Source organism: Lipophrys pholis (assembly GCF_963383615.2).
Source record: "Lipophrys pholis genome assembly, chromosome: 10".
Classification (NCBI taxonomy): Eukaryota; Metazoa; Chordata; class Actinopteri; order Blenniiformes; family Blenniidae; genus Lipophrys; species Lipophrys pholis.
Window position 1 is genome coordinate 27,384,633 of NC_137640.1, and position 66,313 is coordinate 27,450,945.

At 42.4% G+C, this 66,313-nt stretch overlaps 2 protein-coding genes across 8 annotated transcripts; one reads left to right on the plus strand and one right to left on the minus strand.

Annotated features, from left to right (window-relative positions):
- The first annotated feature begins 23,299 nt into the window (after window positions 1–23,299).
- Window positions 23,300–29,986, plus strand: atp1b1a (ATPase Na+/K+ transporting subunit beta 1a). Its single transcript, XM_080472916.1, has 6 exons — window positions 23,300–23,575; window positions 26,748–26,876; window positions 28,275–28,430; window positions 28,607–28,791; window positions 29,405–29,485; window positions 29,575–29,986. The coding sequence occupies exons 1-6, from the start codon at window positions 23,482–23,484 to the stop codon at window positions 29,830–29,832; spliced, it is 903 nt and encodes a 300-aa protein (XP_080329042.1). The 5' UTR covers window positions 23,300–23,481; the 3' UTR covers window positions 29,833–29,986.
- A 772-nt stretch (window positions 29,987–30,758) lies between these two features.
- nme7 (NME/NM23 family member 7) lies at window positions 30,759–53,377 on the minus strand. Of its 7 annotated transcripts, none has more exons than XM_080472902.1 (13): window positions 53,060–53,377; window positions 52,813–52,893; window positions 50,341–50,442; window positions 49,475–49,641; window positions 48,406–48,516; window positions 47,696–47,746; window positions 47,326–47,533; window positions 47,082–47,187; window positions 42,072–42,136; window positions 41,314–41,382; window positions 40,981–41,082; window positions 31,670–31,777; window positions 30,943–31,067 (listed from the first exon to the last, which is right to left on the minus strand). In XM_080472902.1, exons 2-13 carry the CDS (start codon window positions 52,813–52,815, stop codon window positions 31,035–31,037), a joined length of 1,125 nt encoding a protein of 374 aa, XP_080329028.1. In that variant the 5' UTR covers window positions 52,816–52,893; window positions 53,060–53,377; the 3' UTR covers window positions 30,943–31,034. The 7 variants fall into 7 exon arrangements, with proteins under 7 accessions (XP_080329027.1, XP_080329028.1, XP_080329032.1 ...); XM_080472906.1 differs by lacking the exons at window positions 52,813–52,893; window positions 53,060–53,377 and adding exons at window positions 51,314–51,389; window positions 52,894–52,925; XM_080472905.1 differs by lacking the exon at window positions 53,060–53,377 and adding an exon at window positions 51,314–51,389 and having other exon boundaries at window positions 52,813–52,925.
- Between the last annotated feature and the right edge of the window lie 12,936 nt (window positions 53,378–66,313).

The following is a 66,313-nucleotide window of genomic DNA, read 5'->3' on the forward strand; positions in this document are numbered from 1 at the left end:
CTGAAAGAATGTGCTCTTAGTTGTGCCGCAGACTGGAACAGCCAGATTTGTGAAACCTGCATGACAGAAAAAGCAACTTTCTTGCCCTCCTTTCAGCAAATAAAATTTGCCTGGAGCTGCAAAACTTGTCCAAGTCTACAAACAAAACACACTCAAGAAGAACAACTCTGCTTGTCAACTCTTAGGAAAGTTTTGTTATTTTGATCAAAACTGTTGACTATGTTGAATTTATAAAATTTGAAAGCCATAATGATCAACCGATTTACACATTCTAGACATTTCATAAATTTCAGGTGTTTCACCCTCTTTAGCTGTTTGTTTAATTTGTTTCACTTATTGAAGCACATTTACACGTTTTAATGGTTTTAGCTGTTTCATCATATTTAGCTGTTTTACTCCATATAGCCATTTTTAGCATTTTACTTGTTTTAACAGTTTGGGGTCCTTTATCTTTTCAACCATATTGAGCTTCTTTTTTTTTTTTTTTTTTTTGCTATAAAGCTCTGAAGTCTGAAGTAAACCTGCTTTGTTGGAAGTTTCTGCAGAGGTGTTTCTTTTTTTTAAAAATTTGTCCAGGGTTATCCTCACAGGAGTTGTCGTAGGAGACTCAGCATTCCTCACCTGCAGTGAAAGGCAGCGGGCGAGTGACGCAGAGTTTCGTTGATCTAATCACGATCTTGTCACATTTGTCACTTCAGCTTGCAGGATAAGAGTCTATTTGAGGATTATTTGCAAAACGAAAAGAAGATAAAAAAAAGTGTGTGTTTGTGCGTGACATTGTCACAATAGAGGGGCTGAAGAGCCACATGCTGCTCAGGCTCCAGACCGCCGGGCCGAGCCTTCAGGAGTACAGACTGTCCAGTAAACTGAACAGTAAAGACGAGTGTATTCTTTCCAGCTTATAGCTCAAGTTATGATTATACACATGAGCCTTTTAGGCTCCGTTTACACAACAAGGTTTCAAGTGAAAACACGTTTTTTTTGCACTTTTGTTTCAAAAAACGTGTCACGTTTATGTGGCAACATTTTGAAAAGGATGTCTGTTTATACAGAAACGGCCAAAACGCTGAGACTGATCGAGGTTTTCATGTTGGGCCACGAGTGGTTGCTGCTGCTTGTTTTTATAATGAAACAACACACATGCACTCAGAGAACATTTTGCTATAAACTTTAATATTAGGAGTACACAGACATTCGTATGGACAGACGATGAAGTGGGATTGTTACTACCCTCACTCTCCACTACAAACCACCAAGTCCCAGGAGAACATGGACTGGGAGTCACGACGCTCTGGAGGCAAACGTTGTTGTTATTGTCCATCTACTGAAGATGTGCAGAAGAACTATTTACTCCGGCCATGGTGGTTCCGTCGTCTCCACGCCGACAGAGTCGGAGAGTTTTTAAATCGTTGCATTTTCCCCAGGGCCATTTTCAAACACTTGCATTTGCAATTGTCTTTGAGCGCTGATGTTGTGTAAATGAACACCCAAAACACAACAAAAGTTGATCATTTTCACTTGATAACGTTGTTTTGTAAACAAGACCTGAGACGTTTTGATGTCCTGATGTGTCCGTTGGTGTGAAGATGTGTGTGATTGTCTCTCTGATGGACTGTCCAGGTCTCCAGCAACTCCTGACTTAAACTTGGAACAACCATATATAGAAGATTTATGGATGGATTTGTCTGTATAGATCTGTTTTGGGACCAAAACTCTGGAAGGTCCATGACAGAGAAATAAATATAGACTGTTGTTGAAAATGTCACACAGCATTATCATTCATATTTTTAAGTTTACTTCTTATGGGTTCATTTTCTAAGTTTACTGGATGTCAGAGTGGAGGAATGAGCCAACGAGACATAAACGTTAACATGGGAGATTCCGACTTGTCTTTAGTCAAAGTTGGCTTCTTTTCTAGTTGCTAAACTTAAAGTTTTTATTCCCTAACCAAGTCATTCTCTGCAAACCAACCTTCACACAAACACTTTCTTCACGTTGACATTGGGCGTGCAAAGCATCCTCCTGCTGGGTTGCTCTGGAGGGTGGTGGCACACAACGTATTTGGCTCCTTGATGTGGAGAACTTGTTCAAACCAGTAAGGAAAGGTGGGAATAGGAAAACCTGTTTGGGAGGTTTAGGGTGTGTGAGAAACACTTTACCAGCCATGAAAGGTCCCGTAAAAGATAATATCAAGATATCTGAGTAGCACACAGTGAACAACAACGTCTGGACTATTGTCTCTGCTGGTATTTTCCACCCATAGTGCCATTTTGAGAGATTTTGCATTTTTACTTTCCTTTTTCTTTTCCCAGGAAGAAGAAAGTCACAATATTTTAACTCTGTGGCCAAGTTATGTAAGCATGAACCTCAATTGCAGTTACAACCTGAAGAGAGTGAAGACAGACCACCACACTGAATGTCAGCGAGGTGCATTAATAAGCAGAGCATAAAAGCTGATGAGTCACCGCTGGGCGCACAGGAAAGGTCGTGCAAATATCAACCACTGTGATCATGGAGCTTATTATTCTACCATGTGAAGTGGTAATTAACAGGCATTGTTCTCACGACTATTACAAATAAATTACTGAAAGCCAACACTCACATATCCATTAACGCCTAAAGTGTGAGCTGGGATATCATCAGAGTCAAATTGTTGGGCGATTGCACATCATGATTAATTCAGCTGCAAATACATTTATTATTTGAAAAAAAATGTTGTTTACTGATGGCCACCATATTTCTTGGATTTGACTTCCTCTACTTCATTAACTCCAACGTGCTTATTTCAACAAAACAAACTATCGCTATCAATTCAAATCACCATCCGAGGCTATAATCATGAATGAACAGTGTGATACCTCGCTCCTGAAAACGCAGCTATCTTTGGTATGCAGGGTTACGCAACGGCCACTGTGAGGATGTCAAAAGATCCCCCAGCATGCTCCATTTTCCCATAAGACCTTTGCTGTTTAATAGTGCTTCACTGATGAAATTAAGGGGCCAGCCAAAAGCCCACCATAATAACGTCTCCCAAACAAATCACTTTGCTTCGGGCTGTAACCTCATCAGAACGGTGCGTCGCAGTTGCTCGGAGGATGTGTTGGAGCCTCGACGGGCAAAGCAGGCAGGCAGAGATAAGCCTCACTGACACTGGTGATAATACGAGAGCAGGAATGATTGCCCAGAAAATAATCACAGCCCAAGTATTTCAAGCGCATGATACCCTGTTCTCATTTGTTTCTTGACACCGATGCCCTTATGTTCCCGCTCAGGCTTCAAGGTTATCCCCGGAGATGATATCCGTCAAAAGAGTTTCACGAGTGAGGTGCGCTCACATCTTCAGTTTTTAATAAAATGTCACACAAACGCCTAATGTTGTTAAAACCTCCTCATGAGGTACAAGCACGCATATTCAGTAGGACTCATTTCCTCTGACAGCTTGTGGAAAGTCGGACGTCCAGAACGAGAACAGACTCATTTCCAGTGGCTCGACACCACCTCGGAGATGCCAGGCACAATTTCTACAGTAAACTGACATTTAAGCTTATGAGCTTTAGGCAAGGGGCTCCTACCTTATGGTCCAATCCCCCCTGATAGAGCTCCAGAGATCCCAACAGGAGCCTGAGTCTTCACTCATTGGAAGGGTTTTCAAATGAGATTTGCAAAAAAAACAAAAAATGTGGAAGTCATGATGAAAATAAACAACAGGATTATACAAATAATTATCCTATTAAAACACATTGTTCAGAGAGTAATTTTGAGAGAGTAAAAGAGACAGATTCCAACGATAGAAAGAACATCTATGAAGTGGTTGAAGAAGCATCTATGAAGCATAAAACCAAGTAGTGACATTTGTTGACATTTACACGTTTTAAGTGATTATAAATAATTGTTTTGTTTACGTGTCAGAAAAGTTTTGCATTTAGATGCCAACGTTTTGAAAACAATGCTTACGCGGCAACAACAGAAATGCTGAAAACAATGTAGTTAACATGTTGGGCCACTAGTGGGTGCTTTTGATTGTTTCCTTCACTAACAAAAGATGGGGCAAATGTTATGTTTTGTCCACGTGTATTTATTTATTGGTATGTATGTATGTATGTATGTATGTATGTATGTATGTATGTATGTATGTATTACCAGAATTACATGACCTTTTCAGGGATGATTTGTCATCATCTCAGGATGGTTCCATTGACTTTTGAGAGCAGTTGGGTCAGAGGTCAAGGTCTTGGTCACAAAAAGGTCAAAAACGTATTTTCATCATCATTTTGTCAGTTTTAATCCGATTCATGCCAAAATGTTCCGTTTTCAATTCCCCATCCTCTGACGTGTCACATGATGCAGTGACGTCATTACCCTGGTTAGCGGTTGGGGGTCAAAGGTCAGGGGGGGGGGGACATCAGTATCCAACAGTGATAACATGAAGCAATTCAAACGACCATGACCAATGATGGAAGGAGTGGCGGATCAAATGACCTCGTAATCCACTGGTTTCCATGGTGACAAATGTAGCGTTGGTGAGGGTATGCGCTCTACCGAGTACCTGTTCTACTTCTTGTAATGAAACAACACACACGTGTGCAGAGAACAATACACTATAAATATTAACAATGGGAGTACGTGGACATTTATACGGGCACCTATGTTGGGACAGAATTCTGCAAATTTTCAAGAAAGTATTTGGATATACGATCCCCAAGGACCCCAGGAGCGTGCTTCTGGGTTTGATACCTGGCAACAGTATTCAAACAAAGGACATATATCTCTTTAAAATCATGATACTTGAATGAAAAAAGGCAGGAACGGGTTGAAAAGCGCACCCCCGAATCCAGATCAATGGCAGGCCATTGTAGAAGAGATCCACTTCTCATTCTCTGAGGACTGGAGCAGGGATCCATAAAAAACTCTGGTCCAAACTGGTTGCATATAAGAGGAAGGGCGGACTGAATTCAGCAGATAAGGGGCCAGAGCAAAAAGACTGAAAAAGGCTTTGAAAGTTTTACGTTTTCCAATGAATATGTTGGCGTGTAAACGGGGCCTGGGGGGGTTCATGTGGTGTGAAAGGGCTCATCCTCCCACACTTCCTGGACGAGCAGGATGTATGTTCTTCACAAAGTGTACATTATAGCAGTTTCAAAAAAGTTTAGAATCTCCGAAATCCTTTAGACCTTTTTACTTTTGATTTCAAGTTTCACTGAGAGGATGTGCTTTTTAATTAAAGTGTTCATTATGTATTGTGCTCCCTCTGTAGCTCTGATCTTCATGTGATTTGACGGAACAACTCAACAAATGGGCCCGTTATCTGTAATCCAATCCACACAAGGAGTTGGCTGGCAATAATCATAACTCACAGAGGAGTGGAAAATGTGAAAAACGATACCAACTCAGCTAATGTTGTATTGTTTTTCAGAGGGTGACGTGCTTCAAGCACTTTGAAGAAATCAGAGTGCAGACGCTTTTTCACCATCAGAGAATTTTATCCCTGAAGCTCAGGCCTAGTTTTTCCCCCGACAGATGAATAAAAAAAACAAAAACTCCTATAAGAGTCATATCCAAGGACATTTTTCATGTTTTTCCAGTAAAAGTGCTCAATATGAGGTCCGGCGTACCTCCTGTAGGAAAGAAACTCGGAGGTGTCGTCATGTCACTCAATTTCCTTTCAGCTTACGTGACCAAGTGCTGCCAATTTCTGTTCCATTACAAAACATGTGTGGAGTTGCAGCGCCTCACCTTTTCCATTTCCAAATGACACACTTTGACTGTTTATTTCGTGACTTGGTTTGCAGAACTAGGTCAGCGAAATGCAGACGGACTGAGTGATGGAGCTGCATGTCAACACAGCTGCTGCTCTCCAGCACTGGAAGTGATCAACACGATTTACTCCTCGTCAGAACAGATCCCAAGAAAACATGAAGTCAAAGACGGAAAACACAAACATATGATGGATACACCAGTCTGCTGTATCTGAGGATGTACGAGGACAAACAAGTGTGTTGTGGTATCACAGTATTGTGAGTGCATATGTTACATCTCACTCCCACAAGAAACCTTCAAAGTATACGTTCTGTTTCCTGAAAAATTTCTCTTCTGAGATTTGTAGTTAGATTGAGGTGACTGAAATAGATGGGCCTCACTTCTGCTTCACACACTGCCGGGTCCTCCTGTATGTCAGTCGTATGGCTCAGAAACGCTTCTTCTCACATCGTTGTACAGTGCAGATCAGGGGAGACCACATTTGATGCAAAAGATTCCCAAGGTCCTCTCTCCAGCCAGTGTTTGGTACATTTTTGATAAGAGACATAGTGGTGCGACATGGTGGTCTCCGTGGCAACAGAAATCCATGAGGTCGTTCATTAAAAAAAACCACAAGAGTATTAAAATTACATTTGCTAGGTTTATGTGACTGATCTCAATCCATAAGGACTATTCCAACTCTACCCACAAATCTCATAAATCATATGCAACAAGGTCATGTCTTTGTACAGGTATTATACAAAATGAATGTGTTTGCACCGAGGCCTTACTTTAATTTCTAGAACTGGATGAAGCTTGTCAGATCTCGGATGAGGCTGATACATTATGCATCAGTTGACGATCGATGCGCTGGTAGATTAACCCTGAAAGTTCCTACCAAACAGGTTCGCCTCGCCCAATGGGATTTTTTTATTAGATGTTTGTTCTGCAACTTTTATCATTGAACACACTGAGGACTAGTGGTACAAATGAATTGAGCTATATTGTGCTAATTTATTTATGTTAAAATAATTCTGGATTCAAACTTATGTAACACTTGAAATGTTATTTTTTTCTTGAATTGCATTTTGGAACCATGGAAACGTTACTTGAGGTCTTGTTTTTCCAAACTCGCTGTATTTTCAGCACTGATAGTTAGTGTTGGGGTGACTGTAGTTACCATTCATGGCTTGGATAGGATCAAACCAATTGATAGTGTTTTTTTAAGCCAGCATTTCTCCCATGATTTGTTAGTAATACTGACATTGATTAGCTTGCAGTGGGTATAAATAATCTATTCCCATGCGGCTGGAGGCAGCTGGCTCGGTTAGAATAACTAGATAATGTAAATGGCTTTGAGTTTAGAAAATAGTTTACCATCAGTGCAAACATTAAAATCATTCTGTTTGTTTAAAATGAATTGCAATCACAGTGGAACAACCCGGATTCAGTCTGGAGCTCAACTCCCTGCAACATGAGCGACTCTAACAAAGTGAGGCCAACAAACACTTGGCTGAATGAAAGCATGAGGACTAAGAAATGGGACCAGCTGGCTGAGCTTCTGTCCTGAAGCCCTGGAAAGAGGACAAAACATACAAAGAGCAAGAGTCAGGCAAGACGGAGGGTAGTGAGAGGAGTGTAGAAGCTGGATCACCGAGTGAGAAAACCATCCAGAACATCAGGGACAACAGACAACCGAGGGTCCAGCAGATTAAAAAAAAGAAAGGAAAACTGTCACGGCACAAAAAGGATAAGTTCATCATATTGTCCAGCCGAGACATTCATTTAGACTGAGACGGCCCGTCATGGGATTAATGCAAATGCATGAAAGTCCTGAGTTAACTGCAGCTAAGTGAAAATTCTGCAAAGCAGATTTGAATGCGGAGGTCAATGGAGTGGTGCCGTCTGATGTTAACAGGGATGATATTACAGAGGAAATGGCTTTAATAGGAAAAGGTCCCGCGGCTTAATGACTCCCTTTTAGCTGGAGGTCGCAACAAGACACAAAGACAAAAAGAACGGCAAAGGTTGGCAAATTAACAACGTCACTAATCTTTCATCTTAGTTTGTCTCCAAAACATCACATTCATCAAAATGAAGACAAACAATCGTTAAGCAGTTATTTATTGCTGAGGCACGTTAGTGCCAAAGTCCTGGTTGTTACACACTCATTTTTGCAGTTAATGTTTTAGTTTTCATCATAGTCAGTGAGTCTTTCTCAATAGAGTTTGAACTTGTATCAAAACCAAATTCTACGGAAGATGTTTGCACGAAAGTGCAAAGTATTTCAGAAAGTTCTCATCCATACAGTATTCTCATGAAAAGAGGGAGAAGACACATGTCCAAACACCAATATGGGAATTGTAAGAAAACATACTTTACTAATCTCTTTAGAGAAATTGCATCTCTGCGTTTAACCCTTCCTATTCATAGTTACCCTTAACTATACATACCAGGAGCATTGCACTGCCACAGTCTGGCACCAGGGGAGCGGGGGAGCGGGCAGGGTCAAAGGTCGTGCTCGGAGACCCACAGTGGTAATCTGTCAGCGATGGGAGGCAAACCTGTCAACTTCCAATCCCAAGTCTGCTTCTCTGACCTCCAAGACACCAGTTTCCCCTGTCAAGAATAGTCAAGCTCTTCAGGAACCGAGTGACGCGATTGTGTAGAAACCAATGAAAACCACTTCATAGATGTCATTTATTTGAGAGCCTGAGCGTACGGTATTGTTTTGAGGGCTGATTTGAAAGAAGCAGACGTTCATGAAGTTTGTTTCACAGGAACTCGAAGCTGCTTGTTGTTTGTCTCTAAACCTCTAAACCTCTTCCTGAGGACCTGAGGGGTCAGGATACCGTGTGCTGTATAGGTAATTAAAACATATCTTGTTAAAACACAAAATCTTATGAATGCAACAAAATGTAAAACTATGAACATCCATTGTCCCTCAGTTATTAAAAGATCTGATGAAACACTGGAGTGAGGACATTCATGTCTCTGCTCCGTTTGAGCATATAGCAGCCATTACATTCTATTTTTTATACATTTTAGTTCTTTCTTTGATATGTTGTATTGTTTGTCAACTTAACCTTTTCTATGGCACTCATTGAAAACCTTTTAAAAATGTCTTTGTCTAACTTGTGTGTTGTTGAAGGCTATCTGAGTACCTTATCTTTTTTTCAGGTTTGTAAGATGTTAAAGTCAGTATTAATAGAAATAAATTAATTCTAATTATAACTATGAAACATTTTGAAAATGGGAAAAACTGGCTAAATTTTAAATAGTCTTTTTTTTTTTTAACACTTTCTAGGTTCAAAAAGTTCTGAAATTAGATAAAATTCTCACTGGAAGTCATAAAAAAAACTTTTATCAATCTTGTTTGATTCCTCCCATACACTACGAGGTAATGTCCTCCAAAACAAAATGTTATTTTCCAAATATTGGTGTGTTTTTTGTAAAGGTCATTAAGTTTTAGCAGTTAGTTTAAGAAAAATAAACTCCATATGGTGACTGAGCTGATAAGACGGTGAAACACTGTTTTTATCTCACAAAGACACATTTCTCAGGACACAGAGTTGCGCAACAAACACTTTCACTGGACTTATAATCCTGTTTTAAATTCTATTTTTATCCTTGAAGACATTCAACCATGAACTATAGAGTGTACAACGTTAAATCGGAACAAGACGTCAGCATCAGTTGTCTTCATCTGTCTATTTGTGGTACTGGAATATAAATGACATTAGTTTCTAATAGAAAGTGAGTGAGAGTGAATGTATGGCAGACTGTGACCTGGCAGAATTTAACCTTGATGCTGACACCCCGGGCTAAAAATAGACCTGAAGAGAAGAGTGCATGTGTTGAAAGGATCATCTCTCACTGTGGTCATTGTATGGAAAATAATGTGACGTGCAGTTTATTGATTTTGCCGTGTAACACAGACAACCCTGCGGGGCATGCTCTCCATCTGCCTGTTCGACAGCAAACAAGCCTCACTTCCGCCTCGGCCTCAGTCGCTCTGTGATTAAATACAGTTTCTCTGTAGTGAAGGCACAGACTCTCGCTCATCCAATGGCAGTTTAGTGTTTCCTTCATTCTGCTGGGAGTGATTCTGTACGAAGCAGTCGTGCAATGTGTCGTGCATTGCTCTGCACGGTGTTCGATGTCTGTGGATGGAGCTGCAGAAGATATTCCTCACTAAAGGGTGGAAAGGAATTTAAAAATATCTGCTACATTACAAGTGAGGAAAATCTTTATGTTCTTTGACATTTGAATCTGGATTTTCCTCGATGTGTTTTAGCTCAAAGACGACAGGAAAAGTTAGATATCCATCTGATAGAGACGTCCGCTCTTTATTCTGTTGAGAAAACACTTTTTAGAAAGCAAACGCAGAGCAAAGGTTTGTCATTGATTTGCACAAAGAAAGGTTACTGATTGTGTCTTCAGACGAAAGAGGAGCTCCTTTACTTGTTGCAGTACATTGTGGGAGTTACTCAGTGACAAGAGCACAAGCCTGGGCGAGCCGTGGGCTTTCTGTCCTTACTGTCTTATCTAAAAGTCCAGACTATGCAACCTTGAAGCAAAGATGATAAAATATAACAACGTCAAGTTTGTTCTTGTGTACGGTTCACAGAGCTGGCGAATGGTCCAAAAAGACACGTTCTCCACAATGGATGCCAGATATTTTGAGTGCGGAAAATCTCCAACCACATAAAAGACTAGAGCTACACTCGGTAGAGCGCCAACCTCCGCCACATTTGTTTGCAGAACCGATTTAGCATCGCTAGCATGATAGCTGTTAGCTCATATTGATGCTAACTAGCCTGTCAGGTAGCTACATCACTGTGTGAAACACTGAGCAGGGAGCGTCTCCATGGCAACAGGCGCTGATCTCCATTAATCTCCTTAGATTCCCTCCATGAGGTGCCTCTCATCCACTTTGTATGGGACGATTTTTTGCAATCTTTTGGGATTTATTTGGAAACAGTTTGCCGTTAGCGTCCCAAAACCTAATCAATTGGTCCTTGGACGATGACAAATCATTCCTGAAAATTTTATGTAATTCGGGTGAGTAGTTTTTGTGAAAGGTTGGTATTATACATACATACATACATACATACATACATACATACATACATACATACATACATACATACATACATACATACATACATACATACATACATACATACATACATACATACATACATACGCACGCACGCACGCACGCACGCACGCACGCACGCACGCACGCACGCACGCACGCACACACACACACACACACACACACACACACACACACACATACATACATACATACATACATACATACAAACCAATAAATAAATAAATAAACACCTCAGGCCAACTTCATTGGTCGCCCACCTTTTGTTGGCGAAGGTAAAAACTGATAACCAGACCGTCACCAAGAAAATCACACAGACGTTTGTGATTTCTCTGAGAACAGAGCATTAAGATGGACAGCACCGGGCAAAAGCCCCAAACCCACCTGGGGTAGGACGGAGGACGAGTAGGAGGAGGAGGAGGAGGAGGAGGAGGAGGAGGAGGAGGAGGAGGAGGAGGAGGAGGAGGAGGAGGAGGAGCTGAAACGATGTGAGCAGGCAATTCCTGTAAAAATTCAGCTGTTGGAAGTTTCTTTTTTTGTTGTTTTTGTACGTCCTGTGTGTTGTTGATCATTTCATGCACAGTGTGATTGCAGTAAGGCCTGTTTATTCACCTGTGACACAGCATAGCAGGGAGGTCAGCAGAGGGGGAGGAGGGCGGAGGGGGAGGAGGGGGAGGAGGGGGAGACACTTCAATCCACGTCGCCTCAAAGGCGCCACATGTTTTTAAAGAGGATGTGGAGGCTTTTCCTAGAATCATCTCTGAAATGAGAAACAGATAACACCACAACCCGTTGGTGTTTTTACTTATATTCATATGGATGTAGACATTTTAGATGTGCACTTATTTAAGATATGCATATAAAACTTGCACATTGTAGAACTTGTACATAACCAAGTTCAGAAAAAGAAAAGCTCCAAAAGAAAGCCACAGCTTTCACATGACCTCAATTTCTTTTCTTCAATAAGGAGAAAACTAGTGGCTGAACCTTCCTGTGTTTTCTCCCGGAGCTTTTTAAGGTGCCGTGGCTTACTCCCACCAGCCAAGGACACGCTGGTGAAATTGTTCAGTGTCTCTCTAAATTGCACGTGTGTGTGGATGATTTGTGTCTCACTGGATAGACTGCTGACCGGTTCTGGGTGAATCCTGCCTTTACCCAGTGTTATCCAAGACGAATAAATGGACATTATATGGACACGGCTCCTACTGGAGTGACAGTGCCTTGCATGGCCGCAGCCTCCATAGGTGTGTGATTGTGCGTGTGAAAACGCAAAACTTTTGTTGCGCTTTGTGTGTCCGTGTACAGCACAACCGTGGTCAGAGCCCCTCAAAACACAACTTTTTAAGAAGGGTTCCCAAGGTGGAATCTTTCGGAAACGTTCCAACTCCGTCGTCGTGGAAACCCGGGGAAATGCAACTTTTCCGAAGACGTTTGGGCTCCGTCTTCCTGTAGAGGGCAGAAACACTGCTACTGCACATGTGGACCTCGGGTGTAGTAAATCCTGCAGATCCACGAGTAGAAGGACAATAACAACTGCACATGGGTACCATGGCCGGAGTAAACAGTTCTTCTGCACATCTTCAGTAGAATAACAACAACAACAACAACGTTTTCCTCCAGGGTGTCATGACTCCTCCAGATTCTCCTGGAATTGGTAGTTTTAGAGCTGACAGTCGCAGTAATAACAATCCAACTGAAGGAAATCTGTTCCTACGAATGTCCGTGTTCTCCCATTGTTAATGTTTATATCGTAGTATTCTCTGCTCGCATGTATGAACAACAGCGCCCGCTAGTGGCCCAACATGAAAATTGTTTCCAACATTTCGTCCGTTTCTGAAAAAATGGACTTCGTTTTGCAAACGTTGCTGCGTAAACGTGAAACTTTTCTGAAACGAAATTGCATAAAAGATTCATCTTCATTCGAAACATCGTTGTGTAAACGTGTAAACGCCTAAATCAGCCTTTTCCTTTTATTCAGTCTTACAGCATCTCTGGTCGGGAGCACTAAAGGAAACACAGTAGAGCTGCAGAAACACTGCCATGACCACAGTTTCAAAGCTTCTGCTATTATCATCTTGAGCACCTGCTGCACGCCAACGCTGCTCTGAATGGGGAAACCCTACGGTTTTCCATCAGGAGTCTGTTAAATAGGCTGAATCACTCCATGATGAATAAAATCACCTTGATAAAAGAAAGAGAAAGTCAAAGTTCTCCTGCTTCACACTGAACTGAATTTATCCCTGAATTGTTGTTTCCTCCATTCCCACACAGGCCGTCGCAGCTGACGGCTCCCACGCAGGATAGAAAGTTCACTACTTAGTTTTCAGACTTTGAAAGATGAAAATAACACTTTTAACTCCACTTGCATAGTTTTTTTTGTGAAAACAGAACCAAGCATATACTGTAATAAAAAAAAATACAAAAAGATCAAAGCATTATCTCAGGTATAGACAAAGAGTTGAAAACACACTCCACATCATGTCGTATATCAAAACAAAACCGGGAGCAGATGAAAGAATAAATAGGGGCTATCAGAGGAGGAGTAGAGAGCCGGACAGTAATATCAATGGAAATGTTGCAGTTCAGTGAAATGGAGAGGCTGGAAGAGCTCGATAAGATATTTCATTACACTGACCCACAGATCTCAATATGATGATGATGATGATGATGATGATGATGATGATGATGATGATGATGATGATGATGATGATGATGATGATGATGATGATGATGATGATGATGATGATGATGATAACACTGGGCCTTTTGGACGAAGTGTGGAAATAAAGTTCAAATCATTATTATGTTTTTTGGAACTGTCAGACTATTGAAATATACTGGAAGGGAAAAGAGAATGCAGAACAAGACATTTGCAGATGTTCCCTGCCTCCGGAGTCTAAAATATCATTGTTTGGACTAAAGCCCGGACAGACGGATGGACGGACAAAAAAGGGGGGAAAAAAAAAACTTAATAGGGTATTTCACTGTTTCACTGTTACTCATTGAAGACATATACTTATTATGAATTGTGGCTGTGCAACCCTGGAACATGGTAAACAGTGTAAATTAGTGTATTAAGACAGACAATATTACTGAAAGCATTACTGTAAAAACATGCAATGACCAGCAGTCCTGCATCTTGCAGCAGTCTGTCAACTCTTTTTTTTTATTGTCACATAAATCTTTATCATTAAATGTCAAAAATATAATAATCCTTCATTTAGAACAGGTTAAGCAAAAATAAATCAGTAATAATGTATTTTATGGCGTTTTGTCACCTGCAACTACATTTATTTCCACAACATTAGTATGAATGAAGTGCTATTTGTTCTTATCAGTCTGATATGAGGGTGTGAGGAAGAAGAGCCCACCTTCATCTCCATGTCAGTTTCATTGTAAACTGAACGCTCCTGCATTAATGCTCCTGCATTAACACTCTTCCGTACCTTCCACATTGCTTGTCCGCAGACTGCTGGGGCTTGCACACAGACAACAGATGAGCACGCGATTCTATTCATACTACATTTCATATTGTTCACGTCGTTCTATAACGTAACACGACGATCCCGAAAATATTTCCACTTCTGGTGGCCGGCGTTCTCCTCCTTTCACACAGCGATGATATTTCACGCCAGGAGCTCTGAGCGGCCGCTCTCTGCTTCGCGCCACCTGGTGAGACGTTCTCTGTGAGTTTGACTTTGCCGTGCTGCGACTCCAAATGTTTTTTCACATTTGACGTAGTGTTTTTGTCGCCAGCACAAAGTGTACAACGAACCTCAGTAGTCCTGTGCTGATTCCGTTACCAGTATCAGGAGGGGGGCCGATACCACACTAAAAGCTGGTATCGGTATCGGCAGGTACGAACTATTAACTCGCCGATACGCAGCGCCGTGTGTTTTTCTCTCTCCCGACTCTCGCTCACTGCTGCCCTGACTCCTGATCCATGTATGGTGACATATTCAGTGCATGCCAAGAAAAGCCTCATATCTATATTATTTGTTATTTTGATTTAAATTTAACTGCGGTTGCACTACTGTTTTACATGTATTTACCGGTACACGGATATTGCACTATTTTTTGGCATTTGTGAGCTAAAACTCAGGTTTAAGAAAAGTTCATTCTTTTTCCAGTTTCACCCATACCAGGTAGGAAATAAAAACGTTGTCCTACATCTACTGTGTTGGTGTTTTTTTCCTGTTTCACAAAGGTTTAAGCAGCCAGATGAAGCCATAATAGCAATAATTCATACAACCAAGTGAGTATGCAGTTCTTAAGATTTGGAAGAAAAACAGGCCACATCTTTTTTAAACACTGCGGTACAGGCAACTATCGGTATCGGCAAGCATCGGTATCGGCCGATACTATGTAACCGGGTATTGGTGTCGGTATCGGGACACAAAATTGGTATCGGAACAACACTAAACCTTAGTATTGTCATCTTCAGCTGACATATACTCAACAATAGTGAGAACTTCCAGCTGTAAAAAGCTCATCTCTCTCTTCCCTCCATTGTTGTTTCTGTTTTGTCTCTGGCTGCTTGGCGAGTCGTCCTCATGCTGAAAACGTGACTCGCCACATACGAGACACCGTCAGTCCCCGAGACGCAAGAGGAAAGCAAATATGTATTTTCACGCAGGAAAATTACACAAATAGTGTCGCACAGTGACTTCAATCTGATTGCTGGTTTGGAAAAAGTAACACGTCAGAATACTATTTACTGAACAAAGTGGTCATATTAGAGTAACGGGTTACCGGCATCACTGCTCGTAAACATGTATGTCTAATAATTATTATCACGTCAATATCTTTGCTAGTTTTGGAAACAGACCAGGTTATCACCTGAAACTAACCCAATAACTTCCAGTCATATCGCACATGAACAAAATAATTCAATATAACAAGGTGGACAATCTAAAGACGTTTCAGGAGACGTGGGAACCATTTTCAGCAGAGACCCGGAGCTTTGCTGACCTGCAGTCGTCCACACAACTCTGTCCTGAAAACCTGTTTCTCCAGAAGCTTCAACGTGGTGAGAAAATCTAAATCTTCTAGTAGTACACAGTTTCCATTACCGCAATGGTGCAACAGCATTTTTATAGATTTATTGTTTTATCTAAAGGTTGTTTTTTCTTTCTGTGTTTTCTTTGAAACTTTAGAAATGCCTTGGTGAATATACTGATCAATACAAATCTGTTTAATTTGTTGTTTTTTTTGTATATTTCTTGGCTCTCCGCATTGTTTTCTCATACTTTGTACAATGATTCAGGGTCACCATAAATCATTGGTCTCCAGAAGGTGCTCTAAGACCTCATGTGTTGTGACACTAATATAAAGTGACTGTGGCCACTGGATAAAACAAGCATCAATTCAATTCAAAGCAACATTCTGAAACGATACATGCAGAATACTAAGCAGTGGATTAGGAAGCTATTCAGCAAGTCATCAGTGGCAAATAAAGTATTTCTCCGTCGTCTTTCTACTTCACTTATTTTCTCTTCCTCCCTACATTTCAACTCAAATATCTGTATTTTCTCCTTTTGATTAAGATTCTAAGTTTCATTATGTTGTACAATGAAACATACATATATGTATGTATGTTTGTTGCTGACAAACATAGTATTGCAATAAAGTTAGGCTCCGTTTACAGGTCAACATTTTTGCTCAGGGATCCCCGGTGCATGTTTTTGGCCTGTGGGGGAAACCAGAGTACCCGGAGGAAACCCAGAGGAAACCCACACACACATTGGGAGAACAGACAAATTCCGCACTGGACTTGAACCGACGACCTTCTCTCTGTGAGGTGAGAGCTCTGACCATTGCTACACGGTGCAACCCAAATTAAATTAAATCTATAAATATAAATATATCTAAATTAAATCTAGATTTATTTTCAATTAGTATCTGTATGTGTGTTCTGTTGAGTCAGGGCTGCGAATGCTTCTTGCTAATGCTGCAGGAGGAGCAGGTGAACCATTTGACTTGAGGGTATGACCATTTAATCAGGCTGAATGAACAAATGAGTATCAGCTAAAAACATGTTTCTAAAACGAGACATGGGCTGGAACGTAAAATATATATTTTTTTCTTGACTAATAAAAACTGAATATCTTATTGAAATAGACAATTTTCCCGAATCCATCAGCAAGCACAACTTGTTTTCCTGTTTGTCTATTAACAGATCATAACAGGAATCAAATCAAGTAAAATAGCAGCACTTAGAAGCTAAATGTTGGTCCTGTCCTCAGCCTCAGTACGTGTCCACCATGCTGTCAGGGATCCAGTCTGAGGAAACACCATGGCTGTGGACGGCCACACAGACACGTTACTGTTGATGAGCTGGAGTCCAGCTCACACGCTGCATACCAGATACAATCCGCAACCTGTGTCAGAATGCTGCACCTCCTGGTAATCTTGGCAAACCCTTGATCTATGTAAACAGTGAGCTGCTATGTTATCGCTGCAGAATCAATAGTCTTACGAAGGAGTGCATTACATTGTTTACTTTTAGACACTTCAGCCTATCACACAGGCTGCTTGACCCCTCAAACAGATTTGCTGATCGTCGACTTGAGGACCAAATATTTGAGACGTTAAAAGTGCTTCTGCTTCAATTGCGTTTGCTGCTCTACTGCGACGTGTAGTGTCTTCTGTTTCTCCCTCTCTCCCTGAAGCATGTCCCTTCATAACAGACAGTGACAAGAATTAGGAGGGTTATTTCTGAGTTGCATTGGAACCTGCTTCCTGAAACTGTTTGAGCATTTCAGCAGAGTCATATGTACACTCACACCTCACTTGTGACTTTCCTCCTGTGGATTAGATATTTTTGTTCATGCTGTTTTTCTCCCACAGCTGCTATTAGTGCACGAGGTGACTGCTTGTTCTATATTCTCTAACAAGCAGAGTTTTTTCAGAAACTTGGTGTTGCTGCCCCCCCCCACACACACACACATTAGATGATGTCATATAATTTGACTGTAAAAACCTTGATTATTACGTACATTACAATGCTTCACCATGTATTTTATTGTTCCTTCATACGGCACACAAACTCTGGTCTTCATGAATATTTGTGCCTCATTTTGACTTTTATTTAGCATCTTAAAAAGTTACAGATAGGGGGGGGGGGGGGTAATATTGAAAAGGGTGAATCAAAACAAATTCCCTGGAGCAACAATTGACGATCAATTCTCTGGAAACCTCACATAAAACATGTCCAAAACAAAACTATCACAAAGCATCTCAGTCCTGATCTGTTAGATAAGAAATCACTTCACATTCTTTACAATTCACCGGTGCTGCCTTATTTAACTCACGGTGTGGAGGTCTGGGGAAACACTAGAGCAGCTTCATTACAAAGAGAGCAATAAGAATTGTACCAACAATGTTGGCTTTGGGATCACACCAATCCACTGTTCTTACAGTCGAAAACTTTAAAATTCACTGACCTGATCGAATTCAAACTATCCCAAAAAAAAACCCTGTTTAAAGCAAAGAACAACTTGCTGCTGGGCAACATTCAGAAAATGTTCAGTGAGAGAGAAAATAATTACAACTTCAGGGGAAAATTACAGTTAAAAACTCATAAAATCTGCACCACCTAGAAAAGCTTCTCTATTGTGGAATGATTTATGTACAGAGATTAAACAATTGTCAAACTTAATACAGTTTAAAAGAAAATCTAAAGAGCTGATTCTGACGAGGTACAAGGTTTTGCCATGAGAGCAAGGGCTTGTGGGTAATTGTGTTGCACTGTCCATTGGTGGAGGGGAAACAATCTGTCTGGATAAATCCTCAGTCTTTCTTATTTGGGTGTAGGATTAAACAACATTGACGTAAATTAAGAAAAAAAACAAAAAAAACCATATATATAGTTTGTGTTATTTGTAAAGGGGTAGGACTAAAAAAGTTATACTTCTTCCTTTCCCCTTTTCGAACATGTAACGCACATATTGTCAAATTGGAGTGGTCTTTTGGAGGAGTTTTTCTTTTTCTTTTTTCTTTTTGCAAATGTTCATAAACAAACAAACAAACAAATGAATGAATATAAATAAATAAATAAATAAATAAATAAATAAGTAAATAAATAAATAAATAAGGCCCCTCAAATGGTCTAATAACATTGAGAACATCAATTTGAGCATTCATTGTTATCATAATTATGTATAGTCACAAATAAATATCAAACCAACAATTAGGTCTCGTTTTTGTATCATGTTGTTTCTGTTGTTTATAATTTGTTTCACTGCCACCCGTTTAAATACCGGTGGCAGTGAAACAAATCATAAATATGTGTTTATTTGGAAAAGGGTCGATTACACGCTTCCTTCATTGAGCATATGGGCGCGATTTGGGAAAGTCTCACACCAAGTAATATAAAGCTAAGTAATCCGCCACCTCATTATACTGTGTACCCAGTTGTTATGAGCGGTTGTTAAATGACTTTAGGCAGACAGAAAAGTCGTCAGCACGCAGGCAGTAATGATTCAAGTCATCATATGAATGTTTAATAAGAACCACAGTTGGCATAGCACCATAATTAGTCCGTGCTCTTTGCTGTATTAGAAAGAAGTGGCCTCCCTCTTCCAGCAAGGACAAGCAACAGGATGTATTATCTGCGGCACCGATTATGATGTGTGTGTCCATGATGACAATCAATGAAAACATTATGAAACTCAGTGCTATGTTGTTTGCTTATGCCCTGTATCTTGTGCAAACCGAAGTATTCATAACAAAGTCAGCAAGATAAGAGTGCAATTGCTGGGTGGCGCTGTGACTTGTCGGCGCTCTGCAGTCATTGGGTGACTCACGACCAAGTGACCGAGTCAGAGCGGCGGACTGGACGCCAGGCCAGGTCAAATGCCAGCTTCAGCAGTAAGGGCACCAAAATAGCTCTTTCTTAATTGAACACAGGGTAAACTACAGTTAGCAGATTAGCTTTCGAGTTAACAACATTTCCACCAGTTACCAGTTGCTTGTCACAAGGAAAGATCTTTTCTTGCAAAGTTTGAATGGAATAATCTCGCTCACATCTTTGATTAATCAAAATAGGTTCCAAAGATATACAGACTCACATTTAGTAAAAGGCCAAATGACTGTTAAGACACGTCTAATCCGAGATTACCTACGATTGAACTACATTAATCCTAAACTGAAAAGGCATCTATATCATTGTGGTACATCACAGAAATGAAAAATACATTGAGAGCTTTGCTCTGTGTGTTAGACAGTAAGTCACTGTGGGTATCTGGACTATTCTGGGAAGAAATTAACCATTGGTGAGTAATCCAGTTTGGCTTCTGAACACAGAAACGACTCATCAAATCGAACACAGCGCCTGAAATCCTTTCTCTGTGTCCATCAGCTATCGTTTGACAATGAAACTGCTCCTTTTTTAATGTGTATTCATACACAGAGAAAGGTTGCAGTGTGTGATTTATATATTTCATGTACAAATAACTGTTAATAATCAAGAGGACCCCAGACAACAATAGTCACATCATGGCAAAGACATCTGTTTCCCAAAGATACGCATATATGTATATAGCTATTAGAGTTAGCCGACATGTAAAACCATTTTATGCCTCAAGGGGGTGTAATGAGTCACTAGGCCAGCTTGAAGTGTAAGACGAGGATTTGATATGTGTCAGAATAAACAAATCAACAGTAGTGAAACCTGAAAACTTTAGTTGTGTTTTTGTGTCCATTTACACAACAAGGCTCTGAAAACGCAACGTTTTCAAAAAGGGGTCCCACGGTACAATTTTTTTTTGAAAACGGCCCGAAAAAACGCAGCGGAAATGTTGCTAGTGTGCAACTGAGCACACGTGTGTTTTGTTTGATTCCAAAAACAAAAAGGTGATCACATTAGATCTGTTTGTGACCGTTTTAACCACAAATTTCTCAACTGTGCAGATATTGTGAAAACTACAAAGGCGTAGAACCTGCTGACACAGACGTGACAGGGTTAGTATTTTTTGACCCTGAACACTAACGTTGGCAATTATTGACATTTGAATGTGTGAATGCTGATGCTGAGAATGGTTTGCATTTTCTGACGGGCCTCGGCTCCTGCAGTCAAACCAATTTCAACCATTCAAGTATCAACATGCGCAGCTTTTTAAGACATTCTTGCTGTTTTTTCTACATTTTTGTTTCCCATGTAATGAGATGGGGGACATTTCAAGAATTCAACTTTTAAAACATTCATCTCTTTAAACTTCATATCTTTTAAACTTTGTCTTACTTCTAAAACGTTGCCACATCTGTCCACCATTCAGGCGACATTCTCAGTCGGAGTCCTGCAGGTAGCGAGGACCCCGTTCTACGCTGCTTGCAGCTTTAATTCCATCTCCCAGACGTTGAAGTTTAACGCATAGATATTGTTAAAGGACAATCGTAATGTTTTCCCAGGTCCATTATAGAAGAAAAGAACATTTGGAAGTTGAAATTCTGTAATAACTCCTTAAAATTCTCAAATTACCGACATAGTTTGTCCGCTGAGATGTCCGCTGGGCACAGCTGGCTCTGCCTTATCCACAGAGTCAAAATAGCCTTTTGGTCACTCCCACGCAAACTCTCTTCCCACAGCCACAGGCAAGGAGCAAACAGACTCCTGAAGCTGTTTTCACTCAGCAGCAGCTCGGGCAAATTATTTGGCCGTGAAATTTCCTGTGAAATCTGTCAAAAGTTGATCAAATGGCCTCCTTCAAAAATCAGCTCATCGGCTCAGTCTCAATGTGAAGACGGTACAGAGGTCTATCCTGAGACATTTTCCCAGTGAAAACAAATTTGCAACTTGTGTCAATTGGACTTTTAATACAACTGAAGAAATGCGAGTTTGAACGGTCAGATCCAAGTTCTGTTAACAGTTGCTTACAGCTTGAACGGGACCGTGGAAGATCAATATTTGCACTTCAGCACATTTCTTTAAACTCTTGTTCGCTGTAGCTGTAAGTATTTTTCTATTGGGTACACGCGGGGAATCTTCTTTTTTAAAGATATTGAATAGACTTAAAACTAAGTAAGAAATGCAAAATGACAGAATTTTAAACCTGAAAGAAAATTGTAAATAACCACAATTAACTGAAATTGTGCAAATTGTTTTTGTTAATTAATTGATATCATTTAGTTTGGTCGTAGTTTGACCTCAGCATTGTTTACAAGACACTTGCAGTTACCCTGAAAGCAGCACCAGTGTCATTTGTAAGGCTAAGAACTGCTTGGAAAGGATTTCAGTGTTCCAGATTCATTCAGCTGTGTTTAATAAAGTGCATATGAAAGAGTAAATATCTCCACGAGCCTTTTCACATGTCACAGTGGCAGTTAACACGTTTATGACTCCAACTTTTGTATTTTGTTACAAATAATATTAAATCATCACATAAAATACTATTTTGTGGCCAAAAAATACTGATATGAGATCATGAAATACTGCTTTGAGGCCAAACAACATTGAATTGTGGCCACAAAATATTAATTTGAGGACATGAATTATTCATTTGAGGCCACAAAAACCTAAATTGAGGCCATAAAATGTTAATTTGTGGCCAATAAATACTGTTATGAGGCCACGAAATACTAATTTGTGGACAGTAAAAACAAATTTTAAGCCACAAAATATTAACTTGTGGCCATAAAATACTATTTTGTGGCCACAAAATACCAATTTGTATCTATGAAATACTATTATGACGCCACGAAATACAAATTTTAGGCCACAAAACATTACTTTGTGTCCATGAAATACTATTTTGTGGCCAGCAAATACTGATATGAAGCCACGAAATACTAAATTGAGGCAATGGAATATTATTTTGTGGCCACAAAATACTAATTTGAGGACATGATAAATATTTATGGCCACAAAATACTAAATTGAGGCCATTAAATACTACTTTGTGGCCAAAAAATATTAATTTGAGGACATGAATTATTCATTTGAGGCCACAAAAAACTGATGAGAAGCCACAAAATATAATCTAGGGCCACAAAATATAATCTGTGGCCAGAAAATGATTTCCAGCCACAATGTAAAGTTTTATTTCAGGTGTATTGTGTGGGGCTCAGTAATCATGTACACATGAGAATAGTTTTCTTGCAGCTCCATCAATGTGTTTCCGGCCACAGCTCACCTGGATGCTGCTGCCATGGCAACCAGCAGTCACCTGTCTCACCTGATGAGTCATGAAGCCGTGAATCTTCCGCCGAAGAGCAGAGTTGAGCTGGAGTGTGAGAGAAGTGTGCACTTTTTTGGGGGGGGGGGTCGTGACGCGGGTGCCGTGCGGGGCCCGGACCCAGCAATCACCTGAGTGCGGCTCTGCGCGGTGACGCGCGTGCCCCCCCCGCCCGCCCCTCCGATTCCCGCTCCACCTCCTCGCTCCGACTCTTACGCAAAAAGCAGAGCGAAGCCTGTGATTCGCCGGGCGCAGCCCTCCCTCCCCCGGAGCCACTTATCCGGAGAGCGAGCGGGCGGGGCCGGTCTCCCCGAGAGATAAATTGTGTGTGGTACAATTTGCGGAGTCGGGTACGAAACTGTCCTTTCGCGTTTCCTGTGAGGGACAGAGAGCAGCTCGTAGTGCCCCAGCCAGGCTCACCGAGAGGACAGCACCGGGGACAGCGGAACCATGTCCGGGAATAAAGACAGCGACGGCGGGTGGAGGACGTTTCTGTGGAATTCAGAGAAGAAGGAGTTTCTGGGTCGAACTGGAGGCAGTTGGTGTGAGTGCGCGAGCTTCTCTTCTTCTCCTTCTTCCTCGTATTGAAGCGGACGCTGCTCTTAACGGCTTCGCGGAAGTGTTTGAATGTATTTTAAAAGAAGGAATAAATAAATGTGGGGGTGTCCCTTCCCTCTCGCGCCTCCATTTCCTGGCAGCACCTGTTAGAGCCCAGACGCTCCTCGCGGAGTCGTGACTCGGCTTTTCACCGGAGGCTCAAGTTAAAGGAGAATAAACGGGAGTTAGCTCGACGAGCTACAAGTTCTAATGGAGATTTATTGATTAAACAGTGATAAAGCCACCAACCCCCCTCCTCTAATGGAGGCCCCGTCCCCCGCGGGTCGTCTGCTCGGCAGTATGTGGACAGAAAGCGGGTTTTGATTGGGAGTTATTGATCAGGATTAGTTGTCCTTTATGGAAGAGGTCATGTTGAAGGACGCCGGGCCGGGTCTCCTCACTCAGGTGCTCAAACTTGCCCCCCTCTTCTTCCTCTTCCTCCTCCTCTGCCTTCATCTGTTGATCCGAGGACGTTTTATTCCTCGTATTACTAATATGGATAATCTGTGTGCAGCCCCGGCCACTCAACCCAACAGATTACCGGATGTAATGGTTTTAACTCGGGTTTAAGAGGCTGGATTAACACGGTGCTTGATTTGACGAGATAACTAGTCTTCATTAAACTGAGCTGGTTAAGCTGGTTAAAGCTGGTTAGTGGTGGAAGTGGAGGTTTTTCGCCGGGTATCGAGGCTCTGTGGCGGATCACGACTCACATGTCTGGAGGGCCTTCCTCCTCCTCCTCCTCCTCCTCCTCCTCCTCCTCCTCCGTCGTGTTTTTATTCCCTGGATGAATCAGGATGTCGAGTGTTCGAGTTAAAAGCGGATTGTTTGATGGACTGGGCTCCTGATAGGAACTAGTTGTTGTGAATCACCGCCGGTCGTGTCCTTCCTCCCGCCGCCGAGCCTCCTCATCGTCATGTCGCACTTCACTAAATAAAGTGAGCAACAGGTAAAAAAAAAAAAAAAAAAAAAAAATCCTCCTGTTGCTCTGTAACACTCGGTGTTTCTGTGGCTGCATGCCAGTGCTGAAATCCAGGAAGTGTGGCAGTGTTCTGTGGGATGTTCACCTTTTTTATTCAGAGAAAATCTGTGTTTGTTCCAGTAAAAAAAAAAAAAAGGGAAAAAACCAGTGAAACATCCGTGAAGTGGGGACGGTCCCTTCAATAACATGCTGCAGAGGAAGAAGAGGAGGAGGAGGAGGTGGGGGAGGTGCTCTCCATTCAAACTCTGCCTCTCAACAACACTCCCAGGACACTTTCCTCTGCTGTTTACATGCGTGGCCTTTTCTAAAGACCATTTCTACAGGTGTCACCTCATTCAAACTGGCTCCCTGCGTAAATGACTATAAATACAAACACTGGGCAACAGGACAGGAGGGAAACTCTGCCATGTGAAATACAGTAACGCTGAAATGAAAAGCCACATGGCTTCTCCGGTTAAATGAACAATAAGAGGGGATCATCTCTGGGATTAACTCCCCTCATATCTCCCCTTGTCTGACCTTCACCTGTCGACGCAAGGACACTCATTTGTTTTGCAAATGTGCCTGAAACCCCCACGGCAACCAAGTGCGCTCGTTTAACAGATCGCCTTGTACGAGGGAGTCGTAGCACTTGATTGTAACCCTACACGAGTCCGCCTCTGAACAGGTGCTTCATGGTGTGATCCTCCTGCGGCTGCCCGCGGCCATCAGAGGAAAAACTCTCCGTGGTGCATTTACATTTGCAACAAGTGGCCAGGCGGCCTGCAGTCACGCAGGAAAGCCCCCAAACTGAGATTGTGGCCCTCTTTCATTCAAAGTTCCACCGGGAAAGTTGATAAGGTTTTACTGGCTGGGTGCCGTTGAAGCTGTGGCATGTCACATGATCACCGCCTCTGACAATGCAGCGGCTGAAGGAAAGGGCAGTGGCTCTCAAACACACACGCTCCATCGCACATTAGTGTATTCTAACGGCTGCACTGGAGTCAAAGTGACACCAGGGCTGGTGTGTGCGTGCTCTGCACGTCGGGCGGCCCGCGATTGGCTGAGCGAGTCACCTGGATCTGCTTGTAAACTATAATTCAGCTGCGGGAGACTGAAGCGTTCGAACTGCACTCGGCTCACCAAACTGGTTCTGCAGCCTCTGATTTGGACGTGAACTTGGCAGCGGAAGATAAACTTAGGAAGGCGCCACAACGGCGAAAAACATCAGGCGTGGGAGCGCCAATCCAGCTGTGCCCGGGCGGTTTATAACAAAAAAATATGCAAATCAAACAAAAGTTTGAATGAGAATCAGAGGCTGAAAAGCTTTGACTCAACTCTTAAGTGACATTGTGTTGTTCATCAAATTACTGTAAAGAAATGTGAAACGATGGAGAACTGTTCCTACATAAATGGTGAAGTCGTGTTTTGTTTTTGTTTTTTGGCCCTGAATTAAAAATCGCTCTCATTGATTGTGACGTTTAAACATCTGGATGTTTTGTGGAGTGGCAGCATTGTCCAACGCAAACCAGAGCAACTGAAGTGATCTAAAGGTCACTCGTACTGGATTTCTGCTCACGAGTCCACAGAGAGCACAACGTTATGGTGTCTGTGTGCTTAAGTGAACCCCACTGGAACGGGGGAAACTAGTTTCTGACTGCGGGCCACAAAAACGCGGGCCCTTTCTTCTTTCTTCCGTTAGACGAATAGCAACACGTGTTTTCACAGCGAACCTGTTGTAAGTGAGACAGTGGGAGAAAGGAGGAGGGGGTGGGGGGGGGGTGAGTGACTCATCCTGTTGCACTGGAAATGTAGCCCTCCTGGCGTTTGTGTAATTGGGGTAAATTTTGAATTGGACGGAGGGAAAAGGGAGCGAGATGATGAGGGGATCACGCTGTGGCTCTCGTCCCTCAAGACGACAAAAAGACGCTTTTAAGAAGACGACACTTTTCTCACATCAAACGGAGGCTTGAGCCTCTTTCCTCTGGTGAGCTGCCAGTAACACCTGCTTAGGCCCTGGTGGTGGTTTTTATCTGTTCAGTTTCATAGAAGTCCATTTTAAAGTGACAAAGGACGAGTCGCTTTTCCTGCGTTCAGTTTAATGGATTGCTCCTCACTTCAGTCGAGTGACACTAATACTGTTTTCCCTCCCCGACAGTTAAAATCTTGTTGTTCTACGTGATATTCTACGGGTGCTTGGCGGGGATCTTCGTCGGGACCATCCAGGCTATGCTGCTTACATTAAGCAACTTCAAACCCACCTATCAGGACAGAGTGGCCCCCCCAGGTAAACACTTCTTGTTTATTTCTCTCCCCCCCCCCCTTTCACTTCTGCCGTTATGAGCGGAGAGTTCATCTTCCCTAAACTGAGGCGCTGACGCCTTCTGTGAGCTGCTGATGTCGTTGAAGAAGAGAAAAGATAAGACTGTTGGGGTGTGGGCCTGCGAGTGGCGTCTTTCTGACCTTAAAACGGCTCAGCCATTTTGTCCTTCACTCCTCTCAGTCAGTCAATGTCTCCCCCCCCCCCCCCCCCTTAGGCTACGGGGAACTAAAACGATTCATGTGTGCTATGATTATGCGTCGCAGCCAACATGTTTACAAGTGTGGCCACAGTTTACTGTTGTTTGTGAAAGATTTACATTTTTTCCCCCCAAAACTGAGACACTCTTAAGCCGTTTTCTTTTCCGTTTCCTCGCTCTAGAGAGAGAAATTCTAATCTGTAATCTTGTGAGAACTCTTCAAAGCCTCACTTTCTTTTTCCTTTTTTTTTTTCACCCAGCAAGCTTGTAGGCAGATTTCTGTTTTCAAGAGCTCACAGCACTCCGTGTCGTTGTGCCAGTACTTGTTTGCGCAGCACATGCTCTGGCCTTGGCGGTATTTTTAGACGCCGGCGTGGAAGCCTGTGTGCACGGCCGTCATGTTGCCTTGCCGTTGTGTCCACGGCTACAAATCTTGAGATTAGCCCGAGAAGCAAAACGAGTGTTTGGAGTTCAGACTCGAGCAAGTTTCCAGTAGTGGCACGATCAAGGAAGCAGAGAGTCGTCAGGGTTTTTTTTTTTTTTCTTTTTTTTTTTTCCTCGTCTCTCTCTCTCTCTCTCTCTCTCGCTCGCTCGCTCGCCCTCTCTGAGCTGAAGCCCGCCTCCCACTCTCGGACTAAAAGTTTCCATTGTGAGCGAGACACACGTGAGAGTGGAGGGGTGGGGGCAGGGGATTGGTGAACTTTCACGAGCCTTCACTGAAATTCAAATGGCACTCGCCCCTGCTGGCCGCACCAACAACTCCAGTCCAGTCCAGTCCGGCCCCTGAAGCACAAAATCATTATCATTTTGAAAATGTAAAAAGGGAAGCCGGAGAAGTGTTGGTGAGGCCTCTGCCCCCACCCCAACTCCAACCCCCACCACCTACCTCATTCACTTTGCCACGCCTCGCTCGTGCACAGTGTCGGTGGAAAATTACAGCTGTTTGGAGCTGACAGAGCATTCGAGGAAATCCCCAACACCCCACATTGTCTTTAAGATAATAGACCAGCGACTCAATGGCTGTGACATGTGGAGCTGCTTCTACCCCCTAAAAAAAGAAAAAAAAGAAATGGCTGTAGATTGTCTACCGTGTGTGTTTAGTTTATGTTGTTGCACTGGATTCTCAGTTACTTTGCATATTCTGACCAAGGTTATTTGTTTTGCAGGCCTTTCGCACACTCCACGCTCGGAAAAATCAGAAATTTCTTTCAACATGAAGGATAAAACATCATATGACAAGTACGTGGTGAGCATGGCGGAATTCCTGGGATACTACAACGACAGTGAACAGGCTGATGTGAAGAAATTTGAGGACTGTGGAGGCAAGTGAATGCTCACCGTTCTGCTCTCTTGCCAGTCCTCGTTTCCCCGGTGAACACCGGAGGTGTTTGGAGAACTGTGGCTCTTCTAGCAACCTCTCCTCATTTTGATTTAACACGACGGTGAGACTTTCCACCCAGCATCATTTTGAGTGTTGTGTTCCTCATTACATTTGCAGATGTGCCGATGACGTACATCGACCGCGGCAGTCTGGATAACGAGAAAGTAAAGAAGAAGGCTTGCCGCTTCTACAGAAGGTGGCTGGGAGACTGCTCAGGGGAATACGACCCAAGTTTTGGCTTCGAAATGGGAAAGCCGTGCCTGATTGTCAAGTTGAACAGGATTGTCAACTTTAGACCAAGGGTAGGTTCAAAATACACAAATTACGAGTTAATGAAGATCTTTTCTGGTCAACATGTCTTGAACCGTTGAGCCGCATGCAGTAAAACACACAAGTCCAGGCAGCTGCACTTTAAAGTTGTAATTTGACACCTAATTCATTTTGTTGCCAGCTGACCATCCAAGTAAATCTGACAAGCTGCAAAACCTTTTCTGAAGTGGGACATCAAACTGCTGCAGCCCTGATAATGTCTCAAATAATAAAGTATGACTCTCCTTTGAGCAGAGCACAGCAGGCAGCATTTTCTGAAAAATGGAAAATGAAAGAGAAAAGGCAGAAACTGCCATCCCACTAACATTCCTGACTGGCAACCAGTTTGTGGGAGCTAATGGGGATCCTGATAAACAATTCCTCACCGATTTCCACCAGTTTGAGCTTGCGTCAATGAGAATGAAGTAAAGATTCTCTCTTTCTGCTCGGTTCCACTCCACTCCAAAACTCTGCACACGATACAATCGTCGGTGCCGAGTGACGGCAAAAGAAAACGCGAGCAGTTTCTAGGCACTCGGGTTGGAAAGGGAAGAAGCCACACCCCAAACACAACCCCCCTGATCGAACTGCTCTTTGTGTTTCTAGGCTCCTAAAAACGACTCACTCCCAGATACTCTGCGGGCCAAAGCGTCTTCCAACCTGATCCCCATCTACTGCAAAAATAAGGTACGTGGACCAGACCGCCTCGCGCCATGAGAGCGACCGTTATCCGTCAGCTATATTTGTAACCCTGCTTTTTACCGCCGCCTTCGCAGAGAGAGGAGGACGAAGCAAAGATCGGAGAGATCAAGTACTTTGGCATCGGCGAAGGCTTCCCCCTCCAGTACTACCCGTACTACGGCAAGCTGCTGCACCCCGACTACCGGCAGCCCCTGGTGGCCATCCAGTTCACCAACCTGACCTTGGGCGAGGAGCTGCGCATCGAGTGCAAAGTGTACGGAGAAAACATCGACTACAGCGAGAAAGACCGCTATCAGGGACGCTTTGACGTTAAGATCACGATCAACTCGTGACCTCAGCCGCCAAGCCAAGCGCTCTCATTTTGAAAAGACGACGAAACAAAATGTAGAGAGAGAGAATACAAGAGTTCAGATTTAAAAAAACAAAAAAAAAAAAAAAAAAACATACAAAAAAAAAACACCACTAGTCTTTGAACATTCATAATATTACAGGACCTACACTTAATCTGTGTGCTTTACACTAGCTTTTCTGTGTGTTTGTCGAGGGTTAGAATGTAAAAAATGCAAGAGTAGCAATAGTAAATATTTATTCTACTGTAAAATGAAAATATTCCTTGAGCCATGGGATGTGTTCATCTATTACTGTAAAACTGCAATTCCACTACTGACGCGTAGCGAGTCGTTTCTGTCCCCGCCCCCAAAGTATTTCACCCTCACGTGGTTTCTATATATTTTTGGAGTGTCCAGTGCTGTAGTCCAGTCCTGTTGTAATCTCTCTCGTCTTATGTCAGCTTCAGTGGTCCAAGGTGTGTGCGCGTGCGCTCGTGTCCATGTGAGTGCGTGGAGTGTGTGTCAATGTGCTCTGACTAACTGAAAAACTAGCATGGTACTCTGAACCCGTAAGGCCCATGTTTAGGTAGTAAAAAGGCTGCGCTCCATGGATTTACCCTCCTGTTTTGTTTTTTTTTTGTGCGCGCGCGCGTTTCTTTATCCAAGTCGGCTGCGGAAGGATACATTTGTACACGTTTTGTTCACCTTTTAGCTGTTTAGAGTTGGTTTGATGACATTTCTGTTTGATACTCTTACATCTGTTCATTCTTAATTCAGTAGTGTAGAGCTTTGTGGGTCCAGCCTAGAAGACTGTCACCTCCATGGAAACAGTGGCAACTCAGTGCTTTGAAATCTGTTTTTGCTGGAGACATCACGTGACGTGATGCAACTTACTATTGAATGTTTTAGCCATGTTCATGGTGGAAGAATTTTATATTTATGCAGTTGTACATTTTTTTTTTTCTTTTTTTTTTTTCAAAGTGTAATGTGTGAATTCAATACCAAAGTCGCTGGTCAAAAAGTTAGAACATCAGAGGCAATGCAGTATCCCGTTGTTTAGTTGGTGTGAAAAATACTTAAGTCAATGTTGAAGATCAAAACATTTGTCAGGAGTCTGCTCTTGTCACTTTATTTAATCTGCATAAGGCTGAAACAATAAACATAAAACTGAGACAACTGAAGTCTGTCTGTGACCTCTGAACTCTTCATCCGTCCATAATCTTGAAGAAATACTGCACCTGGAAAAAGAAAAGTCAAATTAACACTCGGTTCATTGACGGCATTTTACTGGACAGAACTTTATGGGTTTTTTTAAGTCCGTAATCTGCAGGCGTTTGAGAAAGTAAAATGTCACAATTGCTGTCCTTTTTGTCTTTGTCAAGGTTAGTAGGCTGATATCACAATCAAAAAGTTCACACAGTAAATCCTCCTCTGCTCAAGCCTCATTCTTGGCCACCGTGTTCCAGTCAGTCTTGGGAAAATGGCAGCTCAGTCAGTCACAGGCTAATGTTTAACAAGGAGGCATTTGTCCAGGGGCTGGAGATCAGGAGTTTTCCTGAACAATGACGCTCGATGGGTCAGACCCACTCCCTGGAAAACAATGGTTTTGTTTCAAATTCCTCCTGCCACTCTTGTTCTCTTCAAGCCCGGCGTGATCTGAGGCGGCCGCGGCCTACAGAGCGGAGTCATGAGACCGGGTAAAGATGCCGCTACGCAAGACTCCAGCGTTTCATTCCTCTTTTGTTCTTGGCTGAACGCGGGGTGGTTACTTATGCATGGATCCCGAGACGCGGAGGGAAACCTGTTGGCGGGATGAGAGGAGCCTCGTGGCGTCACCCACCTCCAGAACGCCGTCCTCGGGGAGGTCTGTGCAGTGGACGGCGTTTTTCACTCGGTCGCTGCCGTAGAGCGCGCGCAGCGTGGCGGGACGGAGGTGCCGTGCGATGTCCTGTTGAATGAAAACACGGCCATGTCAGATGTGCAGCGACCTGTTGGCGATCAGCCGCCAAGGTTTTTAAACCACTAGTGTCCAGAGCTGAGATTGTTTGGGGGGGGGGGGACTGAACATCCTGTTCTGCTGCGTCGCTCTCGCAGAGCGATTAGTCAGCAAACCAACATGTGACCCTGTAGAGGAAGTAACACAACACTGGTACTGTAGTCAGAGAAACATTTTCACTACTATGTACTCGCATTTATACAGTTTTACCATTAGTTTTTTTTAATAAGTTCAGAGCCGCTGGATCGAAGGAAGAAACTGCAGACAACATTTTCCACTCCACACGGTCCCGGCTGCTCGTCACAATAATACGTTTGTGATGAAGCGGAAGCCGACAGAGTCGTCTTTATCAAACTATCTGGAAACAATATCAGCTTTATGAACAGTGAGAAAATATCACCCGTTAACCGAACAATCGTTTTCAGTGTGTGAGGAGGACCTCAGCGCTTCTATGTTTGAATTTGCACTACTAACAAATTCTCAAATATAGAAAAGAAATGAGCAGAACTCACTGCAGTCTGGACTTTTCTGCAAACACACGACGTCTTTCTGGTTTTGTTCACCGGTTAGTTTTTAGTGCTCCGTCAGATTGTGGTGGTTTTCTGTCGGTTGAGTTGGAGCAGATGAACTCGACAGCGTGAGTATGACACATGAATCTTTTCAAATGTGGAAGTACTGGAGAGGATTTTGAAACAACTGGCTTCCTCCTTGTGTCAGTCGCTGTACACCAAGTTTCCATTTAAACATAATGCAGTTGAAAAATAAAAAGTTCTATTTATATCTTCAGGCGTACAAAATTACCGAATAACTTTCAATTCAGTTCAACCAGTGCACATATGGATCCATGTTGTCGGAGTTTTAATGCTCATATAGAAAACACACACTCCGCCTTGTTTTGTTCCTCCATCACACTCCCAAGGTCAAAGCTGGGCTCTGGTGCCCTCCATGTATCCAGGAAATGTTGCCCTCCCTCAGGAGCGGCCCCACCACGGAGGAGGGGCGGCATGTGAATAATTCAGTCACCAAGACGACTGTTTACTCCCCAGCTGCACCAGTGTTGCGTAACCTGTAGTAATATTTGACACGCTGGGAAAAGCTAATTGAGCGATGGCGAGGCGTACGGCGCGGGGGAAACGTGCGCGTTTGTTTCTCCTCGGATCGGATAGCAGGCAAATGTTTCCGAAGACGAGTTGTTTATCCTCCGGTGGTTTATGAGCCTGCACACAAAGGGCAGGGACAGGTTTTAGAGTCATAAATCTGACGGGAGCTCTCCTCATTGTCTTATGAAAACAAAAATCCACGCCTGGCGTCCTCTTGTTGATTCAACTCCAACGCAGGACGACAGGAAAAGGTTGAACGATCAAGGACTACAGGAACTACGAGCCAAACTGGCTTTGTAAAATGTGGTACTATATTCCTCTCTTTACGAAACCGCCAGGTTTTGAGATTATGCAACTACTAAGTCTAGTGGCAGAATTAGCACAGCTTCAAAATATTGTCGACTGGGTCCAAGATGACGGCGTGTTTCAGAAGTCAGATCGATTTTATCCTGACTGAGAAAATTCTCTCCTCAAGTCACAGCCAAGGTTCATCACGAGGATAGAAAATAAAAAGCCGTTTAATATTTATTTAAAAAAGGTCTTTGTCTGATAAGTATCAAGAGCACGAGACCAGGATGTTCCTGGATCTTGATTTAAATGTGAAGAATGACTTCACAGGTCGGACAATGGTGTCATCCAGCGGCCAGTCATTACAGCATCACAACTCAGAAGCTTTCCTGGAGCTATTTTGGCGACGACGGTCCACAAAAAAAATAAGAACAAAGAAAAATGATGGAAGTAGGTTCTTTTAAAAGGAGAGACTCACACACCTGTGGGCTTCACCTTTAATCTAGTTCCTGTTCACATCATCTCCTGTCTGCCAAACAGATGAAATGCGAAAGTCACTGGCAAGTGTGGAAAGGCGTCGACACATCTGAATGCTGGGAACTGGGAAACTCCCACTAGGAGTTGTGTAACGTTCTGAAGAGCTGATGTCACATCGTTCAACACAAGAGCCTTTAAGAAATGTCCTAATGTTGTACTAAACAAGAGATGAGCATGATTCAATGTAGTTACAGCTTCAAGAAAAACAAAGCCTTCACGTTTGTCAATGTATAGAAGTGATGTTTATCGGCAACATTCACAGTACAAGCATGGCTCCGGCTGCAGAAATGCACTTAAACACTTGAAGGAGTCCTTCACGAATCTCCTAATCAGGTTATCTTTAGACAAACTTTAACTGTTGATGACTCAGAACCATTATTTGGCCGCTCGTATAACTGGAAGCATCAATTAGGTTTAATCAAGAGGGAAGAAGAAGAGAGGAAGCCGCTGTGGCAGCTCTCCTGATTCAGCCCGTCACCGCCACTACGAGAGGAAGCAAAGTGCCACGTCCAGCATGGAAGGCTGGCAGCAGCCCGACTCAGAGTCCCGTGCCACATGAGACTGAAGCCAGCGAGGGGAGGGGGGGGGATTTACTTAGCGATAAAAGAATTCCTTGCAAAGAGCGGCTCTCTGGTAATTACATTAGCTACCCATGAGTGACCTGCCGTCAGTGTTTAATTTGATTTTAAGGAGTCCCATAGTGTTACCAGGCCGATGTTCGTGTAATGACTGCTGGCTTTTGTGGATGATAATGGCTGGAACACAGTGACCTGGCCGCCACGTGACCGTCCAGAAATGTCTGATCCTTCACTCCGCCGCCTACCGTCCCGCCCTGCCGACGTGAGGGAGACACTGAAACGATGCATGGATGTCACTCCGTGTTCTCAGCTACACCCCCGCCTCGCCAAACGTGGAGACGTTGTGAAAAGTGTGAATTAAAACCAACCAGTCAGTGACGTGTAAAGGATCTTCAATGAAAAGCCAGGCGCTCACGCTACATCAATGATGACAAACATAGAAGTACTTGTGCAGTGAGGTTGTGTTTAATCGCAGGCAGTTCACTTCAGCACTTCTACATGCTGGATCACATCAGGCGTCTTCTGGGTAAAACAAATAAAGCCTTTCCAGGGAAAGCCGGAGCTCCACGGCAGCACATGCTGCTCCAACACCAGTTGAGCACCAGTGTCGATCCCCCGTTCTGTGGATCTGACCCGAGTGACTCCACTCGGAGGAAACTGTACAGAGGACAGAGGACTGGATTGAAGCGCTCAGTGCTAAACCACATTCTTCTCTCAATCCAGCAGCGTGTTTGTGAAGAAGGAGTCCGGCTGCTAAACTGGGCGACCTGCATTTCAGACCCGTCACGCACTGAAGGGTTTTCACATGTGACTGGAAATGATGAAATCCCACATCGAGACAAACCCTGGGCTCAAATTAGGAAACGTTCCTCAGTTTCAGTGTTTGAAATGTTGTCTGGTAGTCTGTAAAACGTACTACAGTCAGAACAAAGTGATTTACACTATACTGCCTTTGGTTGTTATTTATATTTTACACAGACTCATACCTTTGTTTTGCAACATGATTAGTTAATATACAAAATCTATTAAAAAGATAAAAGTATAAACTTTTGGGGGCTTCTAAATACTGTAAAAGACTAGTCAGAGCTTCTGATCAGTTCCACCACTAAGAGAGAGGTCCCTAGAGATAATATAAAAGCATAATACCTCAAAAATCAATGCTAAAGCAGAGTTTTTTCCAATATGACAATGCTTGGCCTCGTGTGACAGGAAGTCCCGGCCAATTCGATTCGCCTTACATAAATAAACTGCTGCACGGGCATAAAATGTGTGCGACCACAATGCACTGCGGACGTGCAGCCGCTGCTTCTGTTAAATTGCGGATTGAAAAGGGGACTTCAGAGAACGTGCAGCTCTGTGGGAGCGAGTGGAGGCCGGCTTACAGACGACCGTTGTCTCTTTCCACCCTGGTACCAGGAAACATCACAAGACGGAGCGCGGTCTCATGACCGAGCCAACGCAGCGCACGGCAGCCGAGGGTGCGGAGGTGTGACTGTAAGAGAAGTGGCCAGTTAATGGCATTAGGTGTCCTGCGCTGCTTGTTCACGAGTCGTTTCAGGAAAACACAAACACCGGATTTTAAGTGGGAACTGTGTTTGAGGTCGGCGGCTCCAATGGGCCATCGCGCGCTCGTTCACACTGGACCTGTACCGTTTCTAGATCAGTCAGCTGGAGAATATCAATACTCTATTCTAATAACAAACAACCGACTCTTCACTGCATTTTCAGACCTAAACACGCTTTGAACTCTGAATGGTGTCTGGCTCCACATTTAGGAAAGGATTTTATTCATTTATTTGTTGATAAAAAATAAGAACGGATGAATATTTATTGGTTTGATTCAGGAAAGTGAGGAGATCCTTTCAACTCAGGCACCAAAGAGTTTTCAGAACTCGCTCAAGACCAAATCTAGAGTTCGGTCATATTTATATTTCTATGACCTGTGTAGAAGACAAACTGAAGGAAACCATGTTAGAGGAGCGAAACCTGTTGTGTTCCTATGATTGATGTCTTTTTCATGAACAAATTCTCCTGTTACACTAACAAGTCATACACAGTCCGGCTACATTTCTGTTTTGGTCAAGTCCTGTTATGTATGTACAGCGAGTACACAGTTTAATCTGGGCACAACCCATTTCATAGTTTAACTTTATGTTTTCACTTTTATTACAGTCATACACTAATGTTGTGAAACGATAACAGGACTTTATGAGACGTTCTTGTCATTTAAACCTAAAAACAATTAAAGCTGCTGCTTTGATTGTTAAACAAACTCCAGTGAGACAATGTACTGTGTTGTGCAATGACAGAGAGCTTAATGTTAAATATAACGAAAATAGGAAAAATACACTAACAGTAATATGTAATAAGCATAAATGTAAGTTAATTACATGACTGTACTACTAGAGACGTTTTGATTTTCATTAAAATATTTGTTGAAATGTTTATATACATTTAACTGTAAATATAATATACCTAAATTAATTTAATAACCACAAGTCAAATAAAATACAACCAATAAGTCCATTTTCACAGTAAGATAAGAACCATTGAAAGCGTTGCACTGAATTTTATTCTTAAAAATACACGACTATGATTTTTGTCAGAGAGGTTTCTCTTGAGAATCCGGCAGCAGTCGACCAACACACAGCAGCTCCTTCATAACTTCTACTCTCCACAAAACATGTGAAGTGAAGTCTTTGTTAACCAGTGCTAAACCTTTCTGACCGCTCCGTTCACGTTGTGAGGTTTGTGTGAGCCACTCTGTCATCCCGATAATCTGCACAGACGTCACACGCTCAGTCCTCCCACATCCAACTGAGCTCTGTTACTCCCCAAACCATTGCTACATGGAGGACAACACGGTCGGTCAGCGATCGTATCAGCTGGCCTCCAAGTTAACATGCCGTTCTTGTCCACAACGTTTCCTTCCCTGGGCTGAAAAGCTGAACTCCACTCAACAGCAGCCGAGCCAACGACGGCTCAGATAAGGTCAATGTAAGAGGTGCATCATGTAGAGCAGAGCTATGTAAGGAGATACTAATATCATACTAATGCACTAGTCATTAGAGTAGAGATATTTACATTACGATTATCAAGGAATGGTGCAGACACTCTTTTGAAGGTATCAGACTCAGACTACAGGTCAAACAGTGCAGAGGTATAAAAACCGTTAATGTCCTGTACCAGAATAGAATATTATCGATGCTCAAACAGTAATAATTATAACTGGATTGTTGGAAATCATTTTAATACACATCACTTTGCAATTTTAAAAAGTTTTCAGGACGACAATGGGATGGCGACTTCTTGATTTCAAGTCATATTTAATAGGCGTTGTATTTAATGCATCCAGCTATAGATCTCTAATGGGCACTGTGATTTCTCGGAATATCTAGGAAGTCCAGCCCACAGCACATGGTAATCGTAACATTGACAGCCTAGTACGTGGTCCGTGTTTGCACCAAATGAAAGAACGAAACCAGATGTTTGATTTATCACATTTGATGTGTTCCACCTTAGTCCTAAAATAGTGATCAAATCAAACAGTGAGATTCAAACCAAAGCATGACAGGGGAAGATTATTCCATTTCTCTACATGTCGTTTCATTCTATCAAATGGCGGCTAAACGTTGGCTGGAAACATCCGATTAAATTAGATTTCACATGTATGCCAATTGATAACTGGGTGTTGTAATAGATTACACAGAGAGATTAATTCTAACTTGGAAAAAATCACTCAACATCAAACCTTGCAATAATTTGATTTAGATGAGGAACTCATACAATAAGATTTAATATAACTTTAACAATAATGTATCAACAACATATCAGTGGATTTCATGCATTTCCTGGCCCACATCCACACCAGTCAGACCCACACCAGGGTCGCTTCTACCATCGTAGAGGTTCCACAGACATGACAAACAGAAGTGGCGACACAAGACCAGAAGTCTTTCAACTGAAGAAGCACAGTTAAAGGAAAGTTCCGCCATGGCACCACAGCTGGGAGGATCACAGGTATTTCTGTGTGGGACAGTAAAAACACTGAGCAGTCGTATTGTAACACTGAAAGATGGCGACACGGCGATGCAACGATTCGCACCGTCACCGCAGTGTTTTCTCCCACAATTGTGTGTCTGTGTGGTAAAAATGGTAAATGGATTTAAGGTATATAGTTTGTCCAGAGAAGGACTGTTTACCTGCGGAGAGTGTACCCAATGTCAGCGGGAACTGACTTCACTCTGCAACCCCGAGTTAGATAAAACAAATACCCAGGGTGGGAGGGAGGTTGGATAATGTGAAAGGAGATACAATCTCCAGCACATTTTGTTCACTGCCTCTCTGAGTGGAGCCTGCAAGAAACCAAACCAGAGGCGGATGTGAATAAGGTAAATGAACAGAGGGTGGTTGTCACGACGCCGGTGAGCAGTGCATGTAGCTACATGTGAGCTGGAAATCATTGGCGAATTACAAGACACCCCCCCCCCCCCCCCCCCCCCCTCCCCAAACCCGGTAAGCTGCCGTTTCAACAAACAGCCTGATTGTGATCTGGCTGTTTGATGTTTAAACACAGACTGTGATAAATCTGAAGAAAGATCCATTACAAAATAAGACTCACAGCTGAGTCACGAGCAAACGCCACATTTTCAGGGGGGAAACGGTGCCGGTGTGTAATCGCTCATTCTTATGGTAACCGAGCGGAGCGTCATTTCATTAGATTTCACATCACGCAGGAGCACAGCCCCGAAGCTCCGGCTCCACAGTGCTCAGGTACACACACACACACACACACACACACACACACACACACACACACACATGCATGCATGCAGGGATTCACACAGACGTGATTCTACGAGTTCAGAGGACAATGACAGATTCATTTCCTGAAGACTTGCCCTCACCTTGACTGTACATACATGCTGCATAGCCCTCATGTCTTCCCCTTGAATTTCAATGAATGATGTTACAGTCCCACCAGGAAGACCTGCACACCGTCTAGTTTCCCACAATACAAGAAATATGGGTTGAAACAGTAATATTGACATTTCCTTCAAATTCAAAATAGGTATAATAATGGATATATTGAAGTGCACGAATGTGCTTTCCATGATCATAATAGTATAATACATTTCTTACATTGTTGACAACAATATTTTTGATTTATGATATAAACGCTAGCAATAAAAAATATTTTTTATTCATTTTACTGACTGCAAGTCTGAGGATAAGTCGCATCTGTCAAATAATGTGTCACAAAGAGGAAAAATAAACATATATAAGTGTCATTAATATATGAGATGGATTTATTTTTCTCATTCTAAGATAGAACTGCATGTTCTATAATCCTTGTCCAGCAGCTGTGGTGAATTCTTTTTTGAATCGTTAGTTCACATTTTGCTATGTAATGTTGTGCTCACTGACTAAATACGGCAGGTTAGTGTGTGGTACTGTAGCAGCACACAGTCATACGGTGCCATCTATTCATCCCAGAACTAACTTCTGACTTTAACTCATCATCTTTAGTTGCATAACCACATAAAACCCTTAAAGTTTAAATACGAGTCCCAATGTTTCATCTTAGGGCGAAACAAATCTTCTGTATGGTCTAACTCAGGATTCATGTGTCTATTATCCTTTTGATGTCATCAGATTTTCACCAGTCGGCGTTCTAAGTCCAATACTACCACTTCAGATTTCTTCACAGGAGATGGTTAGCATTGAGCAACAGTTAGACAGCCGTTAAAACACAATCATGATCTGCGTCTGAGACAAAACGAAAACCGGGATTCTAGTGAGGCTCATAGGCGTGCAGAACTACAAGACAAAAGCAGCGCTGACATGACTTACCACAAAAAATAAATTTGTCATTGTTGTTACTCAGGCTTGAAGAGGAAGAGGCGCCATCTTCAGATCAATGCCAGTAAGATAAAGCAGCTGGTGTTGGATTTCTAAAGGAAACCACAAACCTTCACACTGGTAAACATCTAATGTTTGGAAATGTAAACTTGTATAAAGGCCGAGGTGTCTTATTTTGTCTCCAATAAATTAATAACAAGTTTATTTTATTGTAATATTTTTTGTTCTTTATTATTCCTATTTTCACATCTTTGTGCAGTTATGGGGATGATGTGATGTCTGACTTTCCCCATGTGGGATGAATAAAATCTCATCTTATCAGACCACATTATTTCGACTTTGGTGTGTGAGTTACATGAGAGGATGATTTTCTGTAAACTGGATGGATTGTTAACTCTGTTTAAAAAAGATTGGTGCAAGTACAATCATTTGCAGATGAATTATTAATATTCTATACAGACACACACACAGAGCCTGAACCACATTGAGCTCGTGCCATTTTTGATCACCGCTTCACATATAAGTCTTTATATACAGTCACAAACTGTTCGACTTCTACTTTCTCTCTAAAGTTTATTTCATGCTTCATAAAGTTCACGTCATAGACTTTCTACCCCAAACATAATCATTTCCATTTTGATTTCTACTAAAGAATTGAAATAAAAAAGGTGGGTGAAAAGCTTCTTCTTGACCCAGGATGGTTCCCTCCCTGAAGCCCACAGAGGAAGCCTGCCCCACATTTCACACTAACCACTGCCACAGAAACACAGAGAAACAAGGAAATACTCACGGGATCAGATGGCCCACAGAATTCTCTAAACGTCTTGGAAACATCTGTACCATGGATCTCAAGGACCATGCACGGTCCAGAAGACAATTCATTCACCATATTCTGAAGAGAGGGAAAAATACATGAAGAACCGTGGTACTGAAATAGACCCTCAGATAACAAAATATACTGATAGGTCAACTTCAAACAGTGAGCTTCTGACAGAGTTTGTCATATCTTTTGTCACTTGTCCAAAGGCTTTCATCAGTCTCTCTCTGACACGCCATTTGTTTTAGTACAATCAAAAGTAGCATTGATGCAGTGATGGCACAACAGTGTGGTGTTTACACTCACAGAATACTCTGGCACAATGCCCCTGTACACTTCGTAGAATTCTTCAGCATTCGCAGGCTCCACACTGAACTGAGGGGGGAAAAAAAGAATGCGGCTTGAAAAGAAATCTGCAAAGTGGAATATGAAAATCTGCAGTCTTAGAAATGAAAAGATAACACGACCATGGAATTTTGATGAATCATATTTCAATCTATGGCCCGGTGCATGTGCTCCGAATCGTGATCTCAGCCGAGAAACATCACCAGCTAATGGACATTAAGTCCCATCATGTGCAGGTCACTGCCTGCTTCACTGACGCCGACTTCAATCTTGAGGTCAGGAAAAATCACAGGACGCCAATGCAGTGCACGTACGCGATATCTCCTCTCATTTTAGCTGTGCAGCTTATACAAGAAGACAGAATGATTAAGTATTGAACGATTTAAAAAAGTTACTAGTGTTTAACCAGTAGCGGTAATGACTAATCCACATAGAATTCTGTGAGATGAGTGTGTTTGTTATTGCGAGATGAGGGTCCTTTGGTGGAGGGAGGCTGGGACCTGCGAGCTGCCTCTTAAAAAGCTTTTTATTCCACTTTGATTCAAGTAGCTTGACATGCAGCAAGGAAACAGTGGAAAAATTGTCACCTCATGAGTCAGACTGGCAGGGTCTGGTGTGTATGTGCATCAGTATTACACTGCTGAGATACGCCACAATAACATCTGAGTCATGTTTTAAGAGAGAAAAAACTGCAACAATACAGAAAAATAAATCTTTACCATCTGTAGAGCCGAGATTTGAAATCCAGCCTCTGATATGGAGTTCAGGATCTTCCCCATCAGCCCTGTGAACACAACAAACACTGTTGGTATCTGGAAGATTTTATGAGCTTTCTTTTCAAGTCTACACACACTGATAAGTGAGCAGTTTAGTGCGACAATAAACTTCTGAATGCTGCTCAAACCAAACAAGCTCAGCTGCAATCAGCTGAGCCGAACCTGACAACTTAGTCAAAACGATAGCAATTATGACCGAATGAGCTATTAAAGCCATGTCAATGCTCCTGTTTGCGAATGCATGTTATTCTACGGCGCAGTGACCTCAGAGTGTCCTCTGGGGAAAGAACAGTGATTGTCTTACAGATGTCCTGTCTATTAGCGGGGACATTATTTCTGTCCAGACAAACAGAGATGCGGAGCAGCACCTCTCGCCACTGTGGCTTTGCATTATTGTAAAAATGGCACAGCTGCAGGGACGAAGGTGCAACAGTGACAGTGAAGGTCAGACTGCAGCCGACACATAATTGAACGGGGGCGCCAGTCTCAGTAATCTCAGTCTGACATCCTGATAAAAAGCAGCTCGTGCGCTCGTCAGACAGGACATTTTCCATTAATTCTGACCGCCGCTGTGTGCGATCGTGACTTTCATTTTGGACCAGGTGACGCAGCAGGCGCCTGTGAATCTGCGCCCGCTTCAGTCACAGCCTGGCTGTTGTATGAGACGAAGGAAGCTCCTCCTGAGTGCTCCGCGCCCTCCCGAGGCAGCAGCCAGCAGCATGCCGAGGACAGGCGTACACTCGACGCGGCTCCCTGAAGCAGCTGGTGCTGTTGCTAGGAGATACTATTCTGGGTGCCTGGCAACAGTGGCTTCTCTATTCCAGTCATGTCTGGTGCATTTTCAGCCACAACTTCCTTTATCATGGCAATGATTGGCTGTGTCCATTACACGTAGCCGGCACGTAAATCAGCTTCTTAAGTGACCCTCAGGGGAAATCCGAGAGAGCTATTTGGTGACATTTGTCTTTGAAAGACTCGTGGTTCCACTTTTGGCCTCAGCCGGGCAAACCGTGCAGACAGCCTCACTATTTATGGCTCAGACCAAATATGTCACATCACGTCCAAAGGTAAACACTGTGGGGTGACAGCAAAACTGTACTTTGAGCAATTAATAGTCTCTTTTAGCCACACAACTCCACCTGTTAACCTGCAGACGACCTACAAAACTCGTCCCATGAAAAGTGAGAACAAAGATGTGCCACAGGCGACACCGCAGAGATGAAGATAATTGAGATCTCTGGAAACTCTTTACAACTTGAGCATCAGAAGACAAAGAGTAAGCTGCCACTTGTGCAGCTGACAAGCACACATGCCAGTGACTGATCTGCCAGCTAAACAAACATTTGCTGTTAGAACTTGCAAGGTTGCATCTTTGGCTGCAGTAGAAATACTACAATATGAACACACTTCAAAATAATTGATTGTGAAATGTAACTCGATTAACAGCTCCTTTGAATTTGTTGACATTTTGCCCTTTGCAATGTGTAAACAGGGATATGCTCAAATTCCCGGCATCACCGGGTTGAATTAAGAGAGAGGACGAATGGATTGCTCTTCATGCAGCCACCATTCGTCTGGTTGACTCCAAAAACCTGTATTTCAACTTCTGCTCTGCCACCAGTCAATAATAAAAGCTTGTAATTTGACACCAGGCCCACTATCTTGTTGGTTGCCGTTGGGCCTATAAAGAAATCCATCAACAAGTCTGAAGCTTTCTCCTAAAAGATATTCTTAAACCCTTCCGGTTTCACAGGTAATGTGAATATCCATCATCTCATAGTAATGCCCTGTGACCAGGGTTGGGCTGTAGTAAACAGGAAAGGAAAAGATTGTTTTTGAGGTGGAGGTGCTGAAAGCAGGTTGAGTGGAGCTATAAAAGTCTGAGATCCAAACTGTGTCAGAATATCTCAAATACTTGCAGGTGTCAAGGGAACTTCCTGCCTGCAGTGGGTAGTGACATCAAAAACAAAACAAAAGTAGACTGCTGATCTCATGAACCGGTTTTTAACGGTACAGGACTCCCACAAAGAAATGATAACTGTCAACGGCACTAAACATTCACTCAAAACTCGACACTACAGCATGAATAATATTTAAAGGGATTTATTGCGACAGTTGATTGCAATTTTAACAATGCCCAGCAGGCAGTCTAATCAAATCAGAGGGGTTTTTTGGGGGGGGGGGTTTTACGAGGAGACTCTCTAAAATATTCTCATGGCAAATATTGGAACGTGTCATGGCAAGAAAACTTCAGGTGTTACCAACATAAATTCTGGCTCTGATCCATGTAGGTGTGGCAGGATGTCATGCTCGTGAGCAGACTGCCAGAGTCTTAACACACACACACTTGTTATTTCTCCTTCAATAAATGAATGTTGGATGACATCATTTCTACAGCTCTTGTTCAACTGTCACGAAGAAAAAGCTAATTTCATCCACGGTGTTCTAGCACTGGTTGTTTTATTTTATTCCATGGCATCGTGTGGGTGTTTGAAAAGGAATAGAGTCTGCAGACGATCTGGAAAATGCAAAAACACAACCGTGTCAAATGAAAGTGTGATTAGTTTTGCGGAAATTAAATGATTGAAACTGAGCAGATGGTGGCGCTAGTGGAAAGGTCAAAGGATCCCTGCAGTTACAGTGACCTTTGTGTTCCTATAAATAGCAAAGATAAAAGAGCGCCTGGTCCAAATCGGACAACAAACAAATGGTCGCCGAGGACAAGCACTTCAAGATCTAATCAGGAGAAAGAAATGACATCCATTTCTGTGGGGCCCCGGGGAGCTTGTTGATTCTAATGTGCTGTGCCTGGGCTTACACGTCCAGCCTCTCCTCAGTCAACAACCTTCTGTGTGCATACTTCAGCCCTGTCCTGAGAATTTCACATTTCACAGGTCAGAGCTCCAGCGGCATGCTCCACCAACAGGGATCAGGGCAGGGATTTGGAAAAATCCAAAGACAAATTTGGTTGCTATGTGGTGCTATTGTACGACACAGGGACATTAACAGCGGCAGGAGGGAGGCAATATGCTTGACAGTGCATAGTTGCAGACATTATTGACAGTCAAAACAAATCAGTGAAGGTATAGAGTACATAATAGACATGTATGACGCTGGTCTAAATCACTTCAGTGCATGATTATTACATGAAGAAAGTCTGCGTAATCACAACTTTTATAAAGGAATGTCTTTGTCAAGGTGGAAAAACTGATGTGAAAAGTATGCTGGACATCATTTTTTTGTATGATTTCAACTAAGCATACAATTTAGTTATCACACATCCTAAACTCTTTATTCCTGCTTTACTGTGATAAAAAATGTCCGGATGCTTCTGGGATGTGAAACTAACCAGAAACTCAATGACAGAAGTGTAAGAAGGTTGAAAGTTGCAGCAGGACATAGAAAGAGCTGCGTTGGAAAATTGTGGAGTGCTGCTTTCTGCCTCTACAATACAAACTATTAACAAAGCAGGACCACAGCCATGGTGAACAGCACGACTGAGACTAAAGCAACAAGTGATCAGAGATGCTCGTCAGTCTTTCTGAGATCATAATCTATCACACATAAAACAAAAGCAGAGCTCTTGGAAATGCAAAACATTTCCTTCATCACAGCCCATTCAGACCGCCCTACCGACCGTGCATCATGCTGTAATGTTTGAAAGTCCAAGAATGCAATCTGAATAATACTGCGCATTTCAGAGAGAAATGTTTGAGCCGAGATCTCACGCCGGGCAGCACAAACATGTTGAAAAGCAAACATAGAAGACTTGAGTCCTGAAATAAAACCAACGAATAGCCTTTGCAGAGAGATGAAATCTGCCACTGAAAAAGAACTCCTGTACAGCTTGAAGGAGGAGGAGTGAAGCAAGACGCTTCAGGATCAGACAATCAGGAGTCCCTCACTTCTCTGTGGGGAGTTTCTGTCACTGTACTCCAGTTTAGGTGTAATATAAGTGACCTTAAATCTTAAATCAGCTGTAGGTGTCAGAATGTGCAGCTGTGTGTCTCTCTGTTTGTCCTGTGATGCACTGAGAACAATATGTGTGAGAATATGTACAGAGGACAAAACATGGGGGCTTCAAGCCACACGCTGGCCCAACAGGTCCCATCACCCCCCCCCCCCCCCCACCACTCTGTTTACTGGTTCTACACTGTGTATTAGCAATCACATAGGAGAGATTAGTGAAACAGAAAGGAGCAGAGGAAAGGGCCAGACCACAGTTTCCTCAACTTCTAAAAGGCAACGGGCACGAAAGAAGGATATAAGTGAGCCACATCACATGAAACGCTGCAGCCCAGCCCACGGAATCATAACAACATCATAAAAAAGTGGTTATGCACTGAAGCCAATCAATATAGTCCAATAATAGCTTCTCAAAACATCCTGATTTTGACTAAGAGATGTATTCATATTTAGCAAGGAGAAACGAGAGGGCTGATAACTAGGAATTACAATCAAACTGAACAGAGGAACCTTGGGAAGGCACAAACATGCTCACTGAGGCAACTGCAATCAGGGGTAATCAAGGAAGTTGAGGGATCGGGGGGGGGACACGAGAGTGGCACAAAGGACACTGAAGTGAACAGTCAGGCAATAAGAACCAAGGTAAGAACTGAAACCAGGACAATATAAAACCATGAATCACAGAAAACTGGAAATATGTTTAACTTGTGGCTCGGCTTTCAAGATTACTTTAAATATGATCTCTCAGGAGAATGAATGACATATACCTCTTCCAGGTAATACCAAAGACATTAACATATACTATTAATGAGTACAGATTGATTTGGTGTTTATTAAGGCAAGAGGGCTGTTTTTCTGGTATCGAGTACCTTTGCAAATTGGTTGGATTGTAGCCTTTGGATTCTGTTCTATTACAGAAATAGAATTTGTCACCAGCACTGAAAGTTCATAATTCCATGGTGTAAAAGTGCAATATGTGAACCTTACCTTCCGATACGGCGTGAGGTTTGATAATGCAACATGTGCAGTCTGTAAAGGTGGCTGTGTTAGAGAGACAGTGGAAGGGTGTGGAAGGGAAAAAAAATTCAAGCTCCTATGGAAAGAATAAAATAAGAAATAGGACAAAAAAAAATAAATGTTAATGCCACGACTTGTGGAAATGCAGGTATTGAGCGGTTAGTATGCATGCACACATCAATAAAGTCTGAAGAGTTCAGTTTAGCGTCCTCACTCTTGCTGCTGCGGCGAGCGAGTCGGAGCCATGTGCAACATTTTTCATGCCATCTGTTCCAAACTGGGCACGAATGCTCCGCGGCACGTCCCTCCGCCCCACAGCGCCGTCTGCAGGTCCCAGGAGCTTCCTCCAGATAGACATGGCCTCGGCACCCATCAGCTCCATGGCAACCACAGGGCCCGACGACACAAACTGCACCAGGTTACTGCAACGACGAGCAACACTGATGGAAAGCTCAAGGAAGCCGGCGTTAAAAGTGCTCAGCTCTACATGATGATCATCATCATCATCATCACGACCGCTCTTCAGGTGGCAGCCAGTCATCAGAAATCTCCACATCCAGCAAATCATTTACAAAGGTACTCACTTGAAGAACGGCTTTGACTGGTGTTCCATATAAAAGTCTGCCGCTTGGCTCCTGTAGTGCAAGAAAAAACCATAAACTGAGTTAATCAGTAGAAAAGTGATCTTAAACATGAACACAGTCACTGATGTTTCAGCCTTCACCTGTTAAATGATTATATTAGGATCGTATTCAGAGAAAAGGTCTTTTAACAGCTTCAGAAAGCTGTGCAACACCTGTTGGATCCCTGTATTGAAATGATTAGATGCAAACCAGTAGAGATCTGTTGACAATGATAGGCAAATGTAATGCTTTAGCCACATTGTTCCTCAATCAAGTTTACTTTAAGAAAACATGAATAGTTTAGGAGATAAATACTCTGTATGAAACCTTTTAGGTTTTTCAGTGTCAACAAGTTCCTCTTAGAACTATACTTACAAATCACATAGAGTTTTTCTCACTATAAATCCGGGGCCGAGTTTGATTTGGTAGCAACGATTACCCCCTGAATGAGCGCCCAATAAAACAGTTTGCAGTTAAATAACTGCCAGCCTTGTTTGCCCCTCGGTATGCCATATGTTCCATATGTGTGAGAAAGCAGAGATGTCCCTTCTGTTTAAATAAGACGCTGGCACCTAAACAGCCACCATCTTGCTCCTGGAAAAGAGTTTGTATCCGATAGCCCAGCTATGGTAGTGTTATTAGGACCTCTGTGTAGTGAGTGCAGATTTTACCATGTCAGCTTTGTCATTTTAGCTTTGGTCACAATCAAGTTGGAGGAGTAGATCAGTTCCAGGATGTCTCCGATCTTGGTGACTACATCTGGTTTTATCAGAGCAAGAGTTCTAGGAAAAGAGGAAGGAGAACATTGGATGGCATCGGATATCACAGACAACCAGAGGTAACTGAACAAGGGCAGACATAACAACTTTTAGGAAAGCAACAATGCCTTCAGGTTTGTTTGTGACGTGCAGAGCTGGGAATGGTCGTTTTTCAAATACGGGCCAGAACAAAAGTAGAGCATAGAAGAAACCACAAGTGGCCACCAGGGGCTTAATCAGTCGTGGTGGATTTAATGAACTGAGAAAACACCGTCTGAATGATATCTCACTTCTCAATATTTGCGTATTCCTGGGGAACTGATTGTTCTGAAGGTGTGGAACAAACTCCTGCCAGGTGACGTTGATATCTAAAGCCAGTGGTTAGGAAACCTCCTCAAGAGAAAGACGGGCCATCAGACATTCAATACTGGTTTATGGGAGGAAAAAAATTAGGACCTTTTATGCCAAGAGACACGACGAGATCAAAACTGGAATAATTCATTTCAGTGGTCGAGTGAGATCAACTCCAGCTCAGCGTAAACCTCAGCTGGATAAAGCTGGACGGGCGGAAATGTTTTTCTGCAATCAACTTTAATCTCTTCGCGTTACTTAAAAAAACAAGAACTACACCCGGCCAAATGACTTCTTATTTGTGCGAACACACGTGTGTGGTGGCCGAGAGGTGGGAGAAGTGACCTTGTGACTGTGAGCTCACAGGTTTGAAACCCATCGCCGACAAGGTACTTCTAGTACTGTGAGCAGGGCCAGTGACACACAACTGCTCCCCAGAGTTGTACTGCAAAAGAACCCCACTGTTCCTGGGATGTGTAGTTAAAGTTAACTGTTGATAGGATAGGATAGGATAGGATAGGATAGGATAGGATAGGATAGGATAGAAAAAAAAAAAAAAAAGAAATAATTCCCCCAAGGGACCCAATAAAAAAGTAAAGTAACAGCTATGACATATCCTAAGCGATCCCACCTTTCTTTCTTGCTGCTGAGTTTGTTTGCCGTGTACTGATCCCCATACTCGATCAGATTTAGCTGCCGTGAGAACACGCTCACTCGGTTCCCCACGAATAAGTCCTCCTGGTGGATGTTTTCGTATTTGGTCCTTCTCAAAAATATTCGCTGGTTCTTCACATCAAACTGGGAATTAGAACACACACATCAATATTTATACGGGGAACAGCCCATTTAGTTTGAAATAAGAAACGGTGCTAATAAGTCAGGAACAAACATTGTGAAGATTTCCTTCAGCATCAAATTGATTCTGACAAAATCAAACCCACTGTATTGAAGTTAACATAAGATTTGTGTTTTTCCCTGCAAATCTTCTCTTGCCCCGTGATGAATCTTGATCAAACTATCATCACGAATTAGTTCCAAAGTTTAGATGTATCAGAGGATTCCATAGGGGTCAATAAAGGAATATCAATCCAGAAATCTTACTAAAACCAAGATTTATTAATGAACCACATTTCAGTATTATTTGTGGCATGTAGTGTCTGCATGGAGATTAAGAGATATAGTCAATACAAACTGAATGAATCAAATTGAAATGAAATCAGTACAAATTAAAATGCATCAAGCCAGGAGAGAAGCTGGAGAAGTGATGAGTCAGAGGAGACCATCAGTAGAATTTGGTTGGAGTGCAGCGAAAAACACCTTCAACACTCAGCCTACTTCTCAGGAAGAGAACACAAGACAGTAGAAAAATATAAAATACACGAGGCCTCAGACAAAGTCTGTGGGATTATAATAATGTATTTAGAACAGCTTTCTTATTTTACTTATCTAAAAAGGAGGCCGTATTGAGGAAGATTAATTGCTGTAGTCGGTGCTCACCATCTCCACGGAGCCATCTTTAGGGTAGAAGAACAGTTGGTAGCGCCGCACCACAGATGCTGTTGCGTCGTACCACTCGGCAAGAAAAGCATAGCGATCGTCCTGAAAGAGTCCAGCATAGATTTGTGCCACATTACAATCAGTCCTGAGCTTCCAAAAGGACAGTGGGACATTCATGTCTGTCTCAACCAACCATAAACACAGAATATGAAGTATATTTGTTTACGTTAAAGACAGATCTAATCATGAATTATTTCACAATCATCATTAAAGGAAGAAAGAAGAGGATGATTAAAATTCACATGTTCAACTATGAGTCATAAGATCACATCTTCAATGGTTACTTTTGTTTATCCAATTGTGCCTTCATACCTTCATGTCAGCTCTGATTGTGAAACCAACTTGCAGCGACTTGCAATATTAAAGTTAGGCAATGCAGTTCAATGAATGTCAGATATGTATTTGTTTTTGTCAGAGTGGTGTGAGCCTCGTCATTTTTATTATCACAGACTCCACAGGTTACTTCAGGGCTTCTGCCGACAACAGATCTTTGAAAATCTCAATGGAAATTGTACAGCTTGCCACCAGCAATTGGTTGTGACTAATCAGATCATTTAATTTCTCATTATTTACCCCATCAACTAAAAACAATTACTGGCAGCGGACACCGGCAATCATTTGCTTGCCCCGTTTCATCGTGGCAATATGAGTCGTCGTTTGGCCTCCGGCATTTTGCATGCAGATGGTCGCCACAGTAGCCTTCCTTTTCTCCCCCAGTCCAAAGTCACAGAAGTCAGGGAGATGGAGGACTCTGTCATAACCATGGGGGCGAGGGTGAACCTGAGGGCAAACTGTCCAGGATGCCTCTTTGTGTCTAAAAGCTACAACTCGTTGGATAAAGATAATCAATAGTGGTCTCTGTAATAGTAAGCTTTAAATTGGTTCATGTTTCCTGAAAACGACACACTTTTACCCAACAACAGGCAGTCTGCTCAGCAGTGAGGCTATTTGTCAGGTTCCTCTGGTGCACATCTTACAGCTCACCAACCCTACCCAAACACAAAAAAAAATAATCTTCCATTTTCTGCTAATACAGCAAGTGAAATATATTTGAAATAAGCTCTGAAGAAGTTCATGTAAAATGTTGCTTGACGAGTCAATTAATTTGGTTCAAGAACCCCCATTTTTTATTTTATGCATTTAAAAGACTTTAATATAACTGTTCAATCTAGATTTTGAAAAGATTTGTTTTAATTTTCACTTCCTTGGACAAGGGGTGTTTAACTAACCTTAATTCTCAGGCCAAATAAAACCTTTTTGGTCTAGAAGAAAGGCCCAAAAAGTGTATTAATAGATGACTATTGAGAATAATTAACACTTCCTGGACTGTACAACATCACCAGTCTGCAACAAACGTGTTTTGTCATCAGTTCATGTTAACAGTATGGATGGGATGATTATGTGAATTTCCAAGGAAAAGGGTAGTCTGCTTTCACTCTAACAACTTCCTGCAATGTTTAATTCTGGGTCTGATTATTGTGTTATGTAGTATTGCACTTGAAGTCTTCTTTTGTAACTTTTTTGGAAGCGTTTTGTATGAGAGACCAATAGTAATGACAGATGAAATGAAATGAACCATATTTAATCACGCTCATTTCTCATACGTTTCAAGTGAGAACTTAAGAATGGATACGGTGCAGGTTGACTTTTTGCACAATACCAGCTGGATACAATGTCATTATCTACAGTATGAAGCAAGGCAGTGTGGAGTGTGTTGGTAAATCACATTTCTTTTTCATGGTCTTACCCAATGTCAAAACGTAGGTGCCGTTATACTTGGCATTGTTTTGTCAAGGACAGCTGATTTGCAAAATATGCAGTCTGTGTGTGTGTGTGTGTGTGTGTGTGTGTGTGTGTGTGTGTGTGTGTGTGTGTGTGTGTGTGTGTGTGTGTGTGTGTGTGTGTGTGTGTGTGTGTGTAATTATTAACCTGGCCCTCTACCACAACAAAATATGGGCCCATGGAGACGAGAGTCCCAGATCCCATGGTTGTGCAAACATGTAAACAGACTGTCACTGGTGAAACTACTACAGTTATTTAGAGAGTAAGTTAAAGTGATAAAGTGTTATGTATGTGACCATGTTTATCTGTAATACACCATTTGATTTGGAAGCTGTGTTAAAAAATAAAGATACCTATTACGCTCAGGTTAAAATCGAATATATAAACAGTATAGTGCGAGAAACGTCCTTTACAAAACGTTCAATTTGCAATAATAAAGAATAGCGGACGAGCTTTAACGGTCTCCTCAAACTACTTCTCAATCAAACTTAGCTCTTGTTTAGGTCTATATGTCGGCGTACTATATGTATACTGCGATTGTAACCTGCTGTTTCCGAACATAGAATCAGTTCTAACAGCTGCCACACTATATTTACAGCCTTTAATAAAATTAGAGGGTTTCTGACTCACCATTTTTAACCAAATGAATAACTTTACAGGACGTGGAGTCGCTAAACGGTAGCATCCGTTGTCAGTTGAAGAGGTACCAACCTGCGAACAATGCACGCAGCCATTTCTCTCTCAAGACCGGAAGTCACGTGTCCTTATACATTAAAAAGTTAAAAATTCTTTTTTTTTTTTAATTAATTTATATAAATCATTACAAAAATAAAGGGGGAGCACAAACACACAGTCATTTATATACAAAGTAAGTTACTTAATCTCTTGTCCTTTGTCCTGTTCGGCAGCTTTGGCAAACAATATTCACACTACGTCGTATAAAGATGACTTCCGGTGTCAAGAGAGAAATGGCGGCGCTCCTTGTTTGCAGGATAGAAACTCTTGTCTTGAGGTACATCCGAGGAGTCCCTCCTTTCTAATTTCGTATTTACTTTAACTTAACCACGTGGATGACGTCACTGGGTTAAGAAAAGACATAAGGAGGTTAACTCATGGACGGGCTTCCTAACCTATGTTCCAAACCGTCGGACCGCACTTTCACTATGTGACGTAATAATAATGCGACGGCGGCACAGATGAATGACATCAGCCGTAGTGAAAAACTACAAATGTTCAAAAATGGACTACAGAAAGCGCATTTCTAACACCCCGGTGCCTCTAAACGCTGATATAATGTCAAATATCACATGGTTTCAATTGAAATCAAAGGAAATGAGGCTACCAGGTGAATAAATAACCAATGCGAACTGAGAATAGGCTGTAAAACAAATTTACTTTATTGTGTTTATTTTACAACATCCGCATAACATTCATAGTTGGGATATTATTTTTAGATTATTTAAAGTTGTTCAAGGCAGATTATTGCATTGGTAATTTAACATGATCTGCTTTGAGTCATCCTGAGTTTCCCTGAACGCTCCGATGAGCGGGTCCCTTTAAATATTGTTGCTGCATGAAATTGTGGGGCAGCATGATCTGGTCTCCTTTGGTAAAGGATGCGTCAGTGGTTCCTATGCTTCAGGAGGTTCTAAAGGACACACTGAGCCTCCTTTCCTTAGATTATTGAGAATTAGGACGTTCATTATCATGGCCGCCACTTAAACACTTTCGAGGTTAAGGAAAAATAGATAGGAAAGGAGATAGGAGGGACTATTAGGGTGTACCCTGGTTTGCCACGCTTGGTTTCTATAGTAACTGTTGTCACCATATGGTTGTCACGAGCCGAGCCGCGTTCAAGGATCTGCGTCATGTTGGTAGCTTTTCATTAGTACCACAAAATCAACCAAACAAATTTACCAGCATCTCTCTTACACCAACTGTTTGAAGTTACACCACGTCTGGAATATAACACCAGCCCCAAAATGTAACTGGAACCCGGAACGCACTGAACAACCTGTGGTGCGTCCATATCTGCAGCTTTTCCACTTATTATAATAGAGGACGCGTTTTTATACTTGTGAGGGTTTTCCTGTAATGACAGAAATTCTGAATAATACCACATTAACCAAACATAACAATGCAGGGAAATGCTTTATTCTATCATATCACTTCTCCATTTAAATCGATAATATTTTATCTGTTGGTTTCACTGCAGTCTCCAAAGGAGAGAACAAAATTTAAAATGTGATGACTTTCACATGATTTGTGTTATGGTGTAGTTCAGTCCAAAGCGCCATCTAGTGGCGGTCCAGGGATCTTGCGGATGCCAGACGCATGAGAAAAGCAAACAGAAATGTCCAGCATTTGGAAAGAAGTGCAAAAAGTACGGAAGAGTATTAGGGCCCCTGAAGAAGAAAGAAACACGCTGCGGCTAAGTGTAAACCCCTTCACTGAACCTACGAAGGAAAACTCTGTGCACAATGTTACTGAATGTGATAGTGAATATGAGTGTGTGATAGAGATGGAACAGAAAACCTTGGCCTGGAAGTGCAAAACACTACAAACTTCAGAAAACACTTCCCAATTCAAAAAACATTTCCAATAGAGAAAACACGTCCCCATTAAAAAAAAAAAAAAAAAATCCCAATAGAGAAAACACTTCTCAATTCAAAAAACACTTCCCAATTCACCACAACACAACAGAAACGTGTGGTACCTGCTGACATCAGGGTCGTCACTGATTGGACGCGATGCCAATGACACATTCATCGCTGATTGGACAGAAGTACAGTCCCCCTCTGTACCAGAAAGTCATTCCTGCTCGCTGAAGCACGGTCCGTTGATAAAAGACAGTCTTCCATAGTTAAGAGACAATATATTTTGTCCACATTGTGGTACTGACGGCTGGTCGCGGCTTTATTGACGCTTTGATAGTTCATTTTAAACGTGCTTCATTATTCAAGCGTTCAATGACGCACAGTGCTCGAGGAGGACATCTAGTGGTCAATAAAATTAAGTGCAATGGAGACGTGCGGTTGACGGGTTCATACATTGTTTACACAGATACACAGATTGTTTTGGATTCGATTTAACATGAGTGTTCGTGTTTCACTGCACTAAATGATGGTATGGTTTGTTGTGGATACAATAATAATGAGTCACTGGCAGTAATCTAATCAATGTTGACCCTGTCGTCAGCAGGTACCACACGTTTATGTTGTGTTGTGGTGAATTGGGAAGTGTTTTCTCTATTGGGAAGTGTTTTTTTGGATTTGGAAGTGTTTTCTGAAGTTTGTAGTGTTTTACACTTCCAGGCCACCGTGGGAAACCTCTGTATGAGGAGGCAAGGTGGAGCAAATGTTGGAATGTTTTATCTGAACACAAGATGTTACTGTCACCATTAGAGATGCACCAATACAGATCACGTTCTACTAATCGGGAGTTCTAGCGACAGATCCCTGGAGCCACCCGGAGAGTATTATGTGACGTCATCAGTATGACAAAAGTATTAGATACTGTAGGTTCTGCAAAATATGGAGGAAGGGAGATGAAACATAGTTCCTACAACGTCAGCAACTTCATCACCGGAGACACTCGAACCTGCAGACTTTGTCTGATGTCGCTCATTAGTTTAACTGCTCCGCGAATCCAGTAGGGTTTTACTTTGGGCTGTGCTACATGCTACATGCTACATGCTAAAGAGTTTCATGGCTCACACACCAGTGATGCTACATGTTAGACATGATTAAAGTTTGACTGATACATTAATGGCGAGCTCGGTCCAACTATCCAGGGAGGTTACGGCACCGCAGAGCGTTCACATGTCATCTGGAGTGTGATTCAGACTTAATCATTGTGACGAGGGAGGCACTGATACCGAGTACCAATACCAGGACAGACTGAATCCCATTGATTTAAGTGGTTCTCATCCTGAGGAGGGGGCTTTGCATGTCCGTCACATTTACTTCAGTCAAATGAAGCCATGATAGGATCATCTAGAATCTGGAGCAGATGTGGAAATCTGTCCATTTCAGTAAATTTAGAAGGCTAATTTTCTAGGCTGATGAGAGGCTGTATCATCCATTAGGTTTAATGCTTTGGCCTCTCTGAGAATCTCTGACAGTCTGTGTTCTCCTTTAGCTGACACAAGTAAAAACACAAATGGTTTGAATCTGCTTAAGAAAGCAGTTTGTTAATCCACACAAAGCTGAATTTGTCTAAAGTATTTCATCCAAAACAAAATACTTATTCTTTGCTCCCACACCTGAATAAAAACTGAAAGTATTATTTTAAATGGTATTGTATTAAAAGTCTTGTGTCCAGCACAGCAATTCACTACAACCTCCACCTAAGAAAGTTTTAAATATCCACAAGTTACAATTTTTACGCCACTGAAGTTTTATGCAAGTTTCATAATCAGTACTCCTTTATGTGACAGAAGTAGAAACACAAACGGTTTGAATCTGCTGAAGAAGAAAGTTTGTTAAACCAAACAAAGCTGAATTTGTCTCAAGAATTTAATCCAGAACTCCAAAACAAAGTGCTTATTCTTTGCTCTCACAGCTGAATAAAAACTGAAAGTACTATGCCCCTGAAGACGACACAGCCCAGGTTCACAATCAACATCGATACTCACGGTTGGTCGTCTGCGTTTGTCTTGCGCTTGGCGGCGAGCTCGCTCTCTCTCCGGAGGCAGGTTTGGTCCAACTGTCCTTTTGTAAAGCAGACGGGGGATTTTGTGACGGGAGGGTGAGGCTGCAAAGAGAATGTCCTTGTTGATAAGACACCACTCTTTAAATCAGTCCAGTTCAGTATTCAGGTGAGACACGTTCACTGTTTGTGTGTGAACACCTGGTCTCTTGAGGCGCCTCCTTGGTGGCGTCTTCTAACCATTTCTTCTTTTGCTCTTGTTTTGGTTTTTGTTCTAAACCCGCCTTTCGGAACTGTTGGAAACGGTCTTTTGAGGACTTTATGGGGACTGAAATGACCGCCTGAGCCCCGGGTCCTGCCCAAGACACAACGGCCTGAAAGGTACAAGATTTAGAAAAAGATTTTAAAAAGTGCTGACAATTTGTTGACATCAACACTTTGGTCATCCCACATCAGTTCTGAACATTGAAGAGAATTATTTACATTTCACTGAAAGAAAACTAAACAATATGCAGATTATTATACAAGTTTCTTAAAAAAAAATAGAGTCCATTTAAATGACAGCGTTTCTACTGAAAACAAAAAAAACTGTGTTTAAAAGGCAGAAACGCTAAAAACGACTCTTTACTACAGCTGTGGTGGAACCTGGAAATGATGCAGCCAATAGGAATCAAGCTGACAAACGTTAAACAAGAAGTAAAGAGGAAAGTTCAATGATGTGGACCGGTTTATGTGGCAGAGAGGTGATAAAGCACCTGAGGTGGAGCGGGGAGGGGTTTCTGGTGGGGAAGGCTGTAGAGCAGTGGTGCCCTGCCGCCCTCTGCTGGGACCCCGCCTTGCACATCCACCCACCCAATTCTATTGCCCCACACAGCACCTTGGTTGACACCAAGTCACAGGATTGGGGAATGTTGCTCATCAGGGATCGGGAAACATATTAAAAAGGAAGGATGGTGAGCAGCACTTTTCTCGTCTGGCGTGGCTCGTGGGGCCCCGGCCTCTCCCTGACCGGGACACAGTAATAGGACTCATGGTGGGGCTGGCTGCTGCTTGGCAGGGTGTGTTCCTGGGTGCCAGGGGGGGCGGGGGTGGATGTGTGCTGCAGGGGGGGGGCGGGGGTGGATGTGTTCTGCAGGAGGGGGTGGGGGGGCTTTGGGGTGGATGGCAGCGCCAGGGGTGGCCCCATGGGGAGAGCCAGTCTTGTGTTGGACTCATCCCAAGCTGACATCGGCTCGGGCTCCGGCTGAGTCTGGGTGGGACCGATGTTGTGGAAAATCATAAGACCGTTGTACTGAGCAGTGTTGCAGATTAATTTTTTTTTAAAGTAATCCGATTACTGATTACTCCTTTAAAAAGTAACTTGGTTACTTCACTAATTACTTGTTTTTAAAAGTAACTATGTTGGATTACATGTAACTTTTTAGTTAATTCCAGCATCTGCCGACAACACCCCCACCGTCTCAACATCAAAATTACAACCGGTTTTGTTTAAACTCAGTTCTGGTCACTGCCTGGCCTCCTGCTGATACAAACTTTAACCTTTGACCTTCTTTCTTTGTATTTATATCTGATTCACGCTTTTATTGTTAGATTTTTACTATTACTGGTATCTATTTACCCGGATATGTAGTTGTAGTCTGTTGTTGCATTATTTATCTATTTATTTGCACTGCCTGCTCTATGGGACCTTTTAATCTGCCCCCCTGTGGTGTGTGTGTGTGTGTGTGTGTGTGTGTGTGTGTGTGTGTGTGTGTGTGTGTGTGTGTGTGTGTGTGTGTGTGTGTGGGATGAAAATGAGGTTCTATTTAATAATAAAGAAGCTTTGCAAACAAGAAACTCGTCTTGCAGGATGCTACAATATTAACACACAGTGACTTGGACAAGTAACTTTAATCTGATCACTGGTTTGGAACTAGTAATGTTAGATTACCTGTTACTGAAAAAAGTGGTCATATGAGAGTAACAAGTAACTAATTAACAGGTTACCGGCATCACTGGTACTGAGACGTCCTTATATTATATGAACTGAGGTATCTGCAGCTGGATGGCTTCTGTCTTGAGAGCTGCTCCTCTGGATGCTGCTCCCAAAGAGGTGCAGTGGACGGCTGAAATGCAGGAAGCCGTTCAGAAACTCAAGCAAGCCTTGATTTCAGCTCCAGCGCTCGACTTGCCGGACTATCATCAGCCGTTCCATCTTCACGTGCATGAAAAGGAGGGTGTCTCAACGGGGACACTGGTGCAGAGACATGGAGGACATGCCGTCCTGCCACTTCTTACTCTTCGTATCTCCCCAGTGGTCCTCGGCATGCCCAGATGTTTGAGATCGGTGGCTGCTGTTGCCACTATGATTGATAAATCATCACCGATTGTACTTGCACACGATTGTGTCGTTAACGTGCCACATGCACTCTTGGACATGTTGAATACTTTGTTCATGTTCTGTCCCCCATGTGTGGCTCATGGGCCGAGGGAGAAACCAGATCATCTTCCAATGAGATAATTAGTTGTCAGTGCTAAATATTATTAATCCCTGGACCATTTGGATATTAATTGGAAAGTTGTCAGTTTGATTGTTTGTGTAGAATCAACAACATCGATGCTATAAGAAACCATTTCAGCGTCTGGGTTGGGGTAACCGAGCTGTATAAGATTTGACCTTTAAAAGTCCATTTCTCATTGTGTTCCAGGTGTTCCAGGTGTTCCAGGTGTTCCAGGTGTCCTCTTTGCTCTCGCTGCACTCCAGGATCAGAGTGTGCAGGAAGAACCTCAAACAGAGAAGAAGATCCAGCTGCGCCCTCAGAATAACACCACCTACAGGAATGGCTGCAGGAGGTGGAGAAAAGCACAGTGCTACTTCCTCCCTGCGACTAACCCAGAAGGCCGAGGAGGAGTCGGAGGACAACTAACGAGGGGGACTCCCGGGAGACGTGTCTTAGTGGGACTGCATCCTTTCAGCAGAGCCAACTTTCTCAATGGACGCATGAGCAGGACAACGTGTTTATTTCTTCTTCTTTACACTTTGAAATCCATCATTTCAACTTTGGATTCAAGATTGGAGACAAAAAAAGTCCCAATTCTCATGATTCTTTCTTTTGATCAGTGGAGAAGAGGGTTGAAGGGCACGTTTCCCGTCTCCCTGGTCTAATGTGTGATAGCAGTGCCTGGTAACGTGAGCTGGTATTTGTGATTTGGATCACAAGAGAAGTTGGCTGAACTGACCGGTTTGGAAGAATTGCATGAAGCCATGAAAATGCTCTGATGCTTGTGTGCATGTCACAACTTCTGTCAAGACTATTTAAATCACAAGCATAGGACTGTCTCAACTTGGACAGACACCACCACCACTTTATGGCAACGGCGACGTCCGACCAGGCAGGGCAGACCCCGCATTGAAATGTTGGGCTGATGACGGTGCAGCGAAAGTGTCTCATTAATTATCCTTGTAAAGGTCAATGTCATTTCACAACATTCCCAAAAAGCACTTTTTCAAAGTTGCTTGAAGTTCCTCATATCTTCAGCTCAGGAGTTTCATTATGTCGAGGCAAAATAACAAACATGGAAGCTCTAGGCGAACTACCCTGGAGAATACTATTTTAAATCTTCAGTCCAAGGGACAGGTGTCTTTCCTATATAACTTGCTCATAAACAAGTGCAAAGAATCCTCAGAAAATATTTTACGGGCTTGGAGAAGTGATTTACACATGGATTGAACAGTTGGCGTGGTCAGCAGCTGGCTCCTTAGTTCAAACTCAGCCATTGTTTGGACAGTTCAGTTAATCATGTCCCAGAAAAATAGTCACGTATTAACTTTCAATAAAAAGCTACCTAAATGAACCAGCACTTTTTTATACAATATATTCTACAATAACAATCCTCCTCACTTGGAAATGATACTTGAGTTATTGTCTGTAAGGACAAGATTTCAATTAATTTGTCAATTCCCCATTCATAATGTCTCATTAAGTAAACATCTCATTCCTCGTCATGTTGCCAGTCTGACCCGTAACATGAAAAAGTAGTTTAACCCTCCTGTTATAATGACAAATTGGAAATGTAGGTAAAATAGTAACAAGTATTTTTTCAGTATGAAATTTCTTCTGCTTGCCTCAATTAGTCTAATCAACATATAAAATGAAAATGGTTCAACTCACATATTTGCAACCTGCATGTTTATATCACATAGACACTGTTCAGGTCAATTTGACCCAGCAGTCAAACTGGAGGTGAAAGGGTGTCACAAATCATACACACACACACACACGCACGCACGCACGCACGCACGCACTCACTCACTCACACACACACTCACTCACACATACACACACACACACACACACACACACACACACACACACACACACTCAAAGAAATAGTTTGAACGCAACGTGTGGAGCGCTTATGAAAAATAGTGTGCACCTTTCATAATAAAAGCGGCTTACAATGCATAAGTTTTGCACTTTACATTTTTTAATAAATTGAATGGTACAATAAAAATCTGTTTTGCCCAAATGCCTAACTTAAAAACTGGTTGAAAGTAAAAAATACTTAATACTACAATAGTAATATTTTTAGTTTTGTCACACTATGCCATTTCAAAAGCATTGTATAACAATGTCCCACAATTACGTTCTTCATTTAACACTTCAGAATAAAATAAAAAGAAAGAGCTCTGATTGGGTAAGGGGGGGCTGGGCACATCTCATCTTGTTCACACCTCAACATGCCAGCAAGATCTTGTATAGGGCTCATTGGATCATTGCTGCAACTCCCACACAGTAGAGGGGGGCTCTGATTCAGCAAGGGAGGGCGGGGCGAGGGCTTGGAAGATGCTTTCCCTTGATGAAAGACAATTAAAAATAACTTGACTGTGTTAATACATGTAGAAAGTGTCAGACAAAATAAAAACTCAAGTATATACACCTGACAACTTCTACTTAGAGTTTGAGTTCAAAGCAGATACCACAAATGAATTTTATTATTTTGAACATTCATCCTCCTTCCTCTTTCAGCTCACCTACACCTCAACAATTAGAAATAAATAAATAGTGACCCTGCAGTGTTGCAGGGTCAATCCCAGCTCACTCTGGGCAAATGGGTAAAAGAGTATAGAAGATGGATGGATGATAATGTTATAATGGTAATGACAATTATTATACAATCATTTAGTATGTGGAAGTAGCATTCAACATGTACTAGTACCTCTATATGAAACGTAGTCATTAGAAACTCCAGAAATGTGTTTTGGTATTTGTAGTTCAAAACAAAACCACTAGAGGGCAGCAGCCAAAGTTGAGTTTCAGTCCCCCGAAATAAAAGAAAGAAAACATTGAATAAATCATTTGGTTCCCATCTCTGCCCTGGTTGTTGTAAGTGGTTGTATTGATTTTTATTTATTTATGTGGCACTAATGTTTAGGAAACCTTTCTTTGCAGAGTTTCATGTTCTCACTGTGCAGGTTTTTTCCATAAGAAGTTCCTTGTCCAGTCAATCCAACATGCTTGTGCAGCAAGGTGAAGCTGGTGTAACCTGCCTCCGGTTCTCTACATTCAGCCATTGTTTGCTTCAGTATGACGTCCAGCTGACAGTGATTATTTTCATACTGTGTTTATGTATAAAATACACATAACTGCATCTGAAAATGTACCAACAGTATTATTTGATGAATTCCTCGTCCATAAATGTTCTGATTTGAAAAATATAAAAGCCAAACATCTGTATAAAATGACACAAGATTTCGTATTAAAGTTGTCAGAAACTGTGAATTAAGAGATTTAGTTGATGAAATATCTGACATGAGAGGAAGTTTAACAAGCTAAACTAATTAAAAAGTTAATGGATTGAGCACAGATAACAGATAAACAGATAAAACCTGCAAAAAGACTGTGGCAGTTTAAATAAATATCCAGTAATGACTTTGTCTAGAACCTCCTTGTTCTGGAGTTTGAATTATTGTTGAACTTGTCTTTAAAGGTTTGAGTGGATGTTGAATTCAGCCCACGACACAGAGTGAAGTCCTGGTTGCAGCACTGAGCTGCAGTGGAACCACAGACATGAAACATCATACGGCGACACGGATTTATCATGAAAACTGAATTTATTTAAAGCATTGATGGGGATGATAGGGGAGGAGGTGAAGAGGAAGAGAGAGAAGGTGTGTTGGAGTTTCCTTCTCTCATTGTTTATTGTCTGTTGTGTCCTCCACCTCCTTCCTGTGTTCCTTCTCCCTCTCCTCCGTCGTTTCTGGTGTTCTGGTGGCCTTTGTTCTGTTTACCGTGGCCTTCTCTCCGTCACTCTGGAGGCCCGCTCAGGCCAAAACAAGATTCCATCCATCAGGAACTTCATCTCTAGTCTGGTCTTCTTCTGGTGGTCCAGCCATTTCTTCTGGCCACCAGAGAAGTCAGCTGCAGCGCCACTCTCAGCCGGGCATCTCCTATTATACTTCTTTTCAGTAATTTCACATGGTCTGGTTGGTCTAATAACGTTGTATTCAAAGTTTATTGTCAGCTTGATTTTCATCCATTTGAATATTGGATCATATGAGCTGCATTCCGAATCTGCGCCCAACGTGTCGTGCACATTTGACTCACCTTTCATTATGAAATGTGCACACTATTCTTCATGTTTTATTGAAATTTTGGATGAAGCTCATTGGCTGCAGCTTCCACACAGTAGAGGGCGGCACTGATTGAACAAGGGAGGTTGAGCAATGGCTTGGAAGACACTTTTCCTGACTTGACTTTGCTTGGGTGGGGGGGCTGAAGCCCCCTGAGCCTCCACCGAGCTACGGCCTTGCCACTGTGGTCAATTAAATCATCATATCATTCATTTTCTCTTTCCTTTTTCTTGGTTGGGATTGAATGTGATCAAACATTGTTTCTCCCATAAGAATGTTGGAGGAACAGGAGCAGAACTCATTCTGACCGTTCATTATGCTGTGAACTTCTGTCCAAGCAGCCACCATTTATTGATCAATTGAAACATTCAGTTTGCACCAGCTAAAGGTTTTTACCAGCTTTGGAAATGTTTGCTAGCTGTTGAAGAGACCCGGTTGCCCCGGTAACCACTGGTCTGTGACATCATTCCTGGATGCAGAGGACTGTTCAACTCATTGGTTTGTTGACCTCCAGTGTGGACAGTCACTTATCGACCCTTGAAGACATGATCCTCCTCACATCTGCTTCACTTCTAGACTTCAAGACAAGGCGAGGTCAGTTATTTATTTCTAGAGCAGCACAAGGCCACTCACACTGTTTTACAAGTACTAAGATAAAGGGAATGAAATCTCTCAAATACATTAAGGCCTACGTGGTACCGAGTCAGTGTGCGGACCCCCCACCACCACCACCCCCCGGAAGGTGGGAGTTTAATCTTGTGACCAGTTTTTAAAGTGTGTTAATCGGCCAAGTAAAACCGGAGTGATGAGAAGTAATAAATGGATATGTTGGGCCTGGTGGAGCAGCAGGTGGGGCAGTTGTATTTTTTTTTTAATTTTGTGTAGGTACAATGTAAAATGGCTTTCTATGCATCTGTAACTATTAAAGTAAGTCCATTCCTCCCACCCCCGATAGTTTTTCATATTCGTCTAACGGGACCCCCTCCCAAAAAACAAAAATACAAAAAAACAAAAACAAAACAATCCTGCGGCCTTGAGTGAGGAGAATGTGAGTGAAGTGTGAGTATTTCTCCATACTTCTCACTGTAAATGAAGGTCTTGCTGTACCATTTAGTCAGGTGAGTTGACTGGAAGGAAAACATGAGGATAAAACATACCAGCAGCAGCAACTATTGTTTAATATCACATTTTATTTGTGGATTGTACAATTGTCAGAAGGTAACAGTGCAAGTTCAACTTTTTTCTGCCGTCTTCTCCAACATGTATTATAGTGTTTGTTTACGTTTGTCTTTTCTCTTGTCCTTGTACATATTGTCACTTACATTTGTCTCTTTTGCATTAAGAATTGATGTAATTGATCCTTTTAAGGAGGTGTGGGACTGAGGTTTTCACAAAAAACCCTTCAGTTTGAGTTAAACGTACCAGGTCACATTGGGTTGTGGTCTTAAGTGTCCAGCTGAGGAGCCCTCGGTCTCCAGGTTGAAGACATGCTGGGAGACGCTTTCTTACTGAACCTGATGTTTTCTGGTGGCTTCAGGAGCAGAAGGCTGTAGGAGAGAAAGAGAAGCAGCAGTGAGGATACAGGAACATTTAGTAATGCTGGGAAATACTTCAACAGTGAAACTAGTTGAGTTTTCCTTTACTTCACAGCAGAAGAGCACCTCAGTATTCAAAATAAGGACTTTTCTCAGCTATATTATCTCGTCCCTATCTATTTTTTAGTTCCCGTCCAGTGTAGGATGTGGCTTGGAAGCTTTTTAATACAGTCGTCCAACAGACAGTTTTACTGAGGCCCTGTTTACACCACAACATTCTCAAGTGGAAACACAAAACCTTAATTGTTTATTGGGTGTCAGGGAGCCATTCTCAAAAAGTTGCATATTCAGTGGCTCCGAGCTCCGTTGTCATGGAAACAAAGTGGAACTTTTTGACATTGCTCCGACTGCTCCATTGACAGAGTGTAAATGTAGAGGAAACACAACTTTCTGACAGGGCTTGGGCTCCGTCTCTGCTGCTGTGCATGCACACCACGGCCATAGGCCGGAGTAAATACTACTTCTGCACCTGCAGGAGTAGATGGACAATAACAAAAATGTTTTCCTCCAGAGTGTCTTCACTCTCAGTCCATCTTCTCCTGGGACTTGGTAGTTTTATAGTTGACAGTCACTGTAATAACAATCCAACTTGTAAACGTGAAACTTTTCTGAAGCGATAGCGCAAAACGATGCGTTCTCACTTGAAACCTTGTTGTGTAAATGGGGCCTGAGATTATATAATCTACTCCTTATTCTTGCATTCAGGACAACTTCTGATGAACTCAAATCTTGTCTTGATCTGTCGACGTCAGGATGCTGAAGACGGTCAAGTTGAAAGCTGACCCCGACACGACCAACAGGGACGCCTGCATTTCTTCTAAACCAAAGAAGCGGCCACCAGATACTGCTGAACAACGACCTCACAAAAAGGTAAACACGTTCACTGCTGGCTGGACACGACCAAGAGGTGATTGAGATGAAATGAATTGTAGAGATAATTAACACTTTGTTTTCCTCAAGTCAAAGGTCATGCATCCTTCCAGAAGGGAACACATACCTGTGGCACAAGACTCCCATGATGAATCATAAAACTGAACGGGACCCCCGAGGAAGCCAGAGTGATCTGCATACGCAGTGTCACTGAACTAGACAAATACCAATGAATGTCTCTGGATTATACTACATCATCATGGCATGGACTGGATTAGGACTGGATTGGACATGGAGGTAACAAACAAAAACTCAAACATGGCTTCACGCACTGACAGTACTAACTGTACACCTGGGGACATGAACCACATCGCACAGAGGATACGTGACTACCAAGAACTGG

Bases quoted from the DNA above. Each gene is read 5' to 3' on its own strand.
- atp1b1a (XM_080472916.1), top strand. From the start codon at position 23,482: ATGTCCGGGAATAAAGACAGCGACGGCGGGTGGAGGACGTTTCTGTGG. The intron at 28,431-28,606 runs GCAAGTGAATGC...TTACATTTGCAG, and splicing joins GAAATTTGAGGACTGTGGAG to ATGTGCCGATGACGTACATC. The intron at 29,486-29,574 runs GTACGTGGACCA...CCGCCTTCGCAG, and splicing joins CCATCTACTGCAAAAATAAG to AGAGAGGAGGACGAAGCAAA.
- nme7 (XM_080472900.1), bottom strand. The intron at 49,642-50,340 runs GTGAGCACCGAC...TCTAATTCCCAG, and splicing joins AAGATGGCTCCGTGGAGATG to TTTGATGTGAAGAACCAGCG. The intron at 41,083-41,313 runs GTGAGTGTAAAC...CCCTCTCTTCAG, and splicing joins GCATTGTGCCAGAGTATTCT to AATATGGTGAATGAATTGTC.